This window comes from Arachis ipaensis, chromosome B8 (assembly GCF_059453495.1).
Source record: "Arachis ipaensis isolate K30076 ecotype BB chromosome B8, ASM5945349v1, whole genome shotgun sequence".
In the NCBI taxonomy this organism is placed as follows: domain Eukaryota; kingdom Viridiplantae; phylum Streptophyta; class Magnoliopsida; order Fabales; family Fabaceae; genus Arachis; species Arachis ipaensis.
This window is the reverse complement of record NC_142443.1, coordinates 7683000-7755088: the sequence shown is the minus strand read 5'-3', so window position 1 is coordinate 7755088 and position 72089 is coordinate 7683000. Positions and strand designations below refer to the sequence as shown.

The following is a 72089-nucleotide window of genomic DNA, read 5'->3' as shown; positions in this document are numbered from 1 at the left end:
ACCTAATCAAGTATGAGGAAGATTTTATTGAGATAAACCATCAGCAGGGACATATTTTAATTTAATGTGCCTTATTATTTCTTCCAAAGATTCTTAATTTGGAATTCCTTTTTGAGGTGCACTCTAATTCTCTTTCTGGTGCACTTTCCTATTTTCTACAACCTTGTCTAATCACAACATAATGTATCTCTTCAATTTCTTACGGATACCATTCGAAATTATTTTTCTTTCTTTTGAGTTTGGTATCCCTTCAGATAACTTGAGCTCGTTTTGACGTTGTATGCAATCTTTAGATGCAATTATCGATATGTTAGTTTCCTTAGGATGCAAATTATGAACACGAAGGACGGAATTTGGGAGCGTGCGACCTTACGAGGAGTTATGAAGCTTTGATTTTGCAAATGGCATTACCGATGATTGAGTCGACATGCACAAGGATGCCCCGTTGATACGAACATCAATTTGTGGAAAAACTTGAAAAAAAGATTACCTACAGCGCTAGTGTTTGCACTACTTGAACCCCATGGACCATTAAAGATCTATTGGTATGTTTTATAGGAAAATTTTGGAGTGCATTTTGATGTAACATCAGGATGTAATGGTTTGCGCATCACGACAATTGAGGCCGTACGAAGTGAATTCTTTGACTCACGATCTGGAGCCTGCTGCATTTGTGCTTGTGTTGAAGATTTGGAGCAAGGGGGAACTACCCCCATGGAGATGGATGTAATTACTAAGGGACTATGAAATTGAGTTAAGTTATCACTAAGGATTTTCGCACTTGACTTTGGTTTTTACTAGTAGATTATAGGGTGGTTAATATAACATTTGGTACGTGGTGAATTATAGAGTGCAGAGGTAAGTAAAGAAGGAGAGAAATAAGTGAGAATAAATTTAGGCTTGAATTTTTTGCTGAATTTAACATTTGATTTTAGTTATGATAAGTAGAAATTTATTAGTTGTTTAGTGTGTCTAAGGGAGGTTGAATTGTATACATTGATGAAATTGTGAATGAATTGGATAATTAGATGCAGAATAAACGGTATGGTAGTATTGTGGATCTTGGGATTTTGTCAAATGAGTAGAGGAAATAGAGAATAGAATATTTTAAGTATTGGAGTGATTGAGTGTGTTATGAGGGTGATTGAGTGGATGATGGTGAAGTTGTGGTTAGTATAAGAACTGTTGTTAGGCTTTGAAAGTGTTGAGTGGTTGGAAATTGATGGATAAACTGAGTGGGTACCGTAGTTGTTGTCGAGTTCCTAGGTAATACAATTATTGAGATTGAGGATTCAATGAGACCTTGAGTTAGGATTTAGTCTTAGGATGAGCGAAAGCCCTATTTGGGTCAATTTGAGAGAGTTTAGAAGTGAGCCTAGGTTTTGTAATCTGATAATCATGTATGACTTGACTGAATAATTGGATTAGTTGATTAATTAGTAGCAGAAAAATCAGAGTGGTGCAGCAGAAACTTGTAGAATGCAATAGAACATGATAGTTGGGAATAGAGGTAGTAGAATGGTGACTAAATGCATCTTAGGCTTGAATACTTGAAGAGTTTAGCAGGTTATGGTAAGTAAGGATTTCTGAGAAACTAAGTTTAATGATGGCTATAAGATTAAATTGAATTAGAGTAGGTTTTGCAAGATAGATTTGAAAAATATTGAATTGAAATGCTGATGTAGTATTGGGGTTGAATTAAGGGAAGCAAAGAGTGAGAAGAATGAGAACAGCGTAGGCTTGAATTCGGTTAAGATATGACATTATGAATAAGACTAAAAGAAGTAAATGGAAATTTAAGCTGACATAGAAGGATGAAAAGAAGAATAGTGAGAGGTAGATTTAACTTGAGGGGACATTTAATGAAGATGATAGGTAAACCAAATTTTGAGGACAAAATTTTTTATTTGGTGGGGAGAATGTAAGAACCGCGAATTAATTAACCGATTAATTAACGTAAAATAATAATAATTTAATTGCCCGAAATAGGTTCAAAATTTTAGAATATTAATTCAAAAATATAAATGCGATATTTGGACTCAGTAGATTTTTCTGAGTTGGAAAATGTAATTTTTTCTGGAAAATTGCGTAAAAACGCGTACCGATAAATTAACCGGCAGTACCGGCTTAAATATGTCTGGTACTTGACAAATGGATTTTTGCCGGTATAGAAATTATCAAATGATCAATCGTAGTATAGTCTAAACCGACGCAAAATCCTTCATCAAACAAATCTACAATCTATATCCGAGAGTACTAGTCTCCCGAGTCGTTCTCCTTTGGAATTGCCAAAGTGTGCATCTTATTGATTTAGTAAGCTTTGTTGGAATTCTTTGAAGGTTTTAGCAAGCAATGAGAAACAAACAATCAATTATCAAAAGACTTGGCTTAGGGTTGGCATTAGAAATCCTATCCTTATAGTCCATTCAATGTTGACAACAATTAGGCCTTGCTCCATTTAGTTATCCCCTAGGTATAGAGGAAGGTCAAATGAAAGTAATCAACTTGAGTCACAAGTCCTAGCTTCACCTTATGGGAATCTAGCTTTAGTGCACTCCAAGCCAACTAGCAATCCCTAATTCCAAATCAACTATTGATACACTATTCAACTTCTTCCAAAGACCAAACCCTATGCCAAGTGTGAGAATTCTACTCCATAGCTAGTGTTGTCATTTCATCAAACATGTGATGAGCAAGAAGGAAAGTCATAGTAAAATGAGAAGAAAAGTCAAATTGAAAGTATTGCAACACAAAGATCTAACAACAAGTCTCAAAGAGTAGCAATGAAAATCCAAAATAGAGATGAAATCCAAAATTACAAAGTTGAATTCTAGATCTATGAGAATTGATCAATTGTATCTACTACTTGAAATTGGAGAAGAAAATCTATGACATGAACAAAGTGGAGTGAGAATTGTAGTGGATCTCACCAAAAAGTCATTGAAAATTCAGAAATTAGATGAGGATGAACCCTAGTGAAGCTTGGAATCTCCCTCTTCTTCTCCCAAAAAGTGTAACTAACTCTCTCTTCTCTCCAAAAAAAGGAAAATATCTAGATCTAGAAGAAATGAACTAAAAGTGTCCTTAACCCTTGTTCCTTTGGTCTTCTTAAGCTTTTCCCGCCAAGGTGTTTCTCCAAGAGTGGGATCCTCAACTGCCTCCATGCCTAAGTCACGTGACTTCTTAAAAAATCATATTCGCAAATCGGCGCGCACGCGCAAGGTACGTGCACGCGCCGTTGAGACGTCTTTTAATGTGCGCGGAGGCGTGATGTACGCGTGCGCGCCCATGAAGATCCTGGCTTAGCCGCTTCTCAAGCCGGCTCTTGGCTTTGGCTTCGCGTTGCTCTATCCGCGCGGGCGCGCCAGGTGCGCGCACGCGCCCATGCGGAAATTTCCAAAGCTTAATCCTCATGCTTCCTTCCTTTGTACCCGTCTTCCTTCTCTCTTTCGGCCCATTCCTACTCTATATCCTGAAACCACTTAACACACAAGTCACGGCATCGAATGGCATCAAGAGAAGATTAGAAATGTATCTATTTTAGTGCGAAATAAGCATGTTTTCATTCATGAGGCGCAACTAGGAAAGGAATGCAAAATCTTGTATTTTCATATAGAAAGTGTGTGGAATCATTGATAAAACCCCTGAAATCATCACAAGATAAATCCTCAAATTGGGGTTTGTCAACCTCCCCACACTTAGATTCTAGCATGTCCTCATGCTTAGAGAAATACAAAGAAACACAGAAGACCGAGGGATTGCAAAAGTATAAGACTCATGAAGTGCAACCTACTTATATGCATGCAACTATGACTAGTGCCACTATCCACTTGGTTGGGAACAAATTAGCCTTCTTAGGACATATGCGAACACCTGGGGTACAATGATGGTCAAAGCATAGGACTTGCCACTTTCTAAGCATCAAATGCAATATGTGCAACCTTGCATGAGGAATGCTCGCGAGAGCCGGGAATCAAAGGATTGAGCATCGAACCCTCGTCGGAAGTGTTTGCACTCTAATCACTCGGTGTTTGGGGTTTATTCTCTCAATTCTCCCCTAATCATGCTTTCCAAGATTTGTTTTTCATCTAACAATCAACAATTATTCAGTGCATGCATACAATTATCATGAGGTCTTTTCCTAGGTTGTAATGGGGTTAGGGTCAAGGTAGGGTCGTATATGGCTAGTGGACTTAGGATTTGAATCTTTGATTAACTTGAGCTTTCCCACCTAACCTATATAGTGACCTATACAATTAAGTGCTAACCTAACTACTCATTCCTCACTTTTCCACATACTCATGTATTTTCTTTTCGTCTCACTATACTTATGCATTGATTCCTCTTGAGCTTCACCTTGGGGCATTTTGTCCCCTTTTTCATTATTTTTCCTCTTTTCTTTTTTTCTTTCTTTTTCTTTAGTTTATTATTTTTTTTCTTTTTTTTCCATATTGTTTTTCTCAATTTTTTTTTTCTATTTTTTTTTCTATATACAAGAGCGTCAATGCATGAGGTTTTACATTTGATCAATACATGAGTATGTATCCAATTCCCAATAATTTCAATAATAATACAAAATATCCTCTTATTCACCCAACGTCCCAAGGTTCCCACACTTGCATGATACTCACACACACTAGCCTAAGCTAATCAAAGATCCAAATAAGGACTTTTATTGTTTTCCGCTTTAAGGCTTGTAATGTGCTAAATTAAGAACAAAGTGGGTTAATCGTAGGCTCAAGTTTGGCTAACAAAGGAAGATAGAAGGTAAGGCCACTTGGGTGAGTGAGCTAATGAAATGATGGCCTCAATCATATAAATGCATGAATACACCAAATAATGGACATAAAGAGTCAAACAAATCAAAGATCACAATCATAGGAGGAGAATAATGCACACAAGAAGGAAAAATAAGTGGTTATAAGATGTAACCACACCATTAGGCTCAAATCTCACAAGCTTGTGTTCTTAGCTCAAAACCATGTTCCAAAATATAATTCTTCATGCAACTTTGGCATCAAAGCATTTAAAATTTGCAATGCCATGGTTGCCCCAAAGTGTTGGTTTCCTAAGAGAGAATTTCATTGTTCCAACCAAGCAGGCTTATCATGCGAATGGTGCCAACTAAGACCTAATCATGCAACCTATCCTAATTTATTCAGATGTTACCTACGGAGATCGGTCGGCCGACCTCCCCACACTTAAAACTTAGCACGGTCCTCCGTGCTAGAGGTTAGGCGCGCTGGTTGATTGAGCTCCGAGTGTGCCACATCTCCAATGCCATTGCTATCTCCGCTTGAAGTTGCGGTGGAGGTGGAGATATCGGGTTCCTCCATTGGTGGGGTGATCATGCTTAGAAGCCTCTTCACATGAGCATAGCGGCGTTGGTTACGCCTCTCATAGCGGTCTAATTTGTTGTGAAGGTCTTCAAGGCGTTGGGCGGCCGATTTTTGTGATGTAGATGAAGTGGTAGCGTGGCCAGTTGGTGTGGGTAGTTCAATGTCCTTGGTGACTTCCGGAGGCTTGAGGCATCTCTTGGTCGGAATGATATCACCATCGACCGGTATTGAGGTTCGCCTATCTTTAGTCTCCCGGTTGACGCCGGCTTTCGCAACTAATGCCGTCACTAAAGCGGGGAATGGTAGATTTCCCTTGGCATGAATGCGCCCCATGGATTGGCGGATGGCATGCGGAACGTTGACCGGTTTCTCGGTCAAGATGCAACATATCAATAAGGCAAGCTCGGCGGTGATGGATGACCCATGTGTGCTCGGGAGCACGTAGTGAGCTAGAATTTGGGCCCAAGCCGTGGCTTCTTGAGTGAGGTGGCGAACATCTAAACCCTTGGGTCTTCGCTTTATGGTCCCCCGAATCCAAAATGCGTCGGGTAAAGCAATGACGCGGAGGATCGCGCTCCAATCGAATGCGCGGTCAACGCATGTAGCCAAGACTTCTTGGTAGGCGTCATATGCATCCGTTGACGGTGCAATCCCAAGGACTTCTCGGATGGCTTCCACTGTGACCGACACTTGTTTTCGGCGCACAAATATGGATGTGAGATGAGGTGAGTGGAAGTTGGAGTAGAATTCCGCCACCCAAGAGAGATTGGCCTCCGTTGGTTGCCTCAAGAGGAACCTCCATTGCCTCCGGTCAATTTGTGGCATCACAATCGGACTGAGGTGAGCCGGTAAGACTAGGAGGGGTTCCGGATGGTAATTCCTTTCAATCATTCTGGAGTAAACAAGTTCGCAGTAACGGTTGGGAAACTTGTTTGAATCCTTAGGAGGGTTGTCCTTCTCTAGAACGTCAACGGGGCCCTTGGTCTTCTTCAGGAGGGGCCTGGTCGTTAGTTCTTGGCGCGCTTTATTGGAAGCTGGCTTCTTGGGGCCTTTCCCGTTGTCCTTTTTGATGACCATCCTGTGGAAGCAAGAAAGGAAAAATATCAAACCCAAAGAAGTGGAGATACATGAGCTCTATGTAATGAAAGTTATGCCATAAAATGTGGGTATCTTTGTTACATGACAGCTGCAACATGTAACTAGGATAATGTGTGAAGAGCAAGGCAAATAATTTTCATGTGGTGCAAGGGTAGTTTAAGCATGCAAGGAAGAAGCATGAGAAGCACACACCCTTGGGGACCATAAATGGGGATGAATGGTTTGTGGAAAGTGGGGATGCACTCAAAAGTGATTGGTTGAGAGGCAAGGTAGTCACAAGAAGTCCAAAATTCAAGTGTGCCTTTCATCGAACACTTGGTGTGCATCCCTCAAGTAGTATGTGATTATGTGAAATTGAGAGCAATGTAACTTTCCACAATCCATTATTAATGATTATAATGCATATTGAGTGCAAGAAAAGTAAGCAACACCAATCATCTACTCATGTAAGTGAGTTTGGGACCTAAGTGCTCATGAAGAACAAAGAAGAAAGAAAGAAGTAACTAGAGAAAGGGGGAGGAGAGAAGAGAAAAGAAGAAAGAAGCTACCTAAAAGATGGTGCAACTAAATGAATAAGAACTACAAGAGATCAATGGACTAAGAGGGAGCCTAGTATAATACCTTGTAAGATGGAGAAGGATATGGGAGGAGAAGAGAAGTGGAATGAGAATGAAGGGGTGAGTGTGCCCCTTTCTGTTTAAAGAAGGTGTCGATCACCGGCGCGTGCGCGCGCGGTGCGCGCTCGCGCAGGGAGCGAGGTGGACTAGGGGCGCGCGCGCGCACAGTGCGCGTGCGCGTCCATGCGCTTGGGCTGGTGGCACAGGGGAGGCACAGGGGTGGCATAACTCTCTGGACAAAGTACCAGAGATGGCTTCAGCGCTCTTTGGCGCGCGCGCGCACAGTGCGGGCGCGCGTCCTCGTGGTTGTGCCCCAGGCATGAGAAGGGCCTGGAGGGGGCTCAACTCTCTGTGAAATGGCCCAGAGAGGAGTGTAGAATAAAAGGGCGCGTGCGCGGCTGCGGCGCGCGCGCGCAATTCGTGCTCGCCTTGCATGGACGCGTGCGCGCCAGGTGCGCGCACGCGGCAAAGGTGCTGGGCCTGTGGCTTAGTGTAGGCTTGAGAGTGGCTTGACTCTCTGTAGGATGTACTAGGGAGGGCAGCAAGGCAATCGGCGCGGATGCGCACAGTGCGCTTGCGCGTCGATTGGCAGATTTCGCCCATGTGCGCGGACGCGCCATGCGCGCGTGCGCGCGAGCTTTCTGTGCTTCAGGCATAGCCCTGGCATGGTGTGGGCGCAACTCTCGGATAAATGTATGGGGGGCTATGATTCGCAATCCACGCGTTCGCGCACGGTGCGCGTCCGCGTAGATGATCGTTGAGTGCCAGAACGGCGCGTACGCGCCAGGTGCGCGCATGCGCAGAAGGGTGGTTTTTTTTTCTAAATTTGCAAGTGTTTACACCACTTTTGACATTTCAAAAACCCCCCCCCCATACAGCCACTTAAGCATTATAGCAGGGCATTTTACTTGGTAAACTATCAAGGAAGTCAACAAATGAAGGGGAGTGTCTATGTACAAACATGAGGTCAAGTGTCTATGTACAAATCTCAAAGGAAGATCTTACCATGGAGGGGTGTCTCCCACCTAGCACTTTTGTTTAACGTCCTTAAGTTGGACTTTCAGTGGCTTATGGTGTTTGTTCAAGAGTTGCATCCCTCAAGAGGAACACTTCAAATTCCTTGGCGTTCTTTCTTTGCTCACCATGATACAATTTGAGACGGTGCCCGTTTACCTTGAAGATGTCCGGGCTTGATGGGTGGCGCAAGTGGTAGACTCCATAAGGTTCTACTTTCTCCACTTGGTAGGGCCCATCCCACCTTGATCTAAGCTTTCCGGGTAGTAATCTCAACCTTGAATTGTAGAGAAGGACTAAGTCACCGGGTCCGAATTCCCTTCTCCTAATGTTCTTGTCATGTATGGCTTTCAACTTTTCCTTATAAAGTCTGGAGTTGTCGTAAGCTTCCAATCTCATACATTCTAATTCAGCCAATTGAAGCTTTCTTTCTACTCCGGCCCCACCCAAGCTCATATTACACTCCTTTACGGCCCAATAAGCTTTGTGTTCAATCTCCACCGGTAAGTGACATGCTTTACCATATACAAGCCGGAAGGGGCTCATGCCAATGGGTGTCTTGTAAGCCGTTCGATAGGCCCATAGTGCATCGGAGAGTTTAATGCTCCAATCTTTCCTATTCGGCTTTACAATCCTTTCCAGCACATGCTTGATTTCCCGGTTAGAGACTTCGGCTTGGCCGTTTGTCTGAGGGTGGTAAGCCGTGGCGACTTTGTGGATGATGCCATATTTTCTCATGAGGCCGTCTATTCTTTTGTTGCAAAAGTGGGATCCTTGGTCACTTATGATTGCTCTTGGGGCGCCAAAGCGACAAATGATGTTGTTCCTCACAAAAGAATACACAACATTAGCATCATCCGTTCGGGTGGGGATTGCCTCAACCCATTTTGACACATAATCGACGGCTAACAAGATGTAGAGAAAGCCATTGGAATTTGGAAATGGTCCCATGAAGTCGATTCCCCATACGTCAAAGATTTCGCAAAAAAGCATATTTTGTTGGGGAATTTCGTCCTTCTTGGAAATATCTCCAAACCTAATACATTGGGGACAAGATTTGCAATAGAGAAAAGCATCTTTGAGAAGAGTTGGCCACCAAAATCCGCAATCAAGGATTTTTCTTGCCGTTCTTTGGGGCCCGTAGTGACCACCTCCTTCGGAAGCATGGCAAGCGTCCAAGATTGCTTGGAATTCGGTTTGAGGTATGCACCGTCGCACTATTTGGTCCGCTCCACACCTCCACAAATAGGGATCATCCCAAATATAGTATTTGGATTCGCTTTTCAGCTTATCCTTTTTGTGTTTGTTGAGATTGGGAGGGAAAGTGCGTGAAACCAAATAGTTTGCTATTGGGGCATACCAAGGAACCACTTCCGAGATTGCATGCAAAGCATCTAAAGGAAAGGAATCATTGATAGGAGTGGTGTCGCCTTTTGTGTGTTCGAGGCGACTTAAATGGTCCGCCACTAGGTTTTGGGCACCGCTCCTATCTTTGATTTCCAAGTCAAATTCTTGTAATAAGAGCACCCAACGAATTAATCTCGGTTTTGATTCCTTTTTTGCCAACAAGTACTTTAGTGCCGCGTGATCCGAATATACTACTACCTTGGAACCAAGAAGATAGGCTCGGAACTTGTCCAAAGCAAAAACAATAGCTAGAAGTTCCTTTTCGGTAGTAGTGTAGTTGGATTGGGCTCCGTCTAATGTTTTGGAAGCATAAGCTATGACATAGGGGATCTTACCCTCGCGTTGTGCTAACGCGGCTCCTATCGCATAATTCGAAGCATCACACATGATTTCAAAGGGTTGAGTCCAATTGGGTCCTCACACAATAGGGGCTTGTGTCAATGCTACCTTGAGTTTGTCATATGCTTCCATACATTCCTTGCTCATCTCAAATTCGGTGTCTTTTTGTAGTAATCGAGAGAGAGGTAAGGCCACCTTGCTAAAGTCCTTGATGAATCTCCGGTAGAATCCTGCATGTCCAAGAAAAGAACGGACTTCCCTCTCGGAGGAGGGGTAAGGTAAACTGGATATGACATTTATTTTTGCCGGATCTACGGAGATGCCTTCCTTTGATACTATGTGTCCCAAAACAATGCCTTGTTTGACCATGAAATGACATTTTTCAAAATTTAAGACAAGGTTTGTTTTGGTGCATCTTTCTAAGACTTTTTCAAGGTTACCTAAGCGATGCTCAAATGACTCACCATACACACTAAAATCATCCATGAAAACTTCCATTGATTGCTCTAGAAAGTCCGCAAATAGGCTCATCATGCATCTTTGAAACGTTGCCGGTGCATTGCATAGGCCAAATGGCATACGCTTGTAAGCATACGTTCCAAAGGGGCAAGTAAATGTAGTTTTTTCTTGGTCTTCTAGAGCAATATGAATTTGGAAGTATCCGGAGTAGCCATCAAGAAAACAATAGTATGATTTACCGGCTAACCGATCAAGCATTTGATCGATAAATGGTAGTGGAAAATGGTCTTTTCTTGTGGCCACATTCAGTCTTCGGTAGTCTATGCATACTCTCCAAGAATTCTGCACTCTTGTTGCTATAAGTTCACCACTTTTGTTTTTGATTGTTGTCACTCCGGACTTCTTTGGCACTACTTGGACCGGGCTTACCCATTCACTATCCGAGATGGGATAGATGATGTCCGCTTCAAGTAGCTTAGTGACTTCTTTCTTCACCACCTCAAGAATGGTTGGGTTAAGTCTCCTTTGAGGTTGTCGGACCGATCTTGCTCCTTCTTCAAGAAATATGCGGTGCTCGCATACTTGGGGGCTTATTCCTACTAGATCCGCCAAACTCCACCCAATTGTCCTTTTGTTTTTCCTCAATACATTCAGCAATTTTTCTTCTTGTTGAGGAGTTAACTCTTGTGCAATTATCACGGGTAGCTTTTGGGCTTCATCAAGGTATGAATACCTTAAGTGAGGTGGTAGTGGCTTCAATTCCATCTTCTTGTCATTCTTTGAAGTTTGAGTTTCCGGATGGTTTGTATGGTGTGTGGTGTTTAGTTCGCTCGACTCTTCATTTGCTTCTTTGACCATGCACTTCTCATCTAATCTTGCAAGATGCACTTCGGCTACTATGTTATCGATTGGGTCACACCGAAATAGGGAATGGTTCTCCGGTGGATGCTTCATTGCTTCCTCTAAGCTAAAGCTTACAATTCTTCCATCAATTTCAAATGAATAGTTCCCCGAGTAAGCATCAAGCTTGAATCTAGAAGTCCTCAAGAATGGCCTTCCAAGTAGGATAGATGATGCTCTCTCGGTTTCGCTTGACGGCATTTCAAGGACATAGAAGTCAATCGGAAACACCAACCCTTTTATATTCACCAATACATCTTCCGCAACACCCGCTACGGTTATTATGCTTTTATCCGCTAGGACAAATCTTGCCGTCGACCTTTTTAGTGGGGGCAAGTTCAATACCCGATAAACGGAGAGCGGCATGATGCTAACACATGCTCCGAGGTCACACATACAATCTCTAAATTGAACTCCATTGACGGTGCAAGTGACCATACAAGGGCCCGGGTCATCACACTTCTCCGGTAATGTTCCCATCAAAGCGGAAATAGAACTCCCCAATGGGATGGTTTCCAATTCAAGAATTCTATCCTTGTTTATGCATAAATCTTTGAGGAATTTGGCATATCTAGGAACTTGATGGATGGCATCAAAGAGGGGGATGGTTACCTCAACTTTCTTGAACATTTCTACCATTTTGGGGTCGAGTTCTATGCGCTTTTTAGCTTTCTTTGCAAGTGTTGGAAATGGAATTGGTTGAGCGATTTCTTCTTCCAAGGTTCTTTTGGCCTTGGTTGTCTCCCTTGTTGGTTGGGCTTCATCCTCAACTATGGCTTGTGGTGTCTCCTCTTCTACTACCTCTTCTATATCTATTCTCTCTTCCTCTTGGTTGGTTGTGATAGGACTTGGGTCCTTTGCTTCCTTTTCTTTTAATTGTGTACCGGATCTAAGGGTGATGGCATTGATGCCCCCTTTTGGATTTGGTTGAGGTTGAGAGGGAATGACACTTTGGATTGGGGGTTGAGGAGTGGGGATCGATGGTGTGTCCATGCGTGCAAGAAGAGCTTGTAATGTAGAGGTGAGGCCGGTGAGGCCGGAAGCAAGTGTGTTTTGTAATTCCTTTTGGCCTTGGATGATGGTCCGGAGTGTTTCATCTTGGTTGGAGGGGGTGGTTGTATATGTGAGTTGAGGAGCTTGTGATTGGTTGGGTGGTGGTCTTTGATGTGGTGGTTGATATGTTTAGTAGTTTCTTTGTGGGTTTTGTTGATTGTATGGTTGATTTTGGAAGTTGTATGGTCGATTTTGTGAGAAATTTTGCGAGTTGTTATTCCATCTTTGACCTCCTCCATTGTTGTTGTTGTCCCTATTCCCTTGTTGATGATTGTCTTTCCAATTTTGATTATTGTGTCCACTTCCTTGGTTGTAGCCTCCTCCTTGATAAGGGTGCCCTTGGTTAGGATTACCTCCTTGGTAGTACCCTTGATTAGGGCGGTCATAGAAATTATGGGTGGCCGCCAAAGTGTTGTCTTCTTGAAAGTTTGGGCACTCATCCGTGTAGTGAGAGTAGCAAGAGCAAATGCCACATACTCTTTGAGGGACCAATTGTTGTTGGTTGTGTTGTTGAGCTGGTGGAGGGTGTTGTTGATATGATTGAGGTTGTTGTGGTTGTTGTTGGTTCAATTGGAGTTGCCTCAAGACGGATGTTATCTCATTCAAGGATTGAGTTAGAGCGGTGGCTTCACTACTAGTTGATACCTCGTTCACGGTCCTTGGACGGTTGACTCTTCGCCTCATATGTTGATTGGATTCGGCTAAGTCAATGATAAGTTGCCATGCCTCATCCGCGGTTTTATATTTGGACATAGAACCATTGCTAGAAGTGTCCAAGAGGGTTCTATCTTGCTCTCGCATCCCTTGACATATGTATCCAAGCAATACTTGAGTGTCGAGCATGTGATTAGGGCATGCATCTAGTAATTTGCGAAACCGTTCCCAATACTCATAGAGTGGTTCCGTCTCACCTTGCACAATACAAGACATTTCCTTCCTTAGCCTATCCATCTTTTCCGGGGGCAAGAATTTATCCAAGAACCCCCTTCTAAGTAGGTCCCAATCGGAGGTAACTTCACTAGAGAGAGTGTAGAACCATTATTTGGCCTTGTCCTCAAGAGAGAAAGGGAAAGCAAACAACCATATAGCAACTTCATCGGACCCTTCCCGTCTAGTAGTCGAGCATATGCGGTGGAAGTCTTTGAGATGTCGAATAGGGTCTTGTGCGGGAAGCCCGTGAAACTTGGGTAGGAGGTTGATCAAAGCGGTCTTCAATTCAAAATTCGCATTCAAATTGGGGTGAGTTACATGAAGGGGTTGAAGGACATAATCCGGTGCACCCGCTTCCTTGATGGTAACTCTCCTTGGAGCGTCCATGGTATTAGTACCTAAAACAAAAGAAGAATTGTTAGTGAGATTGATGGGAGTATGATTAATGCCTTCTTTGAGTGACGGTTCAATGTTCACTTGTAGTAAGGTGGTTGAGGTGGTGAAAACCTCTTCACCTTTTCCAAATCTTAGCCGCCTCCGAGCTTGCCTAATATGAAACAAAGTTCGTTCTATTTCCGGATCAAAAGGGGCTAAGCTCGGATTCGGTTGTGAACGCGTCATGCAATGAAGGGGAAATGGAATTCATTGTAACGATGAGGAGTTAGTCAATTGAGCAATTTACAATGAAGTGCAACTATGTACATATATACACACTTAATCCAAAACAATAACATGGCACACTAAGCAAAATTCCCCGGCAACGGCGCCATTTTGACAAATGGATTTTTGCCGGTATAGAAATTATCAAATGATCAATCGTAGTATAGTCTAAACCGACGCAAAATCCTTCATCAAACAAATCTACAATCTATATCCGAGAGTACTAGTCTCCCGAGTCGTTCTCCCTTGGAATTGCCAAAGTGTGCATCTTATTGATTTAGTAAGCTTTGTTGGAATTCTTTGAAGGTTTTAGCAAGCAATGAGAAACAAACAATCAATTATCAAAAGACTTGGCTTAGGGTTGGCATTAGAAATCCTATCCTTATAGTCCATTCAATGTTGACAACAATTAGGCCTTGCTCCATTTAGTTATCCCCTAGGTATAGAGGAAGGTCAAATGAAAGTAATCAACTTGAGTCACAAGTCTTAGCTTCACCTTATGGGAATCTAGCTTTAGTGCACTCCAAGCCAACTAGCAATCCCTAATTCCAAATCAACTATTGATACACTATTCAACTTCTTCCAAAGACCAAACCCTATGCCAAGTGTGAGAATTCTACTCCATAGCTAGTGTTGTCATTTCATCAAACATGTGATGAGCAAGAAGGAAATTCATAGTAAAATGAGAAGAAAAGTCAAATTGAAATTATTGCAACACAAAGATCTAACAACAAGTCTCAAAGAGTAGCAATGAAAATCCAAAATAGAGATGAAATCCAAAATTACAAAGTTGAATTCTAGATCTATGAGAATTGATCAATTGTATCTACTACTTGAAATTGGAGAAGAAAATCTATGACATGAACAAAGTGGAGTGAGAATTGTAGTGGATCTCACCAAAAAGTCATTGAAAATTCAGAAATTAGATGAGGATGAACCCTAGTGAAGCTTGGAATCTCCCTCTTCTTCTCCCAAAAAGTGTAACTAACTCTCTCTTCTCTCCAAAAAAAGGAAAATATCTAGATCTAGAAGAAATGAACTAAAAGTGTCCTTAACCCTTGTTCCTTTGGTCTTCTTAAGCTTTTCCCGCCAAGGTGTTTCTCCAAGAGTGGGATCCTCAACTGCCTCCATGCCTAAGTCACGTGACTTCTTAAAAAATCATATTCGCAAATCGGCGCGCACGCGCCGTTGAGACGTCTTTTAATGTGCGCGGAGGCGTGATGTACGCGTGCGCGCCCATGAAGATCCTGGCTTAGCCGCTTCTCAAGCCGGCTCTTGGCTTTGGCTTCGCGTTGCTCTATCCGCGCGGGCGCGCCAGGTGCGCGCACGCGCCCATGCGGAAATTTCCAAAGCTTAATCCTCATGCTTCCTTCCTTTGTACCCGTCTTCCTTCTCTCTTTCGGCCCATTCCTACTCTATATCCTGAAACCACTTAACACACAAGTCACGGCATCGAATGGCATCAAGAGAAGATTAGAAATGTATCTATTTTAGTGCGAAATAAGCATGTTTTCGTTCATGAGGCGCAACTAGGAAAGGAATGCAAAATCTTGTATTTTCATATAGAAAGTGTGTGGAATCATTGATAAAACCCCTGAAATCATCACAAGATAAATCCTCAAATTGGGGTTTGTCAGTACTGTGCGAGAATAAAAGTTGGGCCCAAGCCCAACACTATATAAGTCCACTAAGTGGCCATTTCTGCCACTTTAACACAACACAACTAGCAGCAACGTGAAATTGAAGAAGAGGAGAAGTGAGGGCTTGATTTACTATTCATCATCTTCTTCCTGGAGCCATATCTCCCTCTTCGGAGCTCCGATTCGCGTTCCGTTAGTTGCCACGCGAAACTCTCATCGAGCTCTTCGATTTCATCTGAACAAAGTGGTAAGAAACTTCCAATTTCTTGCCCAGTTCTTCCTTCCATAACAGATTCAAATTTGGTTATGGTGTATGAGTGGTTCTTGTGATTTTGATTATTTAGGTACACTCTAGCACTTGATTATTATTGGGTTTTATCCTAATCAACTGTGGGTAAGTTAAGGTCAGTCTTAACCCTTGTGAAATTGTGATTATGGTGAACCCTAGGTTGATTAGTTATGAATTATGTGTATATATAGCTTGAAGTTGTGATTGTTGGCATTTAATTGGAGCTTTGGATTGATTGTTGGTGATTGGAGGCTTGAGTTGGACTCAATTTTGGGATTTTGGCATATTGAGAATCGGCCAAAGTATGATTTTAGTTTTCTCTATGTAATATATAATATTTCTGAACACTTAGGCTAGTGACCCATAGGATAGGATTGGATTGAATTGGTTGTTGAACTTGATTAATTGATGATGTATGATGAATTGATGGCTTTGATGTTTTGGATGAATGATGTTGTGATATTGTTAAATAATGTTGAATATTGATATTGAGAATGAATGAGATTGATGTTGATGACTGGTAGTGATAGAATGATTATGGAGAGATAGAATGATTATTGATGAGTTTGTTGGATGAGAAGGGGTTTTAGTGTGAAATCGTTGATAATTGGGGGTTGAGAATTATATAATATGAGTGATGATTTGTGACATTAGTAGTAAGATCTGGTGTAAATTGGGGCTGGTGTGGTTTTGGATTGTTTGTGGTAAAATTGAATGAACCTTTTTTAAATTCAAGAGGGCTTTGAGAGCTTTAAATTGATATAAAGTTTGTAGAAAATGGATTTTTGTATAGGAAGTTATGACTGTTTAAAGTTTGGTGCCAAAAACTGAATTCTGCAACCTTTAAAATTTTCAAAGTTTAGTACTGGCTACGTACGCGACATGGTATACGCGACACGAGCAGGGGGTCGCGTACGCGACCACCCGTTTTTTTACCCGCCTGCGTATGCACGGCAGGGGTGTGCGTAAGCACAACCCCTGTTTTCCTGAAAAATTGTTTTTATTCGTTTTTAAAAGGTTCTCATGCTTTCCAAACATTCTTTAAATTGCTGTTTAAGAGTATTATCTAGTAATTAGGTCCTATGCTTAGTAGAGAAGAATTAATGACTTAAATAGATGGACTTTTATATAAATTTAGAAGACAGAGTCTTAAGATTCTGGAGTATTGAGGATGGATTAGTTGAGAGAGATGACGGAGTACTGTAATAGCAATTGATATAATGTGTTGTGGAAATTATGAACTGATAGTGGTTGAGATGAGTCTAGGACTCAGAATGGAATGATGGATTATTGATATACTGAATGAAATGATTTTGAAAACCACTGATGTAAATGAATTGTGGAAGTGGTGAACTACTGAGTATTGAATGAAATGATTTTGAAAACCACTCATGTATCATTTTTATATTGAAATTGTTGAGACGCTATACGCCTGGCAGGGACGGTTTGGTTGGATCCCGCCTGTCGAGGTCACGGCAATGGCGTAAGGGTGGTGGTTCGTCCCGCTTACGTTGAGATGTGAGGTCCGCGGCAAGAGTATCCCGCGCTCGCATCCCTTCGGAATCACTATAGTGTGCAGGCATTAACATCCTGGACCGTGATCCGGGCACAATATCTCGGGGGTTCCCATTATGAGATCGAAGGGCGACATCTCCATGGAGGTGTGTCGGGTTGGCAGTTGAACCGACGATGTGATATCACAACCAATAGGACAGGCATTCATCATGTGAATCTTCTATCTATTTGTTTGCTTTTCCGACATGAAATTGCTTGCCTAATCGTATAACATGATTAATTGCTACTTGAATTTCTTGATATACATGCTATACTTGTGCTTTACTTGCATTGTTATTTATCTGTGTATTCTACTGGGATTGAGGAGGTTCGGAAGGCGGTGGTAATGGGATCGCATGGCGGTTAGGCAGGGGAAGGATGTGGGACAGCGGAGAATTGTTAGATCAGAAATCCACTAAGTTAGATTACCCTTTTTCTTTATGTTTTAAAGTTAATGTTTTAGTTTTGCTTATGTTCTAAGCTTGAATCTCATGATGGATATGAAGCTCTAGAATTTCCTCTTATATCTTACATCACTGGACACTGTTACCATACTGAGAACCTCCTGTTCTCATTCCATACTTTGTTGTTGCTTTTTCAGATGCAGGTCGCAACCCACCTTGGTGAGTTGCTTTGATGGTGACAGAGCGGAGGCTCTTGGCCATGTTTTGAAGTCTTTTGATTCATTTTGAGTAAATCTCTCACTTTTGTATTTATTTATGCCTTAGAGGCTTACTTATAAAAGAGAGATATTTTGTATATGATGTTTTACTTCCAAAACTCTGTATTGTTTGTATATAGCTAGTTGGCTTAAACTTCGCGAGCTGCAGTTAGATCTTTATACTATTATACTCTTATATATATATATATATATATATATATATATATATATATATATATATATATATATATATATATATATATTATCTTAATGTCTGTATGTCTATCTTGTACCTTAAGTTAGTAGTTTCGTGAGAACGATTCACGCATTTTATAATTCCGTATTTGAACTTATTTCTTCATTGGGCTTCTAGAATTATTATTCCTTCTATATATATTTATGTATAAGCCTTAGGATTGTCGTGACCTCTGATTAACCTTTGCTTTACGGCTAGAGGTAAAGTTTAGGGTAATTAGGGTGTTACATATATCGCTATAAGATAAACGGTAAATTGCGGTTGAAAATTGTCGGCGTTTTTTGAATTGCTGCAAATTGGCAAAATAGCAGCAATTTTAATAGTGTTTTCATGTTCCGTTGACAAGGGATGAGAATAACAGCGGTTGGGTGGCCAAACCGCCGCAAATAACATCTTGGTCAGTTTATTAAAATTTTTGGCAAAAAGAATCTAGTGCCATTCTTCACGTTTTCGCTCCAAAGGCGCCAATCACCGGCTCTGAGATATCTTGCTGCTATGTCTCTTCTCTCCATTAGTTCTAGCCGCTATATCCGTGTCGTCGTCCTTCCCCGTCACTGATATGCTCTCTCGGCCGTGTTGCTCCCGCACGTGAAAGGAAAGTGGAAGGACTCGTCCAAGTCTTCTCACTCCGCTGTGCACGTCGATGTCGTTGTTAGCATCCTTCCCATCCGTTCGTTCTGGTGTTGTCGTCGGCATCGTTCCCCCTTGTCTTGTTGTGCACTGCTCGATCGCTCCCTCTCCTCTTTTTCTAATTCATGCTTCTCTCTTGTATTTTTATCCCAATTTAATTTGTTTACTTGTTGATCGATTAATGTTGCTCCAATTTTATTCATGTTCCTTCTAAATTCAAATTTGGACAACATTCTGATTTAATTTTGCCCAATTTCTAAACTTCCTGAGTCTTGATATTTGACTTATGATGATTTTCTTTTGTTCCTTTTTGGGGGTGTTCTTTTTCTTTTTTAGTTTTATTTGTTAATTTGTTTTCATTTTATTTTAAAATCATCAGGGCACTACAATATATTTGTTGGTGATTTGAGACAAGAGGTTACTTATGCGACTTTATTTGCATGCTTCTTAGTCTATCCTCGTTAATGATCTATGTTTTCATATTGTCTCTGAAACTGGTGAAAAGAATTCTATCAAACACTAATAAAGTAAATATGCTTTATGATAAACTTAGAACAATTAAGCACTATTATAGCCCTCTCCTCCAGCTCATCTCTCCTATTTTCTCCTAACACTATGCACTTCACTAATTCAGACTTTATTTTTGTTTAATATAAAGGACATTAGGCATGAATTTATGAAAGAAGTACTCATGTAAATATTTATTTTCTTCTATATAAGGCCAAAATGCACTACTTATCCTGAATTGTTCCTACAAACTTATTATTATAGTCATAAAAGTTCCTCTTCAAATTTGTCTCTACCAATTTCTTTGGATTACCCATGAATAAGGCATAAAACCATTTAAATAAGCCATGATGAGATTGATAGTAGCAATATTACACTTTAGTGTTTGTCACCAATTTGATTTTTCTCTATTCCATTATTTTTTCTTTGCTTAATCAACTCTTGTTCTTGTCTCTCAGCTAGTTAACTGCTCCAACATATTTTTTTTAAAGAAACTTGATAAGGTTCAATGATTCAAAAGAAAAATATAAATCATACAAGCCATACATTTTCTGTCATATAATATATTTTGTCTTGTTTAAATCTTTTGATACTTTTATATTTTTATTCATTGCATTTTTTCAATCAAATTCAGATGAAAATTTAATATCATCAACAAATATTTCATTGTTTAACTAATAAAGCTAGCATCATCCTGCTTCCTGCATGTATTACTTCCTCTATAAGAATTACCTCCAAATAACCAAAATCTATTAGCCTTTTTTTGGGAACTGGAAAATCTATCAGCTAACTAGATCTAATGTGATAGCATTGAAATGATAAAGTACACAAAAACACAGATAGGAAGAACATGGAAAAAATATGGTAGAATATTAACTCATCTAAAGTTTGAGCAAGCACATCATTACAAAAATATAAGTGTTCTTTTAAAGGCACAAGGTTACTAATGAGCGGATAATTTATACCCTTTTTGACATTGTTTTTACATAGTTTTTAGTATGTTTTAGTTACTTTTTATTATATTTTTATTAGTTTTTACTCAAAATTCACATTTCTGGACTTTACTATGAGTTTGTGTATTTTTCTGTAATTTCAGGTATTTTCTGGCTGAAATTGAGGGATCTGAGCAAAAATCTGATTCAGAGGCTGAAAAAGGACTACAGATGCTATTGGATTCTGACCCTCCTGCACTCGAAGTGGATTTTCTGGAGCTACAGAAGCCCAATTGGTGCGCTCTCAATTGCGTTGGAAAGTAGACATTTTGGGCTTTCCAGAAATATGTAATAGTTCATACTTTGCCCGAGATTTGATGGTCCAAACTGGCATTCAAAGTCAGCCTAAAACTTTTTGGCGTAAAACGCCCAAACTGGCACCAGAATTAGAGTTAAACACCCAAACTGGCACCAAAGCTGGCATTTAACTCCAGGAATAGCCTATGCACGTGTAAAGCTCAATGCTCAGCCCAAGCACACACCAAGTGGGCCCCGAAAGTAGATTTCTGCACTATCTGCACTTAGTTACTCATTTTCTGTAAACCTAAATTACTAGTTTAGTATAAATAGCACTTTTTACTATTGTATTCATATCTTTGGAACGTTTAGTCCTTAGACATTGGAGGCTGGCCTCACGGCCATTCCTAGACCTTTTTCACTTATGTATTTTCTACGGTGGAGTTTCTACACCCCATAGATTAAGGTGTGGAGCTCTGTTGTTCTTCATGAATTAATGCAATTACTACTATTTTCTATTCAATTCATGCCTACTTCTTCTCCAAGATATACTCTCGTACTTAATTCAGTTAAGTCAGAATGAAGGAGTGACCCATGACAATCACCTAGGGGTGGCAGGCGGGGAAGCCCGCTCCGCCCCGCCGGAAGCCCGCCCCGCCCCGCATATTCAGGCGGTCCCAAAATCCTAGCCCGCCCCGCTTAATGGCCCGCCTGCCTAATTTTTTTTATATTTATAAGGACATATCTTCTATTTAAATCAATATAAATGCAAATATTAAATATAAATAGTCTCCAAAATACAAAAACATAGTTATAAATAGTCCCATAGGCAAAATAAATATAATCCAAAATCCAAAAACATAATTATAAATAGTCTTCAAAGCAAATTAAACATAATTCGAAACACTTAATTTTCATCTTCATCTTCATGTAAGTCAATAACATCATTGGAACCAACTCCTGAAGAATAGCCTTCTCCTTTTGTAATATCTTCCTCATCTTTATCTTCCTCTAGAAAAAAGTAAATAAATATATTAGAAAAATAGTACATAATAATGTTCAAAATCACTCAAGTATGTTGTATGTCATAAATATAATTATACCAAAATCATCATATCCACGTATCCAATTTCTGGTGCAAATCACCGCTTCAACATTATCTGGCAACAAACGACTTCTATACTTATTCAAAACATGAGAACCCATGCTAAATGCAGATTCTGAAGCCACGGTAGTAATAGGAATGCTCAACAAATGTCATGCCATTAGTGATAGTGTTGGAAAACGATGATGGTTGTCTTTTCACCATTGCAAAATAATGTTGCCTCACTCAAATAAATATCAAGTTGGTTCTTTCCACTTTTCACTTCAGCTTCTTGATTACGGGACATCAAATCCTTTGCATTGCAAACAATATATGAATCAAAAAGCATGAAAAATAAAAAATACATATAACCAAGTGGATAAAAATACTTACACCAACAATTTTAATAAGCTGAGTTCCAATTGCAGAAGATGTTGCTTGAGAAAAATTACTTGAAAGTTGGGAAGAACTCTCTACAGTTGTAGAGGAATTATGGTCATAAACCTCAAAGAGCTTGTATAACTTACTCTTCACATGCTCCACTTTATCTTTAGCACTAATAGGATCAATCTCATTATAGCAATGAACCAAAGTGTTGAGTTTAAATATAGGATCAAGAACTACCCCAAATGCAAGAACAACACTGTATTCCTCCCAATATTTCTTGAACTTAATCATCATTTTTTCTCCCATGTTCCTTCTAAGCACTTCATCATTCTTCAAACTATTCATTAAAATAAGCTGGATTTGCCAAACTTGTAAAAAATACAAGTTGGATGTTGGGTAAGAAGTTCCAGACATCAACTTGGTAGTTTCGTAAAATGGTAACAAGAAATCACATATCTTTTCAGTTCTTCTCCACTCATCTGATGAAGGACAATACTCCCTAAATCCAGCTTCTTTTACTTTATACATTTCAAAAGCTTTCTTATAAGGAATAGCACTTGCAAGCATTGCATAAAGTAAATTCCACCTAGTAGGAACATCTAAACATAATGCAGTCGTATACTCAAGTCCCTCAATATCTTCAAAACATTCTTTAAACTTAACCATTCGACTTTCAGATTTTCTCAGATACTTAATAGAATCTCTAATCTTATGAACTGCATCACCACATATTTTCATTCCATCTTGGATAATAAGATTTAAAATATGAGCAGAGCAACGAACATGAAAGAATTCACTACCACACAACAATGAACCATGCACATCCAAAGTACTTTTCAAGTGTTCAACACAAGTATCATTAGAAGAAGCATTATCCAAAGTAATGGAAAAAATCTTTTTATCAATTTTCCACTCAGTCAAAAGCGTAAAGATTTTAGAAGACAACTCAAATCCTGTGTGAGGAGGAGGCATATGACAAAAATTGAGAAGTTTACTCTGTAATTTCCAGTTCTCATCAACAAAATGTGCATTCAAACATATAAACACCTCATTGGTACTGGATGTCCAAAGATCAGATGTTAAGCAAATTCTATTTGGAATGGAAACTAAATTTTTTTTAAGTTTCACAGCTTCTCTCTTGTGAACTTTCACTATGTCAGCCTTAACCGTATTCCTAGAAGGAAGTTTCAAAGTTGAACTAATATATTTCACCCAATTTCTAAATCTCCTATCATCAACCATATTAAAAGGCTTATCCCCAGCAACTACATAAGAAGCAAACATATCTCTAGCCACTCCTGAATCAATCTTAAGTGAACCCATTTTAAGTTGCAATTATGCTATAGTCTGACCAATATCTTCATGCTTAATTTGAGTACAACTATCAAGATGTCATTTTATAGTAGAAGTGCCATATTGCTTACCTCCAGCTTTAAACACATTATTGCATCCTTTACACTCAGCACGTTCTACTCCATCCTTATCTGGACCGAGCTTTTTGAAAAAATTCCAAACATCGGATGTTGCTGGTCTCAGCCTTTTCGAACTAGGTTCATCAACCTCGACCGGAGCAGCCTCAGAACCAACTCCAGTAGTAACAAGGTTACTCACAGTTTCAGAATTCATATTTTCTGAAATAAAAGCAAATGTAAATTGTTTATATGAATCTGAAATAAAACAAGTATCAACTCATCTGATTTAATCAAAACTCATCCATTAGCAAACCACACAAAAAATAGCAAATAATTTCTGAATCCGCATCAGATTCAAGTATTCAACCAAATATCAACCATTATCAACCATAATCAAAACTCAACCATTATCAAACAACACAAAAAACAGGAAACAATTTCTGAATCTGCATCAGATTTAACCAAATATCAACCATTATCAACCATAATCAAAACTCAACCTTAATCAAAACTCAACCATAATCAGATTTAACCAAATATCAACCATAATCAAAACTCAACCAAATATCAACCATTATCAACCATAAACCCTAATTTACCTATATCAAACAGCACAAAACACAACAAACAAACCTAAATTGATGAATCTCAAACCCTAAGCCAGAAAACTAACCAGAGGAGGCGAGGACCAGGACAGAGGAGGCGAGGAGCAGCCGTGTCGCAGCGATGAAGATAAACAAGGAGATCCAGAGTCCCAGAGAGCGAGACCAGCAGCGAGAGGACAAGACCCAGGAGCCCAGGACCGAGACCAGCAACGACGACGGCTAGACAGAGCAGCAGAGGTGGCTAGAACCCACGAGGCCACGAGGACCGAAGATCGACGGTGACTCAGTGACTGCGACTCAGCGAGCGTCAGGGGTGATGACGGAACTCTGAAGTGCGAGCTTGACGGCTGAGGTCGACGAAAGTGCGAGACAGCGGGTGTGAGGTGTGACCGTGTGAGAGACTGAGAGTGACGGTGAGGATTGAAGACCTTGGGGACGAAGCTGAAGGCTGAACGCTGGAGACTGGAGAAGCTGAAGGCTAAAGGCTGAAGCTCTGTCCTCTGTGTTGACTGTTGAGGACCGGGGGAGTGACCGAGTGAGAGAATGAGAGTGACGGTGAGGAACTGAGGATTGAGGTCGAGGAGACGAGGAAGCTGCAAATTTGGAAATTGGAATTAGGGATTCATTAGGGTTTCGCTAGGGATTCGGGTCGGGTCGGGGGTTAGTGGGTTCATGGGTTCTGGATCTGGGCTGAAAAATTAGCCTTTTAACAAAAAAAAAACGCCTCAGCCCGCCGGGGAAGCCCGCCCCGGCCCGCCAAAGCCCGCCAAAGCCTACAGTTTAAGCAGTGTGGGTTAGGCAGGCTTTTGTCTTTCGACGGCCCCAAATTTCCAGCCCGGCCCACCTTTTTTGGCGGGTTACGCGGGCCGGCCCGACGGGTTTAGGCCCGTTTGCCACCCCTACAATCACCCAATCTTCGTTACTCACTTAGCCAAGATCCGCGTGCCTGACAACCACAAAGCGGTCCACATGATGTTCAACGTAGTCATTGGACGACAGCTGGAGTATATTCTCTTGGATATCTAATACACGGACCGAGTCCATGAGATTAGTATCTTCGTGGTATAGGCTAGAATTATTGGCAGCATTTCTGGGATCCGGAAAGTCTAAACCTTGTTTGTGGTATTCCGAGTAGGATCTGGAAAGGAATGACTGTGACGAGCTTCAAACCTGCGAATGTTGGGCGCAAGTGACAGTGTGGAAAATGATCAATGGATTCTATTCCGATGCTAGCGGGAACCGATAGATGATTAGCCATGCGGTAGCTGTACGTGGTATTTTTCATCCGAGACGAGAAATCCGACAGTTGATTAGCCGTGCAGAAACCGTAGAGGACCATTTTCACTGAGAGGATCTTACAGCTTGCCATGGAAGGAAGTAACGCATGGTTGGAAGAAGGCAATAGGAAAGCAGAGGTTCAGAAGCAACAAAGCATCTCCAGACACTTATCTGAAACTCCCACCAGTGAATTACATAAGTAACTCTATATTATTTTATATTTTAATTATATTTTAATTATCAAAACCTCATAACCAATTGAATCCGCCTAACTGAGATTTACAAGATGACCATAGCTTTCTTCAAGCAGACAATCTCCGTGCGATCAACCCTTACTCACGTAAGGTTTATTACTTGGACGACCCAGTGCACTTGCTGGTTAGTTGTACGGAGATGTGAAAAGTGTGAATCACGATTTCCCACACCATGTTTTTGGCGCCGTTGCCGGGGATTGTTCGAGTTTGGACAACTGACGGTTCATCTTGTTGCTTAGATTAGGTAATTTTATTTTATGTTTAAGCTTTTTATTTTCGAAAAAATTCAAAAAATTTTTTTTTTAATAAATAAAAATTTGTGTTCTTCAGAATTTTTAAGAATGAATTCTAGAGTTTCATGAGATATGTTGAAGCCTGGCTGGCTGTGAAGCCATGTCTAATCTTTTGGACTGAGACTTCCATTTCTCATTGACATGCTTGTATGTTTTATGCTAAAGCTTGGCTGGCTATTTGGCCATGTCTAATCTTTTGGACCGAAGCTTTCACTTAAAGCTTGGCTGGCCATTGGCCATGTCTAATTCTTTTGGACCGAAGCTTTAGACTAACATTGCATGGTTCCTGGAATTCTTATTAAAAATTTTGTATCCCTTTATTCTTTTTTTTTTCCAAAATAATTTTCAAAAAATACAAATAATTTAATAAAACCATAAAAACCAAAAATTTTGTGTTTCTTGTTTGAGTCTTGTGTCAAATTTTAAGTTTGGTGTCAATTGCATGTTTTAATCTTACTTTAATTATTCGAAAAATATATGCATTGTGTTCTTCATTGATTTTCAAGTTGTTCTTGATGATTTTTCTTGTTTGATCTTTGAATTTTCTTGTTTTGTGTCTTTTCTTGTTTTTCATATGCATTTTCAAATTCATAGTGTCTAAATATTGAAAATTTCTAAGTTTGGTGTCTTGCATGTGTTTCTTTTCTTAAAAATTTTCAAAAATATGTTCTTGATGTTCATCATGATCTTCAAAGTGTTCTTGATGTTCATCTTGACATTCAAAGTGTTCTTGCATGCATTATGTGTTTTGATCTTAAATTTTGATGTCATCTGTTATTTTGTGGTTTTTCTCTCTCCTCATTAAAAATTTAAAAATAAAAAAAAATATCTTTTCCTTATTTCACTCATAAATTTTGAAATTTTGAGTTGACTTAGTCAAAAAATTTTCAAAATTTAGTTGTTTCTTGTTAGTCAAGTCAAAATTTCAATTTAAAAATTCTATCTTTTCAATTCTTTTTCAAAAATAAAATCTTTTTCATTTTTCTTCTTAATATTTTTGAAAATTTTAAAATTAATTTTCAAAATCTTTTTCTTAATTTTATTTCATATTTTCGAATTCATTACTAACATTTAATATTTTGATTCAAAAAATTTCAAGTTGTTACTTGCCTATTAAGAAATGTTCAATCTTTAAATTCTAGAATCATATCTTTTAGTTTCTTGTTAGTCAAGTAATCAACTTTAATTTCAAAAATCAAATCTTTTTAATTTCCAATTCAAACCTTTTTCAAAATGATTTTCAATCATATCTTTTCAAAATTGATTTTCAAATCCTTTTCAAGTAACCACTTGACTTTTTGTTTGTTTTACTATTTCTTATCTTTTTCAAAACCACCTAACTACTTTTCTCTCTCTCTCTTATTTTCAAAAATCACTAACCACTTTTTCAAAAATTATTTTTAATTAACTAATTGTTTTAATTTTAAATTTTATTTTATTCCTTTTAATAATTTCGAATTCTAATTAATTAATTAAATAAAAACAAAAAATATTTTTCTTTTCTTTTAATTAATATTCGAATGCTCTCCCTCTTCTCTTTATATTTATTTATTTAATCACTAACACTTCTCTTCTTAAAAATTTGAACCCTCTCCCTCTCTCTGTGTTCGAATTCTTCTTCTCCCTTCTTCATTCTATTCTTCTATTCTTCTACTCACATAAAGGAATCTCTATACTATGATATAGAGGATTTCTCTTCTTTTTTGTTCTCTTCTTTTTCATTTGAGCAGGAACAAGGATAAGAACATTCTTGTTGAAACTGATCCTGAACCTGAAGGGACTCTGAAGAGGAAGCTAAGAGAAGCTAAAGCACAAAACTCTGGAGAGGACCTAATAGAAATTTTCGAAAAAGAAGTAGAGATAGCAACCGAAAATAACAACAATGGTGGAGATGTAAGGAAGATGCTTGGTGACTTTACTGCACCCACTTCTGACTTCTATGGAAGAAGCATCTCAATTCCTGCAATTGGAGCAAACAACTTTGAGCTTAAGCCTCAATTAGTTTCTCTAATGCAGCAGAATTGCAAGTTTCATGGACTTCCATTGGAAGATCCTCATCAGTTCTTAGCTGATTTCTTGCAAATCTATGACACTGTTAAGACCAATGGGGTTAATCCTGAGGTCTACAAGCTTATGCTTTTTCCCTTTGCTCTAAGAGACAGAGCTAGGATATGGTTGGACTCACAACCTCAAGAAAGCCTGAACTCTTGAAAAAAGTTGGTCAATGCTTTCTTGGCAAAATTCTTTCCACCTCAAAAATTGAGCAAGCTTAGAGTGGAAGTCCAAACCTTCAAACAGAAGGAAGGTGAATCCCTCTATAAAGCTTGGAAAAGATATAAGCAATTGATCAGAAGGTATCCTTCTGACATGCTTTCAGAATGGAGCATCCTATGTATATTCTATGATGGTCTGTCTGAATTGTCCAAGATGTCATTGGACCACTCTACTGGTGGATCTCTTCATCTGAAGAAGACGCTTGCAGAAGCCCAGAAACTCATTGAAATGGTTGCAAATAACTAGTTCATGTATACTTCTGAAAGAAATCCTGTGAATAATAGGATGACTCAGAAGAAAGGAGTTCTTGAGATTGATACTTTAAATGCAATATTGGCTTAGAATAAAATATTGACTCAGCAAGTCAATATGATTTCTCAGAGTTTGACTGGAATACAAGTTGTATCCGGCAGTACTAAAGAAGCTTCCTCTGAAGAAGAAGCTTATGACCTTGAGAATCCTGCAATAGAAGAGGTGAATTACATTTGAGAATCCTATGGAAACACTTACAATCCTTCATGGAGGAATCATCCTAATTTCTCATGGAAGGATCAACAGAATCCTCAACAAGGCTTCAATAATAATAATGGTGGGAGAAATAGGTTTGGCAATAGCAAGCCTTTTCCATCATCTTCTGAGCAATAGACAGAGAATTCTAAGCAGAGCCTCTCTAACTTAGCAACCATAATCTCTGATCTATTTAAGACCACTCACAGTTTCATGACTGAAACAAGGTCCTCTATCAGAAATTTGGAGGCACAAGTGGGTCAACTGAGTAAAAGAGTTACTGAAATCCCTCCTAGTACTCTCCCAAGCAATACAGAAGAGAATCCAAAAAGAGAGTGCAAGGCCATCAACATGTCCAACATGGCCGAACCTGTAGAGAAGGGAAAGGCAGTGATTTCCACTGAGGAAGACCTCAATGGACGTCCACTGGCCACTAAGGAGTTCCCTATTGAGGAACCAAAGGAATCTGAGACTCATACAGAGACCATAGAGATTCCACTGAACTTACTGTTGCCATTCATGAGCTCTGATGAGTATTCTTCCTCTGAAGAGGATGAAGATATTATTGAAAATCAAGTTGCTCAGTATCTAGGAGCAATCATGAAGCTGAATGACAAGTTATTTGGTAATGAAACTTGGGAGGATGAACCTCCATTGCTCATCAATGAACTGAATACCTTGGTTCAATAGAAATTACCTCTGAAGAAACCGGATCCCGGAAAGTTCTTAATACCTTGCATCATAGGCACCATGACCTTTAAAAAGGCTCTGTGTGACCTTGGTTCAAGTATAAACCTCATGCCACTCTCTGTCATGGAGAAACTAGGGATCTTTGAGGTACAAGCTACAAGAATCTCACTAGAGATGGTAGACAATTCAAGAAAACAGGCTTATGGGCTTGTAGAGGATGTCTTAGTGAAGGTTGAAGGCTTTTACATCCCTGCTGACTTCATAATCCTAGACACTGGGAAGGATGAAGATGAATCTATCATCCTTGGAAGACCCTTCCTAGCCACAGCAAGAGCTGTAATTGATGTGGACAGAGGAAAATTAGTCCTTCAATTGAATGAGGACTACCTTGTGTTTAAGGCTCAAGGATCTTCTTCTGTAACCATGGAGAGGAAGCATGAAAAGCTTCTCTCAATATAGAGCCAAACAGAGCCCCCACACTCAACTTCTAAGTTTGGTGTTGGGAGGCCATCATCAAGCTCTGAGTCTCTGTGAAGCTCTCTAAGAGCTCACTGTCAAGTTATTAACATTAAAGAAGCGCTTGTTGAGAGGCAACCCAATGTTATTTAATTATATTTATTTATATTCCATTGTCATTTTATATTTTATTTAGGTTGATGATCATGTGAAGTCATAAAAATAGCTGCAGAATTAAAGCAAAATGAAAAACAGCATAAAAAACAGAACACCCTGGAGGACAGGCTTACTGGCGTTTAAACGCCAGTAAGGATAGCAGAATGGGCGTTTAACGCCCAGCCTGACAGCATTCTGAGCGTTTAACGCCAGAAAGGGGTGTCTGGCATCTGGCTGGTGTTAAACGCCTGGCATTTAACACCAGAAAAGGGTGTCTGGCTGGCGTTAAACGCCAGAAAGGGGAAGAAGACTGGCGTTTAACGCCAGGAAAGGTAGTAGAGCTGGCGTTTAACGCCAAAATTGGCACACTGAGGGCGTTTGAATGCCAGAATGGTGCAGGGAGCAGAATTCCTTGACACCTCAGGATCTGTGGACCCCACAGGATCCCCACCTACCCCACCTCTTCTTCTCTCCTCTTCACACCTTTCCATAACACTCTTCCCCAAATACCCTTGACCAATCCCATCAATACCTCTTCCCCAAATACCCTTCACCTATCAAATCCTACCCTCTTTCCCATATTCTCTTCACCACTCACATCCATCCTTCATAAACCCCACCTACCCCACCATTCAAATTCAAACCATTTCCCTCCCAAACCGACCCATTCTCACACGGATTCCCTCTCTCTCCTACCATATAAATACCCCTCCTCACTACCTTCACTTTCACATATCACAAACACTTCTTTCCCCCTTGGCCGAACCACTACCCCCCTCCATCTCCTCCATTTCTTCTTCTTCTACTCCTTTCTTTCCTCTTTTGCTCGAGGACAAGCAAACCTTTTAAGTTTGGTGTGAAAAAAGCTCTGCTTTTCTATTTTTCCATAACCATCAATGGCACCAAAGGCCGAAGAAACCTCTAGAAAGAGGAAAGGAAAGGCAATTGCTTCCACCTCCGAGTCATGAGAGATGGAGAGATTCATCTCAAAAGTCCATCAAGACCACTTCTATAAAGTTGTGGCCAAGAAAAAAGTGATTCCCGAAGTTCCCTTCATACTAAAAAAGGGTGAATATCCGAAAATCCGACGTGAGATTCAAAGAAGAGGTTGGAAAGCTCTCACCAACCCAATCCAACAAGTTGGAATCTTAATGTTTCAAGAGTTCTATGCTAATGCATGGATTACTAGGAACCATGATCAAAGTATGAACCCGAACCCAAAGAATTGGCTCACAATGGTTCGGGAGAATTACTTGGATTTCAGTCCGGAAAATGTGAGGTTGGCATTTAACTTGCCAATGATAAGAGGAGATCCTCATCCTTTCACTAGAAGGGTCAACTTTGATCAAAGGTTGGACCAAGTCCTTAGGGACATTTCTGTGGAAGGAGCTCAATGGAAGAGAGACTCAAGAGGCAAGCCGGTTTAACTAAGAAGGCTTGACCTTAAGCCCGTGGCTAGGGGATGGTTGGAGTTCATCCAACACTCTATCATTCCCACTAGCAATCGGTCTGAAGTTATAATAGACCGGGCTATCATGATCCATAGTATCATGAATGGAGAGGAAGTAGAAGTTCATGAGATCATACCTCTAGAACTCTACAAGGTGGCAGACAAGCCCTCTACTTTGGCAAGGTTTGCCTTCCCTCATCTCATCTATACCCTATGCAATTCAGCTAGAATTGTCATAGAGGAAGACATCCTCATTGATGAGGACAAGCCCATCACTAAGAAGAGGATGGAGCAAACAAGAGAGCCCACTCATGGACCTCAACAAGAGCATGAGGAAATTTCTCATCAAGAAATCCCTGAGATGCCTCAAGAGATGCATTTTCCTCCACAAAACTATTGGGAGCAAATCAACACCTCCTTAGGAGAATTGAGTTCCAACATGGAGCAACTAAGGATGGAGCACCAAAAGCACTCCATTATCCTCAATGAAATCAGAGAGGACCAAAGAGCCATGAGAGAGGAGCAACAAAGGCAAGGAAGAGACATAGAGGAGCTCAAGCACTCCATAAGATCTTCAAGAGGAAGAACTAGCCACCATCACTAAGGTGGACCCGTTCTTTAATTTCCTTGTTCTTATTTTTCTGTTTTTCGAAATTTATGCTTTATGTTTTGTCTATGTTTGTGTCTTTATTACATGATCACTAGTGTCTATGTCTTAAAGCTATGAATTTCCTATGAATCCTTCACCTTTCTTAAATGAAAAATTTTTTTAATTGAAAAAGAACAAGAAATGCATGATTTCGAATTCTATCTTGAAATTAGTTTAATTATTTTGATGTGGTGGCAATACTTTTTGTTTTCTGAATGAATGCTTGAACAGTGCATATTTTTGAATTTGTTGTTTATAAATGTTAAAATTGTTGGCTCTTGAAAGAATAATGAAAAAAGAGAAATGTTATTGATAATCTGAAAAATCATAAAATTGATTCTTGAAGCAAGAAAAAGCAGTGAAAAGCAAAAGCTTGCGAAAAAAATATGAAAAAAAATGGCAAAAAAAAAGGCAAGCAGAAAAAGGCAATAGCCCTTTAAACCAAAAGGCAAGGGTAAAAAAAAAGGATTCAAGGCTTTGAACATTAATGGATAGGAGGGCCCACAGGAATAAAATCCTGGCCTAAGCGGCTAAATCAAGCTATCCCTAACCATGTGCTTGTGGCGTGAAGGTGTCAAGTGAAAAGCTTGAGACTGAGCGGTTAAAGTCGTGGTCCAAAGCAAAAAAAAGTGTGCTTAAGAGCTCTGGGCACCTCTAACTGGGGACTCTAGCAAAGCTGAGTCACAATCTGAAAAGGTTCACCCAGTTATGTGTTTGTGGCATTTATGTATCCGGTGATAATACTGGAAAACAAAATGCTTAGGATCACGGCCAAGACTCATATAGTAGCTATGTTCAAGAATCAACATACTGAACTAAGAGAATCAATAACACTATCTGAATTCTGAGTTCCTATGGATGCCAATCATTCTAAACTTCAAAGGATAAAGTGAGGTGCCAAAATTGTTCAGAAGCAAAAAGGCTACAAGTCTCGTTCATCTAATCGGAACTAAGTTCATTGATAAGTTTGGAATTTATTGTATTTTCTCTTCTTTTTATCCTATTTTATTTTTAGTTGCTTGGGGACAAGCAACAATTTAAGTTTGGTGTTGTGATGAGCGGATAATTTATACCCTTTTTGGCATTATTTTTACATAGTTTTTAGTATGTTTTAGTTACTTTTTATTATATTTTTATTAGTTTTTATTCAAAAATCATATTTCTAGACTTTATTATGAGTTTGTGTATTTTTCTATAATTTTAGGTATTTTCTGGCTGAAATTGAGGGACCTGAGCAAAAATCTGATTCAGAGGCTGAAAAAGGACTACAGATGCTGTTGGATTCTGACCCTCCTGCACACGAAGTAGATTTTCTGGAGCTACATAATATATAATAGTTCATACTTTGTCCGAGATTTGATGGCCCAAACTGGCGTTCAAAGTCAGCCTAAAACTTTCTGGCGTAAAACGCCCAAACTGGCACCAGAATTGGAGTTAAACGCCCAAACTGGCACCAAAGCTGGCGTTTAACTCCAGGAACAGCCTATACATGTGTAAAGCTCAATGCTCAGCCCAAGCACACACCAAGTGGGCCCCGGAAGTGGATTTCTGCACTATCTGCACTTAGTTACTCATTTTCTGTAAACCTAAGTTACTAGTTTAGTATAAATAGCACTTTTTACTATTGTATTCATATCTTTGGAACGTTTAGTCCTTAGACATTGGAGGCTAGCCTCACGGTCATGCCTAGACCTTTTTCACTTATGTATTTTCTATGGTGGAGTTTCTACACCCCATAGATTAAGGTGTGGAGTTCTGCTGTTCTTCATGAATTAATGCAATTACTACTGTTTTCTATTCAATTCATGCCTACTTCTTCTCCAAGATATACTCTCGTACTTAATTCAGTTAAGTCATAATGAAGGGGTGACCCGTGACAATCACCCAATCTTTGTTACTCGCTTAGCCAAGATCCGTGTGCATGACAACCACAAAGCGGTCTACATGATGTTCAACGTAGTTATTGGACGACAGCTGGAGTATATTCTCTTGGATATCTAATACACGGACCGAGTCCGTGAGATTAGTATCTTCGTGGTATAGGCTAGAATTATTGGCAGCATTCTTGGGATCCGAAAAGTCTAAACCTTGTCTGTGGTATTCCGAGTAGGATCCGGGAAGGAATGACTGTGACGAGCTTCAAACCTGCGAATGTTGGGCGCAAGTGACAGTGTGCAAAAAGATCAATGGATTCTATTCCGACGCTAGCGGAAACCGACAGATGATTAGCCATGCGGTAGCTGTACTTGGTATTTTCCATCCGAGACGAGAAATTCGACAGTTGATTAGCCGTGCAGAAACCGTAGAGGACCATTTTCACTGAGAGGATCTTACAGCTTGCCATGGAAGGAAGTAACGCATGGTTGGAAGAAGGCAATAGGAAAGCAGAGGTTCAGAAGCAACAAAGCATCTCCAGACGCTTATCTGAAACTCCCACCAGTGAATTACATAAGTAACTCTATCTTATTTTATATTTTAATTATATTTTAATGATCAAAACCTCATAACGAATTGAATCCGCCTGACTGAGATTTACAAGATGACCATAGCTTGCTTCAAGCCGACAATCTCCGTGGGATTGACCCTTACTCACGTAAGGTTTATTACTTGGACGACCCAGTGCACTTGCTGGTTAGTTGTGCAGAGATGTGAAAACTGTGAATCACGATTTCCCATACCAGTTACTGAATCATTATCTCCTTAACAACCTTTTAACTACAATATTAATTCATATAAAGTTTGAGTAAACACATTATCAAGGACTAGAGATAACACAACAGTTCTTTTTTCATCTCTCAAAGTTACTTAGTCAGATCCTTTAGATCAGTTGACAACCTTTTAACTGCTTTATTAGTGGCAGCCTATTGAAAATTATAACTAATCAGCAGTCCAACTTTGCTCAACAAATTTGTTAGCATCTGAGTCGAGATTCCCTTTTATATATGATATTTTTTTGGTCTACATTTTTTGTCAGCTGATGTGTGAAGAATTTTGTTTAATGTTTTTGGACTTGAAGTTATTTATATAGGATCTATGGTTCATGAAATTATTTGCTTTGTGATTAATTTCTTCCTTCACAACTAGTTGAAGTATTTATGACCCACTACTTTCATAAACTTGATCATGGCAAATAATTAGAGTTATTTGATATATATTTAACATAAATGTGACGTGGATAACTAATTTAGTCACTAATGTATTTTTATCCAACTATAATACAACTTGTCTGTCAAAGGCAAAATAAATAAAAATACATTTTTTAAAAAGAAGAATGTGTATATGTGTGTTGGGAAGGTTAAAGGCATTTATCCACATACTATTGCAGATTGAAACTAATATGGTTATAGGGTAGAATGAACTTGCTAGTTGTGATTCGGAAGGTTAATGATTTGCATGGTTTTATAATGACAAATTTTTATTTTTACAACCCAATCACATCCTCATTCATCCTTTGTTTGTCACTCTATTACCTTTAAACTGTTGCAAGGTTTCACCTCTTTTGGTTATTTTACCTTTGAACTATTACAAATATGAATTTGTTAAAAAATATATGTATTATAATTTGATCCGGTACTTATTTCCAGTTTATTCTTATTGCATTACCATATTTTCTATTAGTTCATTTTGCACCTAAAATTAACTGAATTATTGCATTTGGAATTGACTGTTACAAGTAAACGCAATAATGATAGCCAGACAACTGATCTTGTTTTATAATCTTTTATCAATATCGCTGTTAAATATTTTATAAATTCTTGTACCGTTTGACGTTTGGAGAGAAGTCTAAATAAGAGAGCCTACCGTACCCAAAAAAAAAATCCATAGTATAAGGTTACAATAACAACTTCTGCATTAATCACTTATTTTAGTTTGAACATGACAATTCATTTGCAAGAGGAGAAAAACATAATACTTTTGGGAGCATAGCTTTTCAAATCACAACAGAAGATCATACTTGTATTTGATCTTTAATTCTTCTTTGGACATATTTATTCTTTTGAGTAAATGACCATTTGTACTCATAAAAGATATAAACGCTGACAAATGTACTTATTGAAGAAGAAAACTCATCTTGTAACCACGGAAGATGACCTCCGTGTGCCAGAAGTACCCTGATATTGGTTACACATTTGGTTCGTTAATATCCGAACTTACGTGGCAACAAAACCACTCCAAACTTACCTACATGTAACCTAATCTTTGAAAAGTCTTTTTATGATCAAGTCTCAAATCATATAGTTATTTATAGCCTTAATTTCAGAAATTATTTTTATTAAAGATAACTAAGGCAAGTTTTGATTTATTGAATTTGAGATAAGTTATAATTATTATCCAATTTTATAATTATTGGATTATTTTCTATATTTAAATCACAAAGTTGGTGGTTGTGAAATAATAAGGATTTTTATATGATTTTGGACTAAATAATTAATATTTTAGAATATTAATACTACTGTTTTGAGAAAATAAAGGATTTAATTATATTATTTCTAATTATTTGAGTTAGACATTTTATTGAAAATAATTTGTAAAAGTAATGAGCAAATATTATTTTCTATATACAATTAGTGTTGGATTTAGTTTGGGTTTCAATTACAACATTATTCCCAATTTTATTTGAAATTACCAAAGTACCCTTAACCCTAAGTTTCAAAAACATGAAACCCTAATCTTTAACCCTAATAGCCACCGAGCCTTTCCCCCCAAACACCCGGCAGTGGCAGCACACACACACAAAGTTTCCTTTTTCTCTGAAAGAACGAAAAAGAAGAAGAATGGGGGTAAGGGGAAGGGGCCGCGGAATAAGGGAGAAGGAGAGGAAGACTCGCCCCGGCGTGCTGGTCTCACCGCCGCCATCGCACCGCCGTCCTGCTCAACGCTGCCATCCCATCTTGCCACGCCGTCGTGCCACGCCTTGAGGGCTGTCACGCAAGGGAAGAGAGAAGAAAGCGTGCCGACGCGTCCTACCGTCAACCCACGTCTCGCCGTCGCGCCACCGTCCCCGTGCCGCCGTCGATCGGTCCATCCGCGAGTCGCCAAACCAGGCTGAGAGAAAGGGAGACGCGCGAAGGAGAGAACGGATCTGAGGCCGAGCTGAGGTCCAACCACCGCGTCAGAGTCCTTCCGCGTCGCCGCCGTACGCGCCGTGACCTGCAGCCGCGCCGTTGCCAGTCGTGCTTACTCTGCCGCCATGAAGCCCAGCTGCTGTTGGGAACCTTGTCGCCGCTCATGGGGTGCGCCGGTAAGCCTCTGCCGCTGGAAAACGTCACTGCTGCTGCGTCGCTGGAGTTCTGGCCGCCGGAAAGACCTCGCTGCCGCAGTGGTTGTGGTCCACTGTATGGCCACCGGAGAAAACCGCCTTGGCCACTGAAACCACCGCCGGTAAGGCTCTTTGCAGTTGGTTCTCAATCCTTCCTGTTCCTGGGTCTCATGGTCATGACGTTTTTGTGCAGTCATGGTTATCGTGATCGGAAGTCGTCGCCGCTGCCGCTTGAGGTGGCTGCCGCCGAACCAGTTCGGAGGCCGCCACTGTTCCGGTTTAGCCGTTCCTCTTTTGGTTCGGTAAGCGTTTTCGATTTTAAAGCCCTTTAATTACTGTTCTGTTATCATACGCTGAGGTTTGTGGCATTAATTGCTATACGATTGAGTTTTGGTTGTTGTATGTTGTGATTAGAGTTGTTGAGATTGTTGCGAAAGTGGCTTGGAACCGAGGTTTTGGCTGCCGGGATTTTGATTGTTGATTTCGGGTCGAGGCGGAAAGGATTCTGTGACGCGTTTGGGCTATGATTTTGCGTTTTGAGGTAGGGGCGCTTTCCAAAAACTATGTTTTAAGTATTGGAATTATTACATATGGATACTGTTGTGAGATATTGTGTATTTGGCGATTGTATCTGCCTTATGTGTTATTTGATTAACTCGAGTGATTATGGATGTTGGTTTGGTTGAATTGTTGTGCGGCTTTGTGAAATGTAATATTTTGAAGTGATTCTTTAAAGATTTGAAATCTGAGTTTAATCCGTTGAGGATTGATTTGATTTGAGTCAACTATTTGATGATGTGAAAAGTCGAATGCACTTTTGAATTCAGCCTTGTTTACTTTAATTGACTTGATCTTGGATAAATGATTTGTTACTGAACCGTTTCTTTAAAGCTTTGGAAATGAGTTAAATCGGTTGATATTGAGTTGATTTTGAAATGGTTTTCTTGAGATATGCCACTGAGGCGACTGTTGGATTTAGCTTGCTTTGAATTGATTTCTGGTTTTGAGCTGTTGAAAAGGAATGAGAAACGGTTTAGTTGGGACCCAAACTGGGTGGCAAAAGTCCAAGTTTTAGGGGAGGTGCTGCCGAAATTTCTACAAAATCCTAGTCTTGTTTGAAAAGTTATTTAAAAAGGATTGGATTTGAGAAGTTGTATTATTTGATTTATTAAGAGAATATTTATATTTTCAAGCTTAATTTATTTAGTGAACTTTATGCCTTGAGTTTGACTTATTTAGAAATGAACTATTTTTACCGTTTGAATCACTGAAGGAAAGAATGATGCTCTAATATTGATTTCAATATAAAAAGGAGCTTTTAGTAATTTCAAAGGAATCTAGACTTTTGATTGAGTAATTAAGTTTGAGGCATTTTGGAAGAGTTAGAAAAACGGGTTCCAAAAAGAAACCTGAAAGTGGTTTGATTCAAATGAACCGGTTCCTTTTCAAATGAGTTGATTTTTGGACCGGGTTGGAACTTGTGATTTTGTATGGTCGGTTTCATAATAAATTCAGTTTTATTTACTTGAACCGAGAATCCATGATTTTAAGAGTTTCAATGAATTTTAAGGAAATGATATAGGTTGACCTTCCCTAAAGACTTGGGACTCTGCCGAGAAGCTTTTGTTATAAAATCCCATTGTTAGACGGGTGGTTTTGAATACTTTGAAATAAATCCTTAACTTGCCATGGTTTTGGAAGTTTTGGAAAGAGAATGCCGAGAGTGGCTTTGTTTTAAACAAGGAACTCACTTTGAGTAAATTTGGCTTATGAGCCTGAGATGATTTGAGAAATGAGATCTTTAAAGCCAAGGCTGAAAAGAGTTGAAATTTGATTTCAAAGTGAAATGGCTTGAGAAAAGTGATTTGTGGCTTAAATGCCGGTTTTATGAATTTGATGATGTTGAATGGTTGAAGTGCTGTTTTGTTATGGACCGGAATGGCTGTGTATGATTATGAATATTGGCTGGTTCTGGATTGAACCGTGAGCCGGAATGGCTGTGTATGATATTGATTTATGGCTGATTGCCGAATGAGTTATGGGCCGTATGGCTGACTATGAATTATGAATTCAAGCCGGATAGCTGAGATGGATGTTGATCCATGGCTGGGACTGAATGAATATATGCTTGAGATACCTGGGTAGTAGCAAGGGTTGTGGTTCGTCCCACTTGCTCCAGGTCAGAGACTGTGATGCCTGGGTAGTAGCGGTAGTAGTGGTGATTCTACTCGCTCCAGGTTGAGCTTTTAAACACCCGCCTGGGTAGTAGCCGCAGTAGTGGTTATTCCACTGGCTCTGGGTTGAGCGGATAGTAGCAATGGGGTTGTAGCTCAAACCTACTTGCTCCGCGATGGGTGTTTCTGTCCATGGTTAGCTACCAGGACGTGTCGGGTTGGCTATATAATCGACAGATGATATCATCAGCCACTAGGGACAGGCATGCATCATATGCATCTATGTGACATTGTTTGGGTGTGCATATTGTACTTGGTTTGCCTATGTGATTAAGTGCTAATTGTTCTACTTGCTGTAATTGTTTATTTGTGCTTGAACTTCCTATATGTGTTTGCAATTGGGACTCCGTTGGTTTGTGGTGATTGGCTGATGGTTGGATTGTTTGGGCCTAGGGCCGTGATTGAAATGAGATGGACCGATGCTTGGTTTCATTTTTGTGTTTCTGATTTGGAATAGTATGAAAGGCTATTTTTGGTTTAGCATAGATAAACATTTTGAAAGGCTTTAGAAATATTGTTTTAAATGAACAGTTTCCTCTTTCAGAAAAGGATTTCAGATTTTCTTTTATTGTAAACCGTTATTTTTGAAAAGAGGTATAAGTCAGTTATTAATCACTGGTACGGTTTATCTTCACGTATCCTATTACAGTAATTTCCAAAAACCCTCTACTGAGAACCCTTTCGAGGATGATGTTCTCACCCCCCTACATTTTTCCCCTTTCAGGATATGAGCGCAGAAGTTACGAAGAGTTTATTTAGTTGTTGTTGAGATACTCTGTATTGTTTTAGTTATGGTTTATTGAACCCTCGCCTTTATCTTGATATATCTTGTAAGAGGGATAGGAATTGTATTGGTTAATGCTTGTAATGTTATTTATATATATATATATATATATATATATATATATATATATATATATATATATATATATATATATATATATATATATATATGTATATATATGGATGTACTCTTTATGAGTTTTTGTAAGTTGTATGGTATCTATGGATGTACTTTGTCGAACGAAAGTATTTTTGGGAGCAATTTTGCGGTTTAAAGTTTTAAATAGGCTCATATTTTAGTATTAAATAGCATAAGTGTCGTCGTAATGTCCGAGCTATCAGAGTCGCGCAGCCGGAAGTGTGAGCTTTGGTAGTTAGGGTGTTACAAAATCTGCACAGAGACATGGCCAGGGGTTAGAGGGTTTTTCTTTGTCAGTGTTTGTGTTTGAGGAAAAAAGAAAATGAAATAGTTTCAATTTCTGGGTTTGGGTAGGAGAAGAAAGGAAGAAGAAAGGCATGCTAGAGTTTCAGTTTTCGTAGAGGTATACGTTGGATTACACGTAGATAGGTTTGGAGTGGTTTTGTTTCCACGTAGGTTTGGATATTAATGGACCAAGTGCGTAACCAACGTCAGGGTACTTCTGGCACATGAAGGTCATCTTCCGTGGTTACAAGGTGAGTCTCCTTCTTCTATGGATATATTTATCAACGTTTGTATCTTTTGTGGGTACAAATGGTCATTTACTAGTGAACTTGCTAAATATATTTGTTCATACCCTGGCCCAAAGCATAAGCCAGACCCAGTCAGGTTAAAAGGCCCAATCCAGGAGATTGGCCCTTGCCATTTATCTGACTTCTACAAAGAGGTCGGAATCAACACCAATATGCAATCAGCACTCATCCAAGTGAGTAACTGCCTCCCAGAATCTCTCACCCACTTCTAGAAGAGAGATCCCAACAACCCTAAGATAAAGGGACGGTTATCCACCATCAAAAGTAGAACTACTTTAGCGGTGGATATTGGTTCCTTTCTTATAAGTACATTGACACATTCAGGTATACCTAAGTTCCAATACTCTAAAAACCTGTTTACCCCTTGCTAACTTAGGCATCGGAGTGTCTTTGCAGGTACCACCCCCCATTCTTTCAAACACGCAACTCGGACGGCGGCTCCTAGACATAAGGCAAGTCGGAGACCCCCTTCCTTCAACGCTTGGGCCTTCCATTTAAACCCAATCATCCGGTTCTAGGTAAACCCTAGAACATTGGAGCCGTTGCCGGGGACTCGGAGATCATCGCATAATAGCGGACGACTAGCATGAAGACGGACACACTGCATCTGAGTCCGAACAAGAGCATCAGGACACACTCAATAATGACCAAGCGATAATATCCCTATAAGGAGCGGAAGGACTGTGTGGAGAAGGCCCCTCGAATATCCAAGGACCAAAGAAAATCTCCTCTGAGGTTTATCGGCCCGGGAAAGAGGGGCAACCTCATTATACCGACCTCATGGGGCTGCTACATGGCCATCAAGGTCGGCTCGAACAGTTAGAACAAGAGCTGGAGCAACAGCGTGAAGCAGAGAGCAGCCTAAGGAAGGAAGTCGAGCGACGAAAAGAGCTTGAAGAAAAGCTCTCAAGGCTGGAATCCAATCTCCGAAATAGGGATTTTATAGAGATCGGGAGGACACCCTATTGGGGGAAGAAGACCCGTTCGTTGAGGAGATCATGAGGGCCAAAGTTCCTAGAAACTTCAAAAGCCCCAACATTGACCTGTACGACGGGATGACCGACCAAAAGCAACTTCAAAAGTCGGATGTACTTGGCTGACGCCTCAGACGCTACCCGCTGTAAGGCCTTTCCGACGACTCTGACAAAGGCAGCCATGAAGTGGTTCGATAGCCTACCTCCTAGGTCAGTCACCAGCTTTGACGACCTCTCGCGTAAGTTCCTCATGCGATTTTCAATCCAAAAGAACAAAGTCAAGCATACGCCTAGTCTACTTGGAGTAAAACAGGAAGTAGGAGAATCCCTGAGAGACTACATTGAAAGATTCAACAAGACGTGCTTGGAAATTCAAGATTTGCCTACTGAAGCAGTGATAATGGGTCTCGTTAATGGACTCCGAGAAGGACCCTTCTCCTAGTCCATCTCAAAGAGACACCTAACTTCCTTGAGTGATGTACAAGAACAAGCTGAGAAGTACATCAATATGGAAGAAAACGCCAAGTTACGGGAACCCAGTTGGCGGCTAGGACACCCCCACCAATCAAAAGAAAAGGAGAGGGAGCCCAAGAAAAAGGAAGAAGTCAAATCCGAGAGGCCCAGAAGATACCACTCCTACACTCCTTTACGAGTTTCCTTAGTTGACGTCTACAGGAAAATTTGTCATACTGAAAAATTTCCTCCCCCACGACCTATTAAGGACAAAAAGGGGGGGGGGGAGGTGTAATGAATACTGTGAATATCACAAACTGTATGGACACTCCACTAATGATTTCTACGACCTAAAAAATGTGATAGAAAAGCTGGCCAGGGAAGGTCGGCTAGATAGATATCTCATACAAAGGTTGGACAATCATGGGAAAAGAAAAAAAGATGTCTGATTTTGATATATTCTTACTTTACAGTAAAATACATATAAAAATTTGTTGGTAAATTTAAGTATTATTATGTTATTTATGATCACATTGAGTATATATGTCTGATTTATTGAAAAAAGTATATTACTAAAACTAATTAATAACTACTTTAAAATTAATACATTTAACACTAAATTAAAAAAAATGAACAAAAAGTCACAAAAAAAAAAAGAAAAAACGAACAATATATAACATATTATTTTATTATTAATTAAATTATTGTAATTCAAATTAATTTTAACAAAATAACTTAAATTTATAATTTCAATCTTATCACGTGCATGACACGGATTATTACACTTGTTTAAAAATTATTTGTGCTACTAATCTTGTAATATACTAATATATAATTAAATATTTACGTAAAAAGAGGTTTACTTTAGGAATATATCAAAATTAATTATAAACGCCTTTTGAGATTTAGTTAAATATCGTTGATACTAAAAAATGATTGAATTATAATAAAAAAATTATATTCTCTTTTATGAAAGCATCATTCTATTAAAAATATAAACTTAAACAATTTAAGAAATTTGTTGAATAAAATCTGTGCTGTAGAAATTTGTGATGTCATTGTTTGTTTTGTCTGAATTTTATGGGCCTTAATATTTGTGTTTTGTGATGGGCAGGTTCGATGAATATATATTTTTTTGGCAAAATAAATATATATCTTGGCAAGAAATTCGTTATTTATGTTGGGCTTTTCTTAGTTCGCCAAAATAATTGAATGTGATTTTTGGATTTCTTTCTTTGAAGTATATGGGTTTCTAATTGAAAATCTCAGTCCTGCTGCCAAAATATTAAAATAAAAAATAAAAACCTCAGTCCAAAATAATGGTGGCTAAAAGCCTAAAACCTTAGAGAGATTTGATTATAGATTTTTTATTATTTGAAATAAAGGTTTTTTTTGTTTTGTTTTTGTTCGGGTCTATTTGTTTAAATAGTTTCTTTGGTTTTCGGTATCCAACAAACGGTGTCGTTAAATTAAAGTAGCACATTCGTATTTCTCAAAACTCAAAATTCTCAAATTCGGAACCAAAAAAAAAAAAAAAAAAAAGGGTTTTTGATTGCTTTTATTTGGATATTTTTTCTTCCCCCTAAACAATCTCTAGTTTCCTCTTTTTCAGTTTCAAATTCCTCTACTTTCCCCTTCTTTCGGATCCAAATCATCGATCACTGCTCCTCATAGAAAACCCTAACTCCCGTTTTGCGCTGCAGAATTATTGCCATGGCTAAGAGTTCATTCAAGATGGAACACCCTATTGGTTCGTTTAATATCCCTCTCGCATATTCTGCCTTTATTGCTTCTTTAATTTTCCTTATCATGGATTTCATTGGATTGAATATTTTGTAATTCGGGGAAACATGTAGCATCTTTCTTTTTTGCCCCAAAATTTGGAAAAAATTAGGTCATCATGATCATCATCTGAGCTTTACTCGGTAAATTTTGGAAATTGGTTCAAAAAAATTGTTTTCTTTTAATGCATTAATTGATTACTATACAGAATATATCAACCAACTAATGTCCTCTGATTTTGCTACCATTGTGTGTCAGAAAGGAGACAGGCTGAAGCATCACGCATTAGGGAAAAGTATCCTGATAGAATTCCAGTAAGATTTGGTTTCTGTTGTTTGTATGTGTCATGATAATCCCACTTCATGATGATTAATTTGGTTAACTTTTGGGTATAGGTGATTGTTGAAAGAGCTGAGAAGAGTGATGTTCCTGAAATTGACAAAAAAAAGTTAGTTTCTTGAATTTCTTCTCACTACTTTCTGCATTAAGATTTTCTGAAATATTGTGCATTGAAGTTAAAATATTGAGACTTGCTCTTACTTGAAGTTGATCACTGTGGAAGCTGCGTTAAGTTCTTTGCTTACTAATAGCAATGAATATAGAAAACTCAATAATGTAATGAGTTGATGAAAACAGGGATCATCAGCGCGTAAGCATAATTGACATCATTATGTGCATTCTATTGTTTCATTGTTGTGAAATCCTACTGATAGATATCAACATTGCAAGATTTTGATTGATGCTTCTCTTGTAAAACTGATGATAAGAGATTGTTCAAATTGTATGTGTTGTATAAATTGGAGTTATCTCTGTATGTTCTTCATTCTGATAATTTGCATGTGCTTATTATTTCATCTTCTTCAACAGGCTTTTGACTTAGTGTCACAGCCTTCATTATATATAAATCCTAGGAGGTTGGATGACCCTCTTTTGCCTCGATGCACCTCCTTCCACAATTAAAAGAAAATGAAGTGTTTCGATAAATACTCCTTGAATTTGTAGAAAATTAGTTAGCAAAAGTGGTTGCAGAACTTGGATCTTTGGCAGTTATGTGCATATCTAAGCTCGCTGCTTTCATTTGCCTATGACAGCCTTTGAAGTTCAGATGCATTGAATTCTTGATATTCTTTTGCTCCTTGTCAATTGCACTAATCTTCTTAGAATGCCGGTTACTCTTTTCTTTCGCCTTCTTGATCATTCATAATTCGCATTGTCATTCCTTGTTGGATGGTTTTAGGTATCTGGTTCCTGCTGATCTGACTGTCGGTCAGTTCGTGTATGTGGTACGAAAGAGAATCAAACTCAGTCCTGAGAAGGCCATCTTCATTTTTGTCAAGAACGTTTTACCTCCAACAGGTAATATAAATGGATAATCATTCTATTATTAATCCTTTATAATGGTTAACCCCGAAGTCAATCTTGTGAATTGAGTTTTGGTGTCTGTGTTCTTGCAGCGGCTATGATGTCTGCAATATACGAGGAAAATAAGGATGAAGATGGATTCCTGTATATGACTTACAGCGGGGAGAACACATTTGGGGTGCTGATATGAAATATTCACTACCACCATCCTTGTGAATAGAACTGCCATTAAAAAAAAAAACAATATGAAGTAGTTCAGTAGTTGCCTTAGTTGTAAATTCTGTCATTTTAACAATTTCACGTAAAGTTTATGATCTGTTCCACGACACTCTTTATGAATGCTATGACTAGATTTAACTGGCTTTTATGCAGTTATGCTTCTACCTAAATTGCAAATATTTGAAGTACTATAATATTTTTTTTTTGGGGTAACGAATAGTTTTTGTTTTTGAAGTTTGCTAAAACTTTTAAAAATATTTCTAAATTTTAATTTGTCTCAATTTTATTTCATAAGTTTTCAATTTGTATCAATTTTATCCTTGAGCATTAACAATGTCAAATCATTAGCAGACGTTAGTGATGTGAAATAGAGTCTCTGATGTGGCAATTAGGTATTTGAGTCATTTAAAAAATGTATTTTTTTAATTATTTTTTAAATTTATATTAAAAAAAATAAATAATAAAAATTCCAATATAAATCTTAGAATTTACTTCTACTTCGTCTACTACTTCACTCTCTGGGAAAACAAGAAAGAAATTTTAACCCATGGCTTTTTAAAGTTCTACATCATCACAAAAAAGTAATAGGTGACGACAAACACTTACATGCAACTGTGGTGAGTCTCTTATGCTGAAATGGTCAAAGATAAGAAAATTTCAGCTAGAGATTTTAGGGTTGTGTATACTTTGATGTAGGTTTCAGTGCTTTTATTTTGATATGTCTTCATGGATTTTTGCAAGATTAAAGATGAGGATTTCCACCTTAAAGGCTAAATTAGCTTATGCTAAATGCAAATTGTTAGTGGCTGGCATCTTTAGTGTTGTGGGTTGGTTTATGGTGATTTTTATATTTTATTTGTGGGTGAAAGATGGAATTCATTTGAGGTTGGGTTATTGAGGCTCTGGAACTGTTGCAATTAGTAGTAGTAGTAGTATGGACACGTGTAATAAGTTTTAAAAGTGTACTCAACACAAAAACTTCTTAATGAAATTGTCCCTGAATTTTGTTTTATGTTTCAAAAATACTCTTGAAAGGACTAAAATAATTTCGGACATTCTATTGTCACCAATCATCTTAGATAATACAAACAAATATAATGAGACACAATCTCAGCAGTGTACTAATAAAAAATGCATAAAATGATCTATTACATAAGTCATTATCAAAATGATCCCTAAATAATGTAAGTCATTATCAAAATAATTCAGTTGCAACATAATAAATAATCTCAATAGTTTAATACAAAACACCAACATTTTTCATTCTCAAAAAACAAACACTAAATATAATTGGGGCGTAACTATGATCCAATGAGAGCACTTTGAGTCTGACTTTTTTGTGATGAGGGTTGACCTTATGCACTTGAAGTTGAGTTGCTCCTAAGCATCTTAGTTGGTTTTGGTGGCTAAATTTTTTTGTGCCTTTTTTATTGGGTGTTAAGATTTAGGGTTAAGGATTTAGATTGAGTTGTTCCACTACAGATTTACTTTTCTTATACTTCCTTTATTAGTGCATCTTTTCGATTGTTATATCAACATCAAATAGCCCATCATCTCCACAATAATCATCTCTACTATCACTAAGGTCAGAATTAGCCTCATAATTCGGATCATCACTGTCATTCTCTTCTTTGTTATTCTTCTCATCATTGTCTTCCTCTTCCTCTTGTACATCAATAATATTCTGGACTCCTTCAATTTTTAAATGGACATCCACCATTCTATGAATTTGGGCCTTCATCTCCATCTCCACATCCCCACCTTGGGCTTTCATTGAAATATGAGGCCCATTATTAGGTTCCACACCCTCTTTCTCGACAACCTTGTTCCCACCATCAACATCTAAATAATCAATGTCATAACAGAAATCATCAGGGACCGAAGTCTTATGCACTATATACAAATCAACCTTGCCTTTTTTTGGTAATTTATATTTATATTTGTCATTTCTATTGCTTCTTCATCACCTCTCAATATCTTCAACCCTTCTAATCCTAACTCAGTATCTTTATACCATAGTATCTCAATGTTCTCAACAATGTACCCAAGTTTTTCAACCACATCATAAGTCTCCATAACACTCCATCTATCTCTATCACACTAGTCAACTGTTGTCACCTCACCATCAACATACTCGATTTTACCTATATCACAACAAAATCTATCCCTGTGATGAACCCTAATACTAAAAATCATCCATTCCAATCATCATAAAAAAATTTTCATAACAGAATAACTAATTATTCAATAAAACAGAACATGCAAGTATGACAGTTTCACAAAAACAAAACATTGTCAACCGAAACTCTCAATCCTTCACTACAATAAAACCCTAAACAGCAATCAAGAGCAATAAAAAACTCTAAACCCTAATCATTCAAACATTGCATTTTCAAAATGAAAATGGTAGCCTACCTCATTAGAACCCCTTGATCAGAACGGCACTACCTCGACGTCTCACTGTGGCTGCCTTTTCGACAATCAGTGGATGTGGCTGCGTAAGTTTCAATGCACTCATCTCCGTCTCTCGTCTCGAAAGCGTTTTTCTGTTTGTCATCCACGTTGTCTGCTCCTCGCCTTTGATGAAGGTCTCTGCTCCTTTTAGCAAATTTTTAGCAAATTTTAGGGGCAAAAAGTATATTTTATTCTTTTCTAAAACTTTTAAAAAAAAATTAACAAATTTTAGAAACAAAAAATATACTTTATTCTCTTTTTTTCTTGACACTGGTTCCTTGTATTCAGCCATGTAGTTTCTCTAGTCTAATGCTAAAATATTAAAATAGTGGGGGCATTATTACGTAAATGGAGGTTTCATTACTTTTAATTGGGACTCATGATAGTATGATATAAAAAAATTTACTGAAAAACTTAAATTAATAGATCACATTTGAGTTTAACTGATTATCCAAAAAAAAAAGCAAAACATAACATTTTATTGCCTAAGAATTTAAGGTAAGGTAAAATATACATTGCCCTTATAAAAAATTCTAAAATTTGAGAAATTATTAAATAGTTTGAGATTGTATATACAATTCTCCATGTACCTAGGGTTTGGGGTTTAAATATTTTCACCTTTTTCTTTTTCAGTTGCACCACATTTTTATTTTGATCCTTATACTATATCTTAGTATAGGTGCTCATATTTCTCTATCATACTTTGGTTTTAATTCTTGAGAGAATAAGGTGAAAGGTTTTATGACAAAAAAGAAGGGGACTAATCCTTATTCCTTAGGTTAAAAGGATTTAATATCTATACAATAACAACATAACAGAAATTTAAACTATCAAACAATAAAAGTTAAACAAACTGTTAAATTGTAGTAGCATAACTACTTGTTACCAGAAGAAAGATATATGTATATATTTATATTTATATTTAAATTTAGATTTTACTTCTCAGCTGCTGGAATAGCTCAGTTGGTTAGAGCGTGTGGCTGTTAACCACAAGGTCGGAGGTTCAAGCCCTCCTTCTAGCGAATTATTTTTGTTTTTATTTTCCCCTAAACATATCCATGTACCACTTTGTGGCATGATATCTCAATATAAAAAGGTCAATCATTATTCACTGTTGTATGTTACATACATTATTATTGTTATTATTAGCACCTTAATTAACATATGATATTATTCACAAGCTCTAATGTTGGAAATTGGAAAAGTAATTGTTCAAGTTAAGGCATAGTTTCAAACTCACTTCTGAAGACGGTGGAATAATCATTTTCATGTTAATTATGTAATCTTTTTTTATGCGACATTATTTTATCCGTACACTTGTCTTGATTTTTCACTTGATTTATAAATCTGCATTTGTATGTACACAAAAGCAAGGTTTAAGCAATGAAAGAAGGATACATGACTCCACCTCTTAAAATTTGCATGAAAGAAATGTTATATCAGTTATCACTTCTCAAATATAACAACACTAATAAAATTAGGTGAAATTATTCTCTCAACATGTAAAGTAATGATACTTATAGATAAATATATTGTTAATTTCTTTTCAAAAATATATAATACATATATTAATATCTAATAGGCTTGGTCTTAACCCTATTAAAATAGTTATTAACAAATAAACTATTAAAATTGGGTTGAAAATTGAAATAGGTCTAAAATCTAATAAGGTAAAAATATTATATATATATATATATATATATATATATATATATTAATTAATTAAAACGATTTAATAAATAAATGGTAGTTTAGAAAATGTATATGCATGATAATTTAAAAAAAGTTTAGTTAATATGTACCTTTTAAAGTTATTAACAAAAAAAATGTTACAGAAAAAAATGCAAAACTTAGTTTTCAAATCAATTGTTGTGCATTTATTAAAATAAAAAATTTAAAATTTTTTATTAATAATATCTCAACTTGTGTCCTTATATACATGTTAACAAAACTCATTTTAAAAAGGCTCATATCTTTAAGCGGAAAATTTTTTTAGACTATATTTGTTTGAAGAGAAAATAAAAGGAAGAAAAAGAAATAGAAATGAAAATAATTATTTTTTATTATTTGGTTGAGAAAAAAAATTAGAAAAAAAATGATAGAAAAATTGGTGAGATCTACCAAATTTTTTCTTTCTAATATTGGAAAAAAAAAAGACAAAATTTATTTTCTCTCTCTAATTTTAATATTATCCTTTCACTTTTTCAATATATTTTATAATACAAGAATAAAATTATTTTTTATAATATTTATTTATTTTTTATTTTTTTCTATCCAAACACATCTAGAAAAAATAAAAATCTACTTAAAATATGATGTTTTTATTTTTTTAATATTCTTTTTTATTATAAAATAAATAAATACTCTTCAATCAACTTTTCTTTTCACTGTAGTATTACTCTCTACCAAACCTAAACCTAGTCTCTTAAAATTTTGTAAAAATACTTTTATCATTTTCAATTTATTTATTAAAGTATTTATGTCAGCGATTAAATTTTTAAAGGTATTATTAATAATTTAGTCCTAAAAAAAGACATAGCAGTTAGTAGCTAACGAGGAGAGGGATATAGTCAATCTCCAAAAATTTCTTAAATAGTAAATAAGTAAATGCAGTCAAAGAGTGGATATTCTCAATGTGATAAAATATTAGAAAGCACTGAATTCTTCTTGATTTGCTATTAATACTGGTCATGAAATTTGAAAATATCAATTAATTATGGTCGGAGAATATTTCCTTACCATAATGAATATGATTTATCTTTTTCTCTAATAATACTCTTCAAGTCCTAACTCATATTTAAAACCAAGCATTGGCGATATCTGCAATAACCGCCACAAAGCATGGCTGTAGAAAACAGAGAATGGTACTTGGCATGTTATGCTCCTCACGGTGTTCCAAATTCCGATCATCTGAAACTCCGAACAGTGAGTCTCTCACTGGAACCTCATTCAATTCCTGATGGCCATGTTGCCATTGAAACGCTGCTTCTCTCCATAGACCCTTATTTACGCACCACATTCACTGGCCCTCACAACCTCGATGGCCTTTACTTTCCTCAGTTTCAGCTCAACGAGGTATTATTATTATTATTATTATTATTATTATTATTATTATATATAGTTGCAGAAGGTATACTGGAAATACCGGTATTCAAATTGTTTTAACCGTTGATTTTAATTAATATATATTATATATATTTTTTATAATTTAGATCAACTGTTAAAACAATTAGAACACTAAAATTTTCAATATACCTGAAACTCTTCCATTAGTTGCTATGATATGTGAGGATTCAATATTATTATATTAATTGTTACAATTGTTGCTATGAGAAGAGTTAACATAAATAATTATATATCTAACACTCTCTTTTGTATAGATTTTGTTTTTTTGTTATTTGTCTTACGCTTTTCGTTTTATTTTTAGAATTTATTAAGAATTAAACTCTAAATCTTTTAAATATAAAATTTTAATATTATGTCATGAATTACTTGTTCTAAAAATTTAAACTGATAAAAAAATAATATAAATAATTATATTTCTAACAGTTGAATTATACAGTGCAGGTGATTAGAGGAGTTGGAATTGGGAGGGTAAAAGTGTCAAAGGACAGTAAATATAAGGAGGGGGACATCGTTTTAGTGTTTGGAGATCTTCCTTTTGCCGAGTATTCTGTCATTTCCTCTACTAACATCTTTTCAAAAATTGATGCTGCGAGTGATGGAATTTCATTACCGGATTATCTAAGCTGCCTAGGGGTACCTGGATTTGCAGCATGGGTGAGTATAGAGGTAATTGGGAAGGCAAAGGAAGGATCAAATGTGTTCATATCCGCGGCTTCAGGTGGCGTTGGAATGATTGCAGGTCAATTGGCTAAGCTCAGGGGTTGCAGGGTCATTGGAACCACTGGATCCGATCAAAAAGTACTCACTCTATATTGCTACAGTAATCTACAAAATAATTTATTAATTTAATTAATTTATCGGGATTGTTAGTAGCCTCCCCATGTCATTCTTCACATTTTTATTTTACCAAAATATTTTAACATGGACAACTTTATATAATTTCATTAAATTTCAATTAATAATTAATATATATATATATATATATATATATATATATTCTTATATTATGTATCTTTGAATAATGAATGATTTCCAGGTGAAGCTAATGAAAGAGGAATTTGGGTATGATGATGGATTCAACTACAATAAAGAAGCAGATTTTGATGCTGCTTTAAGCAAGTACGTAGTAATACTCGGATTTAATTTTATTCCCTTTCAATTTATTTTCTTTTTTCGCAATTCATTCATCTTAATTTGCAACTATTAACTAAGCTCTTTATTTGATTACTTTATATGCACCAAGAAGAGTGAGAATACATATACACACACAATAGGCAAATCTTATTACAGTTCACCTAAATTTTTTCAGGTATTTTCCTGATGGTATTGATGTTTATGTGGATAATGTTGGTGGGAAGATGCTTGAAGCTGTTCTTAACCATGTCAACAAGCATGCAAGGATACCACTTTGTGGAATGATATCTCAATATAATAAGGTCAATTAACATCACTAATTAAAAAATTTATCTTATACTTATAAAATTTAATTTTTATAAATTATTAATATATTAAAAGAATTTTTTACACAAACACTTAATTATTTATTATCACAACAATAAAATTAATTATTTTCATATTGACTAAAAATTTATAATTTCTACAAAATTAAAGATTTTTATTTTAAAATTTGGCTCCTCAGTTTATTATTTTGGCTTTAATTTCAAGTTCTCTATTTTATAATTTGGTCCCTTAATTTTATTGTTTTTTTCTGTTGGTGACTAACTAGTATTCTACAGGTTTGGACTGAAAGAGATGGCGTTAGGAATCTTCTGAATATGGTAGGCAAGGAAGTGAGAATGGAAGGTTTTATGATTGGTTCGCATTTTAATCGCTTTGATGATTTTGCTAAGGAGATGAAGAAATATATAAAAGAGGGCAAGGTTAAGGCCAAGCATAAAATAAACATTGGTATTGAGAGCGTTTTAGATAGCTTAAATTCCTTATTTACAAGCTCTAATGTTGGAAAAGTCATTATCCAATTTAATGCACAGTGACAAAAAAATATGTGCATGACATGGAGTTCGTGATATTATGTGGGCATCAGATATTGAACCCTAGCTCCACTCTTTCATAGTCCGTTGTTTATTTTAAACTGTATGAAGAATAATATGTTTGATAATAAAATAAGGTAACCAATCGAATTTATTCAATATTGTGGAACAAGTAGTTTAATTATCTATAAGCTATTTTGAAGAATTATCAATGGATGCGACAAGAAAAAAAATATTGAGTTTTTATGTTAGGCACATATAATTTACTTATCATTTGGTATAAAATTATTCATATTTCTCTACATTATTAGTAATTTAATTTAATAAGCCTTTGGCTAGAAAAGATTATTCTTTTCATAATATTCGAAATTCTATACATTATAAGTAATGAAAAAGTATAGAGAGACAATAAAAATATTAAATAATGTGAATAATAACAAATATATCAAATGTTCAATTCAATAGGTATACAGATGATTATGTTGATTATTTTTAATTGGATGACTATTTTTTTTATTCGATTTATTTATGCACATTTAACAATGACTGGATGTTCAATTTACTAGGTGTGTAGATGGTTATCCTAATATTAGGGTTTAGGAAGTAATTTAGGGGTGGAGTATTTGTTTACTTTATTAAGTCAATTTTAGAGTTTATTATTCACATTGTTTACAAAAGTCATTGTCTACCTAACAAAATTCATAAGTAATTTGGGGTTTGTTTAGTTTTCATTTTTATTTTTTAGTTTATATATTTATAATGTTTTTATTTTTAGATTTGAATAAAGAATTTTTTTTATTTCTTTTTTCAGTTTTCATAAATATATTTTTATATAAAAATAAAAATTAAAAATTATTAAATAATAATTTAATTAAATTATCTAATAATTTTTATTTATTATCTTTAAATTAAAATAATGTGGATGTTTACCATTTACTCCTATTTTCTCAAAACTCCCCTCCCCCTCCTTTTTAATCTCATTATTAGTGCATCTGTGCATGTCGGATATTTCTAATCATTTTTAACAAAATTTAGGGCAGATGATTATTTTATCTTAGAAACTTATTTTCATGTTACATTTAAGAATATCATTAACAAAATAATGTGTTTAATCTTAAAAATTTGACTATTTAAATTAGGCCAAATCTTATATATATATATATATATATATATATATATATATTTGTGTTGAAAGAATCTTTGATAGATAAATATTTTTGGTAAAAAACAATGTCTACTTTAAATGTTATTTTTACAGCAAAAATTATACTAAAGCAGTAATATTTATTTTTTTAGACTTGGCCTACCTGACCCACACAACCAGAATTGAACTCAACCCGCATCGTTACTTCTAAAATAACCCGCCAACTCACCTAGATTCCAATTCTTCTCCTCCACGTTCACTGTCTTTGAAAAAACCAAAGCTTCTGAAGCTTCTCCTCATAATTCAAGAAGATTGTTGCATAGAACTCAGACCCAATTCCTTCACTCTTGCCGATGGCCTAAACTCGAGTTCAACGAAACAATCTGTATAAGTCTCCCGATGTCGCCAATCGCAGCTGCCGCCCTCCCTTGATTTGAGACGCTTGTTTTTCATTCTCCATGGATGCCCCTTGTGATTCTTCAAATTGAATCCGACCTGTCGCCCATTTGCATGAGGTTGTATTATTCTTGGACTGCATTTGCCGATGCATTGAAGAAGATCCTACTTGAGTGTTGTGACAGCCCCGATCATCTCTTCCCGCGGTGCTTCCCAGCATGCGCTGAAGCTCTCGGTGACCACCTCCATAGCCTCTCGTCCCTTCCATTTTTGGCTCCTCACTGTTCCCAATTATACTCCCATGCGCTGCTGATGGATGACCATGTGTCTCAACTCTGGTTACATCTCTATTCCCTATTTCCACTTTTCCTCTTACCGGTAAATCCTCTTCTCTTTGATGTCTTTGTTGGCTAGTTGAAATTGAACCCAAATTGATATGATTCTGTATATTATGACTTTACTGAATTGATTTTTTTATCTACAGATTTTTTGGTCTTCTTAACCAGAGACTTTTGTCAACCTATGACCTTTTTTTTTTGTAAAAGTAGTTTGATTTTATAAATCTTTTGTGTCATGCATAATCTATATTTTCACAACAAAGTAGACCATAGATTTAAAAAATTTATATTCCTGTAATGTTATTACGGGTAAAAATACTAGTTTAAGAATATCATTAACAAAATAATGTGTTTAATTTTGAAAAATTAACTATTTAAATTAGGTCAAATCTTGTATGTAGATGGTCTGAAAATGTCTATATATGTATATTTGTGTTGGAAGAATCTTTGATAGACAAATATTTTTCGTAGGGGATAATGTCTGCTTTGAGTGTTGTTTCTACAGCAAAAACTATGCTAAAGTAGTAATGTTTTTTTTTGGACTTGGCCTACCCGACGCACATAACCAGAACCGAACCCGACCCGCATCTTTACCCCCAAAATAACCCGCCAACCCACCTAGATCCCAATTCTTCTCCTCCACGCTCACTGTCTCTGAAAAAACCAAAGCTTCCGAAGCTTCTCCTCATGATTCAAGAAGATTGTTGCATGGAGTTAAGACCCAGTTCCTCTACTCTCGCCAATAGCCTAAACCCGAGTTCAATGAAACATCCTGTATAAGTCTTCTGATGTCGCCAATCGCAGCTGCCGCCCTCCCCCGATTTGAGATGCCTGTTTTTCGTTCTCCATGGACGACCCTTGTAATTCCTCGAATTGAATCCGACCTGTCGCCCATTTGCATGAGGTTGTATTATCCTTGGACTGCATTTGCCGATGCATTGAAGAAGATCCTACTCGAGTGTTGTGACAGCCCCAATCCTCTCCACCCGCGGTGCTTCCTGGCATGCGTTGAAGCTCTCGGTGACCACCTCCATAGCCCCTCCTTCCTTCCTTTTTTGGCTCCTCACTATTCCCAATTATACTCCTATGCGCTACTGATGGATGACTCTGTGTCTCAATGCTGGTTTGAGTGAACTTTGAGTGAACTTGGCCAAGTCTTTTTTAAACCTTTTGACCTCTTTAAGCAACTCTTCATTTTCTTTAAAACAATTTACATATGCAACAACAAAATGATCACTTTCACAGCTCCTAAGTTGGGCTTTTAACTGCTTGTTTTCTTCAACAAGATTTACAGCAGTTTCGGCCTCCCTTAGTTTTTCTTTGAGAAAACCTTTTTCTGCTTTAAGAATGGTGATTTGTTGTTCAAGATCTTGATTATCCAGCAAAAAGCATCTTATTTTTTTAGAGATGATCTATCATAAGATGAAGAGCTTCAGTATCAGGGTTAGAAATGACGACCTGTTCAACGTGGTCTGCCATAAGACATGGTTGAGACTTGGTTTCGGATTCATCATCTTCAGAATCGTTTTCCTCCCAAGAAGCCATCAACCCTTTCTTCTTTCCCTTCTTTGGCTTCTCTTCTTTCTTCAACTTAGGGCAATCTGACTTGAAATGCCCAGTTTCTTTGCAGTTGTAACATGTCACCTTGCTGAGATCTTTCATTTGTTTCCTAGAGCTGCTTCCCTTGCTTCTCTCCTTGAACTTCACCATTTTCCTAAATTTTTTGGCAAACAACACAAATTCATTTTCAGAGGAATTATCACTGGATTCATCATCCAGGGGGTTAGTAACAGAAGTAAAAGCAATTCCTTTCTTTTTTGAATCTTTTTTCAAATAAGTATTTTCAAAAGCAAGTAGGTTTCCTCTCAAGTCATCCTATGTCATGGAATCTAGACCACTACTCTCAGATATGATTAAAGATTTTGTTTTCCACTCTTTAGTAAGACATCTTAGAACTCTCCTCACAAGCACATAATCAGGATATGTAATTCCCATAGCATCCAAGCCAACAATGATAATGTTGAATCTTTCAAACATTTCATCTATTTATTCTCCTTCCTTCATTGAGAACATTTCATATTCTCTGTTCAACATGTCTATCCTTGTCTTCTTTACTATGGTGGTTCCTTCATGAGTGATTTGAAGTTTGTCCCAGATTTTCTTTGCCGTTGTGCATCGTGATACCCGTCGGTATTTCTCGAAGCTGACAGCACAGTTGAGCAAGTTGATAGCCTTGGCATTGAGCTCCACCTTCTTTCTGTCTTCTTCGGTCCAGCTGGCTTCCGGTTTAAGTGAGATCACTCCTTTAGCACTTGTAGTGGTTGGAAACTGAGGACCCTCCAAGATAATTTTTCAGAGTCTGTAATCCACTGCTTGCACAAAGATCTTCATTCTCTCCTTCCAATAGGTGTAGTTTTTCCCATTGAAAAGAGGAGGTCTGTTGCTTGACTGTCCTTCTGTCAGATTGTAGGACACCAGAGTTGAGCCACTGTTTTCTGCCATTTGGATCTTTTCTCCAAGCTGCAAAGCTTGATCTCTTTGAGACCAAGCTCTGATACCAATTGATGGTTTTCAGTGGCTAAGAGAAGGGGGGTTGAATCTTAGCCCCTTTTTTCACTTAAAAACACTTGCTAGCCTTTGAGACACTTTCTGGAGACTTTTTGATTTTTGTCTCGTACCCAGCCACGAGACTTTTTTTTTTTATCTCGTGACCCGGCACGAGATATTTTTCAGTTTTATCTCCTGTGCAGCAGAATTCAGAAATGGAGTAGAAGAGAGAGAAAATTACACCCAGATATATCCTGGTTCAGCTGCTAAGTACAATGCATCCTACATCCAGTCTCCATCACAATGATGATGGAATTTCACTATAATCATTCTTGATTACAATCACCAATTCTCCCTAGGAACTACCATTCCTATTCGGGACAAGTCCAGAATCTAAACCCCAATCCTGAACTTGACTTGGTTACTGCCAAGCTTTCAACTGCTAAGTGCTAACCCAACTTGCAAGGGGATTCCCACAGAATCATGAAACACAACACAAATGTACAAAGGACCTCTAAGGACATCTATGGCTTTTTATTTTAATTTTTCACTCTTTGCCTTTTTCCGCTCTATGGCTTTTTCATACAAATCTCACTGTTTGCCTTTTTCCATGAGACTCAAGACAGACAAAATTAAATAGAAAAATTAAAAATAGAAAACATTGAAGGAGAAGAAATTCTATTAGCTTAGATAGCTATGAGAACCTTGTGCCTTGCACTCTCACTCCTTACTTCAAGCCCTGGCTATTCACCCTTATATAGAGGGGAAAGCCTCCGCGGTTGAAACCAAATGAACCAAGCTAATCTTCTTCTTCTTCATGTAAACCGGTTCGGCCACAGAGAGAGGAGAGATAACCAAATGCAAAACCCAACATGCAATTACCTCTAGTCCTTCCTTGGTCACCAATCTTCATCAATCTGAGCCTTCCATCTTGCCTTGCTCTCCAAGACGGATTCATAGCCCTTGATGAGTTATGATGATGATAGCTTCATCTGCTCCAACTTCTGCCTCCTCCATCACGTAGCCACTGTAGCAACCTCCTGTGGTGGTTGAGCAAAATCAGAGACAAGCCATCCTTCCAAGGATCTTCCTCTACTGACTGAAATCTTCATCATCCATTTTTGGTATGGAGAGGCTGAGATCTCTTCACCAAATCTTACCTTTCTTGGTTGAAGATCTTAGCTACAATATACTTTTTGTTTTCTTTTTCTTGCCATCATTACAATGGTCTTGTTGCTTGCTTTTTCTTCTTTTCGGTAGCTAGCTTTAGTTTCCATGCTTTCTCTGTTTTGAAATGACCGAAAGAGAAGAAGGTGTAGAGAAAGAAGAAAGAAAAAAGCAAAGCTATGAATGTTATCACAAATAAATTAATTAGGTGCAACTCTCCATGCTTTGTGTAGTAGCGTGTAAGCTACACTTAATGCCATCAAATCACTTTGACATTTTCTCTTTCATGTTTCCAAGGTAATTAACTCAAGCAAAGAAAATTTTGAAATCCACCACATGATGAAAATGGGATCTGTTGGAAGCATGAAGCAAAAATATTTGCTTTCTCTCTCAATTGGTTTCGGACCAAGCAAGCAAAATAATTTGGGCTCATAGTAATGATTGAATGGCCCAAATAACATAACAACAATTCAGCCATAAGGATCAAAGGAATTTTGTATCAATGCTGAATGTTAGTTTTAATTGGGCTTACTTAAATCAATCTGACCCAATAATCAAAATATTGCTTCAGCCACAATATTTAACAATTTTTATAACCAAGGCTGATTCACTTCCAACATCTTGGGCTTGCTATTTTTTTGGCCCAATAGCAAAATCTGCACCAACAAAATTATTAATTAAACAAGTATGAATTAAGATCAAATTAATAATTTTGTAAATAATTATATTAATAATGTTTAGTCATTACTAATATTAACTTAGAATTTTCCAAACTCGTCAACTTCCTTTATCAATACCTCCTTTCCAGCTTGATTTAATAATTTTTTCTTCCATCCTTGCATTTTGTCAAGCATCTTCTCCTTTATCCACTCCAATGCTCTTTTCTTTGATCTTTCCCAACTCGCTGGCAGCCTTAGTTTCCATGTCGCCATGCCAGTGATCTCTTCTATGTTCACCCTGCTCTGAATAGATACCTGACTTCCAACAATCAACCCAGATTTCTCAGTGTTGATTCTTTGACTTGATGCCTTTGTATATTTGTTAATTATCTGAATGAGCTAATAAACCTCCTCTTCTTGCGTCCCTGCAAAAATAATATAATCATCAACAAATAATAAATGAGTAATAACTGGAGCTGTGGGAGCTAATCTAATTCGTGAAATTAGATTATCCCTTGCCGCATTTTCCATGAGAATAGTAAAGCTCTCAGTAACTAAAATAAAGAGATAGGATGATAGAGGATCTCCTTGTCTAAGTCCTCTTTGGGGACTGATCTTACTAGACAATTTTCCATTTATTTTGAACCTATAACTAACACTTTTCACACAACTCATCATCAACTTCACCCACTCATTACTAAAACCGAACTCTTCTAAAACTCTTTCCAAAATATTCCATTCTAGTCTATCATACGCTTTATTCTCGTCTAATTTAATGACTATGTCATTGCTTCCAAGCCTTTCTTTTTTGTTTAATTTGTGAAAGGCTTCTTGTACTATTACTATATTATCCTATACGATTCTTCCTTTTACAAAAGCACTTTGAACTGGAGATATGATAGCATCTAACACTCTCCTTAACCTTCCCACCAAAACCCTCGTTATAATCTTGTACACAAAATTGTAACAGCTTATGGGTCTAAGATGATTTAAACTTTCTGGTTGACTAATTTTGGGAATCAAAACAACGGTTGTCTCACCTAAATCTTCTGGTATGATGCCTTCTTCAAAAATTTGTTTAACAATTTCACACACTTTCTTACTCAAAATATCCAAATGTTTTTGAAAAAATAACCCATTTAAACCATTTGGATCCGGAGTCTTTAAACCGCCCATACTAAAGGCCGCTTCCTTAATTTCCTTCTCATTGATCCTTCCCATAAGCTCCTCGTTCATCTCCTTAGTAACTCTCCTAAGTATTTCTCTTATGCAGTCCTCCAAATTTCTAACTCCAGTAGAGGTAAACAACTTGGTGAAATGTCTTTTCAGTAACCTCATCACATTTTTCTCTCCTTGAATCCACTGTCTTAACTCATTTCTTAATTTTTCTATTCTATTCCTATTCCTTCTCTGAATTATAGTTGCATGAAAAAAGACTGTATTTTTATCTCCCCATTTTAACCATTTCAGTCTTGATCTTTGTCCCCAATACTTCTCTTCCTGTTTTCATAGTTCAGAGTTTGCCTTTTCAGTTCATACTCTCGCCTCTTATCTCTTTCTAACATATCCGATTTCTGAATGTATTGTAACTCTATTTTTTTTTCTTTCAATTTCTTTATCTGCTCTCTTAAACTTTCTTCTACTCCACTCTATCAGTTCCTTCTTGCATCTATTTCTCTTCCTTATAAACTGATTCCAACAATTTCTATTTCCGTCATCCAAAAGCCAACTCTGCTTGATCACCTCTTTGTATTCTTCATGTTTCGTCCAAAAAACCTCAAACCTAAAATCCTTTCTTATACGAATCAGCGGTTGTGTTTCAAGAAGTAAAGTGTAGTGATCCAAACTTATAGTTGGAGAAGCTTTTAAAATAACGTTCTGAAATATTTACATCCATTTCCAGTTTACTAACACCCTATCTAATTTTTTTTAGTAATAAAATTATTTTTTGGATTACTAAATCATGTAAACTTGTTACCTTTAAAATCAACATCTATTAATCTATTCTCATCTACAAACCTTTTAAAAATTTTTAAATAAATCCTTGGCTGTAGATGAATTCCCACCGCTAAAGCAGTAATGTAATTTCGTATTTTCAATACAGAGATCACAACTATGTTCAATAATTAGCAGGAAAATAATTAAATAATTTTATTGGGCTTTTTGTCACTAATATATTTTCTTGACAAAAATGTGATAAATGGGTTTTTTATTACCGATGTCGTTTTTGGCAAAAATTCAGTAACTGAACTCTTATATGATAGTTAGTCGAAAAATCTTTGCAATACACTTCTTAATAGTCCACATCCACATCCACATCCACATCCAAACATATTAGTCTATGTGTTAGTATTGGATAGAATTTTGAGGAATTTTGATTTCAAGAAAATAACTTGGAGAGAAGTTAGATCTGCAAACTATTATTGATTGTGTTATCCAGTATTACTACTACTACTAATAATAATAACAAATTAAAATTTTCAGTCCTCTAATGAATAAGGTGTCTTTCATATTTTTTTTCTTGTATCAGTCTTCCATAAATATTTATTATCATTTTGTGACTAAGTCCAACAAAATTAACCCTCCAATTAAATGTCAGTCATTTCCTTACCAATAATCTAAAAGAATTGTGTTCTCCAAATAATTGTTCTTGTAATAAATCTGAAATTTATTATAAAAAGCTTGCAAAATTGTGTAATCATGGTTTTACATTGTTGGTAGCTTTACAAATTCAGAAAAGACTTTCAGCTCGTATGACATGAATGGGTCAAACTATTAACTAATTGCATATGAGTTAATTAATGTATTCACCTACATTTAATCACAATATTTTCACCAACATAACACTGATATCACTCCTATTAATAGTCACAGAACTCGTCTCCTTTCTAGCACAAATTTATACATGTTGTTATGAGAATTACCTAAAATAATGATTTGGATGTGGACGTAAGGTTCAGACTCCTTATGAGACAGCATCCGACTTGTTCTTGTGTCAAAGTACCGCCATCCAAATTTTTTATGAAGAGGTGGGGGATGATATTTGCAAAAAACTTCGATACTTAAGTCAGCAAGAACTTTTAGCAAATTTTAAGTATATTAGAATGTCCATATATGAGGAGTATCAGTGTATTTATAATAGAGTTGATAACCATATTTTTTGAGTACTTCCATCTTTATAGGTGGATAACCATTTCTTTTATTTTGAGAGTTTGTTAAAATCTATCTTTTATAAGTGATAATGATAGTAAAAGAGACTTGAGAAGGCAGTTACTTATTTGGATGAGTAAAACTGGCCGTGCTCGTCGCGTTTAATTTCTGACGAGATCAGGTAAAAAAGGGGTCTTTGGTGGACCTTTATGCTTAGCGGACCTGACTTTGTATTTTTAGATTAAGATATGAGCAGTGTCCCCGATTAAATATGAGCTTTTATGCTGAAAGTTATTTCTTATAATAAATATATATTTTAAAATAAAATTAGTAATGTCATATTATATTTTTATATTTTAATTAATATTTTTTATATTATACAGTATTATTTTTATTTTAAATAATTTATTTTAATATAAATATAATATAATAGTTATTAAATTTAATTTTTAAAATTTTATCATTTTAATATATAAAATTTATATTATACACTATTATTTTTGTTTTAAATAATTTATTTTAATATAAATATAATATAATATTTACAAAATTTAATTTTTAAAAATAAAATTTTATTATTTTAATATATAAAATTTATAAATTTAGTATGCAAATTTTACATCAAATTAATCCAATTTATTTTAAATTGCTTTTTAAATCATATCAAAATAAATTAATAATCTCTTGAGCCAAATGCAAATTTAATTAAATCCGATTCGGCCGATATTCTCCTCTAAAAAACGCAAATGCGGATGCGTCATGCGCGAGCGGAATTTAAGTAATTAAGTTGTTCTCTGAAGAATTTTCTTAGTCTTATCGATAAAGCTATGATGTACACGCTATTATTGCTAAGACCACGAAGCAATACAAGATATATACATGTATTAATTTTACTTGAAAATTTAAGTGAGGTTAATTTTATGTGAAATTAATAATTAAAAATTATTAAACAAAAATTTAGTCAAATTATTTAAATTATTTAATAATTATTAATTTTATGTGAAATATTAACTTCATTTAAAATTGTATATAAATTTTTACTTTAATTTAAATAAATTATCGGCATCTTTTTAAAATAATAATGTCACTGCTAAGGCTAATACATTTTATTTTTTCATAAAAGAGTTAAGTTATCTTTTTAAACAAATTATCCGTATCTTTTCAAAATAATAATGTCATTGCGAAGGCTAATATATTTTATTTTTTCATAAAAGAGTTAAGTTGTCTTTTGTAAAAATAAATAGAAATTAAATTGAGTATTTATTTTAAACATGCTTTATTTTGTTCACCTTTTTAATAAGTTACACTAATTTATTTATTTTTATTATTTTATAATTTTTTTTATTGTCCATAATATCTTAGTCACATAAAATAAGAACTAATTTATCATAAATTTAAAATTAAGTCAATAAGTTATTATATATACAAGACGAAATTTAAACTTCCGACATTTAAACAAGCAAATGAATTAATCAATCAATCAACCTAAATTGATTTTTTATTACTCTATGTATTGATCCTTTTCTCTCACCAAATTAATATTTGCTATTTATTAATTATAATTTTTAATATTTTATTTTTCTTATTTTTTTTACATGAATAATATTAATACTTAGCTTGTACTTTATAACTCAAGCAAGGAACGTTAAAATATATTGAATAAAATTATATAGATTAAAACTTATATATTATTCAATACTGAATAATATTGATACAATACAATTATTATTAAAAACTTCAACCATAATTTAATAACTCATCATTCGTAAATATTCCATGGTTCTGAAAATCGGATCGAATCGGCTGATCGAATTGGTTAAATCAAAAACCGGCAATATAAACGGTCTGATCTAGTATTTAAAACTGTTAGAATAAAAACCATTTGAAAATTATTGAATTGGACAGTTATTAGCCGGTTGGACTGGACCGTGAATCGACCGGTTCTTATAAACGACGCCGTTTTGATTAAAAACAACACCGAAAGCGTAACACGTCAACCCCCTTCCCCCAACACCCTTCCCCTTTCGTTATTCATTTAGAATCAGAATCAGAAAAGCAAATCTTCAAAGTTCAAAAATTAGGGTTCTATTGCCGTTATCCGTTGTTGTCGGCGCCTCCGCGACTTCTTCTTTCCCGCTGTCCTGAACCCAGCCCCTCTTGTAGCTCAACACGTCATCCCCATCGTCCTGTGGCTTCTCTGGTTGAGGGTTGGAGCTGCTCGCTGTCGTCTCCCTGCTCGTCGTTGTCTCGCCGCTCGCCGTCGCGCTCAAATAGAGGAAGAATCATTGCAAGCACCGTCGTTTCCTCCTCCTCTCGGTCAAGTCGTCATCTGCTTCTCAGCCGTCCTACTTGCCGCGATCCTTATCGTCTGCGACCCTCAGTCACGCCGTGTCCTCTATCCTAGGGTTTGTACCTTTCTTCTTTTAATTTCTTTGTGTGTTTTGGTAACTTTTGATGTGATAAATTTATTTCTTTGTTTGGTTCTGCTATGCTGTTGTTTTGTAAGTGTTGTGATTATTGATTAGCTTTGGTTCTTCTGCTATCTTTTTGTCATTGTGTTGCTGATTGTTCTAGATTTCTAAATGTAAAATCATTAATTTTGTCTTATTATGCTGTTGCTGCTATTTTTGTTTTTTTTTTTTTTGGGGCTAATTGTTCTTGATTTCTGAATGTGAAATTATTTGATTTTTGTGTTGCTAATTAGAGTTTTTGTGAGTAGTTATGACCAAACCAAACATAATTAAGCAGTTAAGAAATACTCATCTCATAGAAAAGTCTCATCTTTTGAGACCGAAGATTCTTGTTGTGCAGTAGGAATGAATGCTTGATTCCTGTCTCTTGATTTTGTACGCTATTAACCTAGACATGCCATATTGTATCAAATTTGTAACTAATAAACCTTCTAGTTTATATTTATCAACTTGCATTGTCATCTTTTTAATGTGTAGAGAAATCAAAATTGATTTTTGATTTCTTCACATCCTAGACAAACAAATGTTATGTTTGCAGTTTCTCTTTTAAATTCAAATAATAAATTGTTTTTCTCTTGGTTATTTTTGCTTTGATTTCACTTAATACATGCATACACCTCAAGCTTTAATATGTTTTGAGCTATAGTATTAATATGTTTTTGAATTATCTACTTGAAACTTTATTAGGGAGCAGTAGGGGTGGCAAAGCGGGCCGGCCCGCCCCAACCCGCCCCGCTTAGGCCCGCCCCATAAACAGGGCGGACCGGCCTGCCCCGCCAACTAAAATGGGTTTAAAATGCTAGCCCACCCCGCTTTATGGCGGATTGGCGGGCTAGCCTGCTTGACTCTTTTTTTTTTGAAAAATAAAATTCATTAAAATTAACCAAAAAATAATAATTAAAAAATCAAATACAAATAAAAAAAGTGAAATTATAATATAATTTTTTTACTATTTTTTAAAAATTTTTAACTTCAATAAAATTGTTCAAAATAATATTTGTCAATAGAATCATCTTTATTTTAAAAAATAAGTCACATAATTTGAACATATATACAAAATTGTAAAATAAAATAAATAAAGTTAATAACTAAAAGAAGAATAAAAACAAAAAATGAAAAAAAAGTGTTTAAAAATTCTATAATTATTAATTTTATAATAGTAATCACTCTTTTATTTAATAAAAAAATAAAAATAAAAAATTCGACCCAGCGGACTGGCCCGCCCCGCGCCGCCAAAATCTGCCAATTTGGTGGGCTCCAAATCCTAGCCCGACCCGCCTTTTTTAGCGGGTTTAGTGGATCGGCCCGACGGGCTCGACCCGTTTTGCCACCTCTAAAGAGCAGCTCAAAGTTGGGAGTGGAGTAGCTTATAGCATTGAAAACCATCGGCACAATGAACTGGTAATGGAGGCAGTCGTCATAATAATAAATAACATGCCAATAGACAAAACACTTTTAGGAAGTATGGTAATAAAATAGAAGCTTCTTAACAAGTCTCTTGAAATTTATGTTTTAGAAGTTAAAGGATTGATATTATCAATGTATTAACTATTAAACAAACATGTTTTGTAATTTTATATTATAACAATAAACATGTTGTATAATTTTTATTGTGTTGATGATTTATTGATTGTTTTTTATTGTGTTGATAAGAGTTGCTTTATAATTTATTTTTTTATTTTATTTTAAAACGATTTTTTTTGTTGAATCACGGTTGGATCGGTTGGACTAATAAATTAATAAATCAGTAAGTAAAACGGTTTAATAATTGGTCCGAATGTCCGATTCTTAAAACTTTAAAATATTCAATGATTCACAAAAGTCAAAACCTAATTGATAAGGAGAAAGAACAAATTGAAAAAAATATTGCATTTTGTACAATTTCTTTTCTTAAAAAAAATTAAGAATTTAATATGCAAAAAATATAGAAAATTAACTTTTAAGTTTTAACTAATTAATACTAGTCAACTTTATTTTAGGATTTATAATTTAAAATTTAAAATTAAAATTTTATAATTTAAAGTTTAGAATAATAATTTAAACTAAATAAAATAACTTTTTAAAAATTGATTGACGTTGACTAAAAATATTTTTGCAACGAAATTTTTTTATCACAACATGCGATAATATTTTTTTTGTTGGGATAAATTTCTAATTGCCATCAACAACATACTTTCACAGGAAAAAATATCGCTGAAAAATATTATTTCTAGTGGTATTTAGTACAAAATCAACGTTTCACACAAAGTCAAAAACTAATTAACGAGGACAAAACAAATTAGCAAGAATTTGACTACTTTTGCAATTTTTTTTATTGTTACAATCCTTACAATTTAATTTTAAAAAATACTAAAAAGATAATAATATAAAATTATTTATTTAATTTAACATTTATAATCTTATACATGTTGAGATGAAAATAGATTAAGCCAGTTCAAACTTTATCTTTAACTGATTTGAACGTGGCCGGTAGTTTATTAAGTAGTGTTTGGAAGATAGACATAGTTTGAAAAATTGAAATTGAGAAATAAAAATTGAAATAAATCTTAGTATTGTATTTGGTATAAAGTGGAAGATAAAAAATAGAATAAAAATGAAACTCTAATTTAATTTGTACACAGAGTAAAGTAGGAATTAATTAATTGAAATAGAGGTATTTTAGATATAAAATGTTATTAAAATGTCAGTTTTCTTCTCAAAAATTTCAGTTTCATCTGTCTACACATTTTTGGAGGTACTGAAATTTTAAAGATAGAGATTGAAATTTTAGTACTAGTCTCTAAGCCAACAAACATGATATTGATCGAGTTCCAGTCTTTCAGTCTTCGACCTAGTACCTCAAAACAAACGCTATCTTATAATTTTTTACTAAAATAAAAAAATTTAAAAAAATTAATTTTCTTTTAAAAAATATTTATATACAATGTACTAAATTCAATTCTTATAATAATATCTAAATTTTTAAAATATTTATAATATGAAAAAATATTTATAATAAAGTACAATAAATTTTAAAATTTTTTAATAATTATTTTAATTAAAAAAATTATTTTTATTTTATTTATATTTTAATAGATTCAAGTAAGGGATTTTTTAAATAAATAATTTAATTATTTTAATTATCAAAAATAAATTATTTGTAGTGAATTTACCAATTTACATCATATTTATTTATTTGTTTATACTGTAAACCAAATAATTTTACATATATGTATTTATAAATAATTAAATATAATTTTTAAAAATATAAAAATATTAATAATTTAAATTGAAACAAACTCTTAAAAATTAAATATTTTAAATAATAAGAAAGAGGGACGATTTTAAATAATAGGATAGATAAGTTGCCCACTGTTAATACTATTGTTTCTTCCACTCACTCACTTTCATCCACTGAGAATTTTTTTAGGATTTACATTAAATCAATTCAAATAATATTTTAAATTTTTAACTGAGATATAATTTGTTTATTAAATTTTTAATTAAGATGTAATTTTTAACTGACAAAACTTTTAAATTCTTTATGTATTCTAAGAGTATTAATTTTTAAATTTAAATTATATATATTTTAAATTTCGTTTGTTGCATGAGAATACATAAAAAATTGAAATATAATTAAATATACGTGATTTATTTGATGACCCAATTAATCTATTTAAGTTGGTTATACAAAGTTTGTTATAATGTGATTCATCTCTATTGAGTTCTTTTTAGATAAGACTTTTTAAATTATATTTCAAATTTTTATGTACTCTTATACCATAAACCAGAAAAAGGATAATCGTATTAATAGTGGGCAGTTTAACTCATGTGTGTTTTTACTTATTTTCTAAATCGTCCATTTTTTTTATTATTTGAAATAGACTGTTCATCTTTTCTATTATTTAAAATCGTCTATTTTTTTATTATTTAAAAAATTTTATTTTAAAGAGTTTAGTCCAATTTAAATTATTAATATTTTTTATTATTTTTAAAAATTATATTTAATTATTTATAAATACATATATTTTGTTTACATTGTAAATAAAATAAATAAATGTAGTGTAAGTTAATAAATATATTATAAATTATTTATTTTGATAATTAAAATAATGAAATTATTTATTTTAAAAAAATCCTACAAGTAACCCTAAATTAATTGTATACATATATAATTAATCTGATTCCTGAATTACATATTTATTACATTAAAATTATTTATTTATTTCAACACTAATTAAAAAATATAAAATAAAAAAAAGGTTATGACTCGTTTTTCGTTCACAAACTATGAACTCTAATAATATTATTTATTTATTACTTCTATGTACCCAAAAAAGGTGTTAATTCAAAAAATTTTAATATTTTTGCCGCATCTTTTATTAATTAAATCTTTGGGTATGGTTAACATGTGATTTAAAAATACATTTTAAAAATATTATAAAAATGTTTTATTAATAATTATAAAAAATATAAAATATTTTAATTTTTAATGTATTATTGAGTAAATAAAAAATATTATTATATTTTTAAAATATGTTTTTGTTATGGCACAAGATATATAGCTAATCCTAAAATTTGTTTTATAATATATATTGTGTTTGAGAATTTTATTTTAAGTACTATATATATATATTAACAAGCTAAGTCATGACATTTGCTAAGGGCACCAAAAATTTAAAAAAAAAAAGAAAAGAAAAGAAAAGAAAAACTCAATAAATTTGATTGCCCTAACCTATACAGTTTCAAATTGCAGTGTGTTCTTCTGCTTCCCTAACTTATAATCCTAACATTCCATATTGAATCTCTATATGTTCTAAATATATGAATGAACACATCTAGGATTTCTTTAGTTATTACAATCAATCAAAATTCCATAGGTTACTAACATACCAATCTCCATCATCATCATCAGGAAAGTCCTTGTCATCATCAATTTCGTACCACTTATGCACTGGCGAATATAGTGGAGTATTTTTAAGTATGCTAAGCGTTTCATCGTCCACTTGTTGGTGCATGGAATTATTCAATGCCTCCTTGTTATTATTACAACTTCCATTATCATTCTTCTCTGTATACAATATAACACACAAGCATGAATTATCAATCATAATAATCAAACTCATGAAACATAATTAAGCTAGTTTAATTTCACCTGTTGAAATCAATTGATGAGGAGAGCTTGGATCAATAGAGCTTTGAGTTGCAATAATGGTGGCTGCTTCTTCCTCTTTATTGGTTCCAACTGGTGGCAATGGTGGCTCTTCAATAATTTTTCTCTTATCAGCTAATTCTTCTTCCTCCTTACCAATAACAATGGTTGCATCCATGTTTGACTTTCCCTTGGGACAAAGAGCATTACCCTCCATCACCACATCATTCAATAAACCACCAGTTTTACATTGAGGTAACGATGATGTTGATGATGCTCTATAACAAGGAGACATAGGAGCTAATGGCAATACAAAGCTTGCATTATAATTGGTGTACGAAGAAGAAGAAGTTTGATTAGGTTGTTTCTGATTATGATTTTGTGGAGGATTTGCAGCAGAAATATTTGGCGGTTGTTCAACACTACTAAGATCATTTTTAGGGTAACATGAAGCTAAGACCGAATTAAATGACGATGATGAAGCTGATGAAGAAAAGTGTCGTGCTTGTTTAAGCATTTGTGGAGGATCTTCCTGTAACCATTCTCTTGGGCGCTTCCTCATTCTTTTCTTCCAAAAGTTATTGATGTCATTGCGTGATCTTTCAGGAACCTGAAAACGAAAAATATATAGGATTTATTTAGGTTAGTTTTTAAAAAAAATATTTTTTTTAAATTGGGACTATATTTTAGAGAAGATAGAGATAATAGAAAAGATTTAAAAAGACAGTTACATATAAATATAAGCCGATCTTTTAAAGATGTTGAGTATTTGGTAAAGGCCATCTTTTAAAGTAGATTTTTTGTCTTTATTGGGCCTGAATTCATTTTGGGCCAGTGTATAAACAAAATCAATACTTTTTTTACTATAATCATAATAGAGTAAAAAAAATCACTCTAATTATATGAGTTCTGTTGTAATCAAACGTTTTTATTGTCCAAATTGAGTTAACTCTTTTAGTTGTAAATGGGATTACAAATCATTATAGGAAATGATTCAATTATACATAAAATCTAAAACTGTAGTTGAAAAGGTATATATACACATAGTCTTCACTCTTCAATCTTACTTGGTGTTCTATATATCCCTGGTTGTGGTCATAATTTACAATTGCTAGAATATAATAAATCTTGATTGAGATTGAAACATTACAAAAGAATTTCCAAGATGATTACAGCAAATCAATCAAATTTCAAAAAAAGTGATCCTACTAATAAAGGATTACAGCAAATCAATCAAACAGACATTATATATATCTAAGCAATAGCGTACTTTGGTAGCTATTAGAGCCTATTTGTTTCTGATCCGTCCGTTGACTATAATTCGGCTCAGGTAAAACTATATACACAAACTATATACACACGTATTATATGAGGAGTACGTGGAGAGTATATGTTTTATTCTTCTAACGGATTTATCCTATAAAATAAAATAACTACGTGCCAACCCAGATGGGCACAGGAATCTCTCCGTAATTCTCTCTAAAGAAGAGCACTAAAGAGCGGTTATTACCCACTCAGTAACAGTTCCACAATATTAGACCCACTAAATAACTGCCTATGGCACAACAATTCTATAAATATATTCATTCCTGACATGAAGAAAGTACATTATTCATTTGGAATAACTTCATCTTTATTT

The 72089-nt window shown here is 35.8% G+C and overlaps 3 protein-coding genes, 1 non-coding gene and 1 pseudogene across 4 annotated transcripts; 3 read left to right on the top strand and 2 right to left on the bottom strand.

The window, feature by feature from the left end:
• Nucleotides 1–21489: 21489 nt before the first annotated feature.
• Nucleotides 21490–22398, bottom strand: LOC110265646 (zinc finger BED domain-containing protein RICESLEEPER 3-like; annotated as a pseudogene).
• Nucleotides 22399–43970: 21572 nt separating this feature from the next.
• Nucleotides 43971–46046, top strand: LOC107614094 (autophagy-related protein 8C-like). The gene is made up of 5 exons (XM_088497439.1): nt 43971–44263; nt 44554–44609; nt 44691–44743; nt 45533–45651; nt 45750–46046. Exons 1-5 carry the CDS (start codon nt 44227–44229, stop codon nt 45845–45847), a joined length of 363 nt encoding a protein of 120 aa, XP_088353565.1. The 5' UTR covers nt 43971–44226; the 3' UTR covers nt 45848–46046.
• Nucleotides 46047–49278: 3232 nt separating this feature from the next.
• On the top strand, nt 49279–49352 carry TRNAN-GUU (transfer RNA asparagine (anticodon GUU)). Its single transcript has one exon. It is a non-coding gene; the product is annotated as a tRNA-Asn (tRNA).
• Nucleotides 49353–51171: 1819 nt separating this feature from the next.
• Nucleotides 51172–53450, top strand: LOC107610352 (2-alkenal reductase (NADP(+)-dependent)-like). The gene is made up of 5 exons (XM_088495299.1): nt 51172–51405; nt 51898–52254; nt 52493–52575; nt 52766–52892; nt 53193–53450. The coding sequence occupies exons 1-5, from the start codon at nt 51172–51174 to the stop codon at nt 53448–53450; spliced, it is 1059 nt and encodes a 352-aa protein (XP_088351425.1).
• A 1511-nt stretch (nt 53451–54961) lies between these two features.
• LOC148547102 (uncharacterized) lies at nt 54962–71012 on the bottom strand. Its single transcript, XM_088495298.1, has 4 exons — nt 70454–71012; nt 70192–70369; nt 56821–57039; nt 54962–55397 (listed from the first exon to the last, which is right to left on the bottom strand). The coding sequence occupies exons 1-4, from the start codon at nt 71010–71012 to the stop codon at nt 54962–54964; spliced, it is 1392 nt and encodes a 463-aa protein (XP_088351424.1).
• Between the last annotated feature and the right edge of the window lie 1077 nt (nt 71013–72089).

Coding starts and splice junctions, on each gene's coding strand:
- LOC148547102 (XM_088495298.1), bottom strand. CDS start 71,012: ATGAGGAAGCGCCCAAGAGAATGGTTACAGGAAGATCCTCCACAAATG. Junction 70,370..70,453: donor TCATCAATTGATTTCAACAG/GTGAAATTAAAC, acceptor TATTGTATACAG/AGAAGAATGATAATGGAAGT. Junction 57,040..70,191: donor GATGATGATGATGGAGATTG/GTATGTTAGTAA, acceptor CAAAAAATTTAG/GAAAATGGTGAAGTTCAAGG.
- LOC107610352 (XM_088495299.1), top strand. CDS start 51,172: ATGGCTGTAGAAAACAGAGAATGGTACTTGGCATGTTATGCTCCTCAC. Junction 52,576..52,765: donor TTTGATGCTGCTTTAAGCAA/GTACGTAGTAAT, acceptor AAATTTTTTCAG/GTATTTTCCTGATGGTATTG. Junction 52,893..53,192: donor TGATATCTCAATATAATAAG/GTCAATTAACAT, acceptor AGTATTCTACAG/GTTTGGACTGAAAGAGATGG.
- LOC107614094 (XM_088497439.1), top strand. CDS start 44,227: ATGGCTAAGAGTTCATTCAAGATGGAACACCCTATTG. Junction 44,610..44,690: donor AGTATCCTGATAGAATTCCA/GTAAGATTTGGT, acceptor TTTTGGGTATAG/GTGATTGTTGAAAGAGCTGA. Junction 44,744..45,532: donor CCTGAAATTGACAAAAAAAA/GTTAGTTTCTTG, acceptor GGATGGTTTTAG/GTATCTGGTTCCTGCTGATC.